Raw genomic sequence first — 61,057 nt, forward strand, 5'->3', positions numbered from 1 at the left:
GCTCGATTAGACTTTCAAACGGATTTGGGCAGATGATTTGGAGCTGTAGGGGGGATTTATTTTTCAAAGGTTGTACTCGTCCGGAACCGGTTTTTGGTTACATTAAACGGTGGGGTATGTGTGTGATGCATGTTTACATTTTTGTGAAGCTCAAAGTCACAAGAATAACTGATAAAAATTAACTGAATAAAATTATTCAACGTATACAATCACCTTACTTTGTTTGAATGCGAGCTTCTCCATGCGTTTTTCAATGCTATTGTTTTAAAATCCCTTTAACCTAGAGAGTCTTTTACGCCATTTTATATATTTGCAATGCAATTTGCAAATGTCCAAAAATATTTGGTTTGCCCTTTGTTTGAATTTTGGGAATATTTCACATTTTCCCTTAAAAAATCGTACCAACTAACATAACTTAAGCTCAAGTTATAAGTTAAAATAGAGATTCTGCTCTCAGAAGAAAGTACATGTGATGACAATCTTTATAAATCAATATTCGTTCGATTCAGTAAGTTATTATAGACTTGTTCCAGGATTACTATTAAAACTCCCATGTATATAATAATTATTGTCAATAGGTCAACGTTTTATTTTGAAAATTAGGGCTCGACTCCTTACGGAATCGAGACCGACAAAAATTCTCTATAGACTCATTAGAGTATCCCTCTCCACGGAAATCTTTAGTAAAAGGCGAAAGATTTATTCGACAGTTGAAGAGAGATCAGAGTGCCGAGAAATGCTCCGAACTATTGACCGCATGCCACACGAACATGCTCCTCTAGCGATGCATAAAGGATAGCGAACTGCGGTTGTCCTTGAGCTTCCTTGCGGTGAAACATTCCTTACAAACATTTGAGGGTTGAAATAGCAAGTCAGCGAAGGAACTGTACCCGTATTTATAAGAGAAAAATAGGGCAAGGAGTTCAAAGCACCCCTTTTTAAAGATGCTTGTGCCAATGCCAAGATGAAAATCGAGGGATTGTAAGCAAACTAAAGATGGAAGAATAATACAAGCAAAAACTATTCTACATTTGGCGCAGTTTCGCTACGATGCTGTGTCGCTAGCACCTTACACAAAGTGTTTATCTGGGGCAATAGCTAATAATAGCACATTTACATATCTACATACTGATGCTGTGTTCGTTCCTTTCTTTGTCGTAGATTAAATTCCACAATATCACTGGATCGGTAACGCGAGGCACAAAAAAAGAATGGGAATACTTTGGGATAAAAGGGAAGCTCAATTGTGTGCATGAATTTAAACTCAATTTAGAAAAAGTCATAAGAAAACACGGAAAGAATGCTATGATTATAAGTAAATGATAAGAAGAAGCCATACAAAATTGAATGTAAAACGAGCATTTTATAAATTTATGTTTCGATTTTTAAAATTGGAAAAATAATCAAATCCTTATTTGCTGTTCGGACGATGTATCTGTACGACTATCTGCTGGTACTAAGCAAGAGAATTTGATAGTACACGACGTAGCGACGGTTGAGAAAAGTATACATATTAGTGTATGCTTTAGTTCAATCCTCACATATGCGCGCATTTTATTTATATAAATACTCCTTTTTTTTATTTATTTGTACATTTGGATTTCAAAAATGTTAGTAAAAAAAATGCAGGACGATTAAAGGTAAAAGCTTACAGATTGGTGCGGGGTAAAAGTGGCTGTGGTTTTGTTTGTATCGGTCTGTCCTCATACACCCGTGTTGCGAAATGCTCGCGAAACACGGGTAACACGTTTCTCTCGCATTTTCGATTCTCTCTACCGTTATTCTATTCTCACTTTGCGTTCTATTCGTTGAAAGGTGTTTGAGAAGGTAGGCAAAGAACATACTTTTATGCATCGCTAGAGAAGCATGTTCGTGTGGCATGCGGTCAATGGTTCGGAGCGTTTCCCGGCACTCTGATCTCTCTTCAACTGTCGAATAAATCTTTCGCCTTTTACTAAAGATTTCCGTGGAGAGGGATACTCTAATGAGTCTATAGAGAATTTTTGTCCGTCTCGATTCCGTAAGGAGTCGAGCCCTAAACTTCAATACAAAAAACTTATAGCATAAAACTGTGGAATAAATTTCTTAATGATTAAAATAGTTCATTTAAGTATTAAATTTAAGTGTAGGGTTCTAAGGTATATTTAGTATAGGATATTTTGATAATCTTTCTGTCGCATTACTTCATAAGCAGTTTTTATTCTTCACAAATATATGTTATAGTTATTAATTACGTAGTTTTCAGGAATATATAAAATTATAGCATACTTATCACAATAAATTTCACCAATGCTGCGATTATTCAAATTTATTGCTATCTTAACTTAACAAAACAATTTACCTAAATAAGATAATAATAAGAAATGTTATGCAGCTATGATGCACGATAATTATTGTTTTCACAACCTCTATCTAATCTTCGAAATATTAGAAAACACATATGAATTCTAATATTAACACATCTAGCTTATCTCTTTAATTGTAGGAAATACAAACAATATGTAATAATAAGTTTGTTATTATAAACAATAAATATTAACTCGAGCTCCCAAATATTTATGTTAATGGGAGCTAAATTTTAGAAACTTTAATAGGTTGTTGAAGCGAATATTGTTGTCTCTGGCATATCTGTCCTTAAATTGGTACGATCGTGAACTTAAACCCATTACACGGACCTCGTTAATCAACCAACAATAAAGTTATATCGTAGAGGAGTTCATTAATATGAAAAAGTTCACTTAAAAGATTATTTTTTCCGATTGAAATCAAGGCAGAATAAGCCTAAATAACAATTGAATTGAACAATTAATCAATTGAGACTGTTCTTTTCGTTCTACAGCATCCCAACTGTAACAACACAATAAGGTTCATTGCCAATAGAACAATACTTTATTTGGTTCTTAGAGTTCTCTCTTATCCAAGTTTTGGTTTATAATCAATATAAAAAAATAATTCCATAAGTATTTTGATAAAATGAGACGAATGAATGAAAAATTTGGTTGATTAATTAACCTTGAAATAATGGTGTATTTATAAAGGTATAATATTGGCACGATTTTTCGTAAAAAGTCTTCCGAATCAGTAAACTGCGATACGCCCTAGAAATGTAATGTTTTGCACTGATTTAGGGCCAATTTAAGTGGTTGTACATGCACATGATCGTCCAACTAGTATATTTTTGATTAGTTTTTTCTATGTATTATTTACTTTCATTCAAACTATGCTTTTTTATGAAAATTTCAACCACTCCATCGGCTATAAGTACAAAACTTCCCACCCTGCGTGTCATTTTAAGCCCGGAAGGGAAACACAGCATTGAAACGCCGATGATGCATCAGCGTAAACCTACTTAATCGACTTCCGACGCTGGCCCTCGTTAAGCATCGCCGCCGGAACGGACCCACCATCGGTAAGCACCTAAAGCCCTCTGAACCTAACAAGGGTGCGAATCTCATCAAACACCCCGGATAGCATGATAAGCAGAGGTTTTACTGCCCTCGCTCTAGCTGCACCATAAAAACCCCCGAAACGCTCGTTCACACCCGATCGTACGGGATACGCACCCAATCCGATCCGATTTCGATCCGATGGGAGACAATTTTCCGGACACTTCAACGAACTTCAACGGCTGCCGAACCGTGACCGCAAGTGAAAGGCCGCTGCCCGTTGTTTGATGCCGGCATTGCATAAGCACCCAGACACCAAAAACCGAAAAGAAACAAACTTCCAGCAGAGCCAGAGAAAATAACAGTTAAAACAAAAGTACTATCGATGGAAAAACAGCAGAAGTCGATGGAAGGATTGTGGAACGGTTGACGGCGCATCATGGCGTAAAAAACCGTGCCGCCGCCACAAACGGCGCTGTTTTTTTTTTTGCCAAAACGAATCCAAAAAGCACCACTTGTCAAGGCCACTTTCGAGCCCGAGGGGTTGGAAGAAAGTGACCATGGGTGGTGCTGATGTTTTCGGCACAATCGTGCCAGTCGGCAAAGACAGTGGCGAGTGTGGCAGATTTGTCGCGATCGTTTTGTCGGCAACAAAACGGTCACCGGATCGTACCTGAGAAGTGGACCGTGGTAGCTAAAGGTGTCACTTGTTTTCTGGTGGATGGAAAATAGTCGGCCAGTGGGACAATTTTCATACCCGGTTGAGGTGTCCAAATAGGGACGGATCGAAACGATCAAAATATTTGCTTGGACACAAACAAAATCAAGTAAGGGTTTGAAAGAGTAAAGGGAAAATGGTCTAGAAGTAGAGCGTTTTGCTTCTTGGAGGGCGGAGGCATTGCCCCAATTCTAGAGATCCTAGAAACTCGGAGAAGATGACGATTACGGAAGGTGACATCCGTCCCTGCAAGTCTCTTAGAAAAAGAAATAGATTCTTCGGCTCTTTTACAGGGTGTAGAGTTGTGTACTCACTGCTGAAGCGTGAAATCACAAGAAAATCTGTATGTATCTTCATGTATAGATAACATTGTCGCTAGTTTTTGGCTCCAATGAACCATTACTTCGTTTGATCCCTAAAATTTATTCTTTTTTAACTTGAGCAATGTGTATTGTCTAGTCCTCTTGTGCCCAAACATGCTTTCCTTCCCTACCCTAACGTTATTTGCTAAGCTAAGTTGTACTAAAAAGGACCTTTCCTAAATAATATGAGGGTAGGAGACTGAATCGTTTAAAATAATTTAGTATAATGAGAGATAAACTAAACTGCTTCAACAGCTAGATCTGTATACCCCGGCGGTTCCTCTATGTCCACGCCCATTGCTTGCCATCACCCGTCGCTGAACTATGGATCAGGTGACCCACTTACTTCCATGTGCGGATCATACAATGAGGTTCACTCGCTGTTCGACTTCAACTTCTTATAATCCTTCAAAGACCGGTTGTACACAAGGCGGTCCTGGCCCTGGTCCTGGGGTAATTGTTTGATTTGTGTAAACTATGTATATATACTATATTTGTATTAAGATCATTCACCGGGACTTATATCGTCCAGTGAATTAATAAACAAAATAATAATAAAAATAAATGAAACAGATTTTAAAAAATACATGTGAAAGCTTTCAGCCAATGATTGTTTGAAAAAATAACGATAAAAAAGAGAATAATCTGATAATAATACGTGATAAGAATAATGAAGTTTTTATTAGAAACACGTTATCATCATCAGTTTGGCTCTAGAAACCTGCCACAAAACAGATCTTAAGCATCCTTTTTTTAACTTTAGAATTTATTACAATTTTAAGTTAAAAATCAAAATTGGCACAATTGGAACTAGTATAAAAAAATGTACAAGTTATTGTAGACTTAAATGTTTGATAATTCAAATTATAAGTGTAAGTGAATTATAATGTAGTAAATGAACATCAATGAAGTAGATCAGTGTAGATACAAGATCACAAAGCTAATAATCTGAAAACTGCACGATCGTTTAATGAATGCGGAAGTTACCAACCAACTAGGCACCAACAGGAACGTTGCAATTTTGTGGTAGAGGAATACATGAATTAAGCCATTCAGAAATCGCCAAACCATGCAGGGAAATTGAACCATGTCGTGAAATTGACGACTGACAATCAACAAATAATTAAAAAAACACAGGCTTACTAGTTGGACGGTCGTATAAGTGAGGATCATTTCGGCGAATATTTAGTTTAGTTTTGTTTTAATCTTCAAATACTTTTGGAAACTTATTTAAATGAATTAAAGATCACCAGATCTTATCAGTGCTAAAGCTGCAATTATGTTCTATTTTTTAATTTAAACAAACTGCTCCCACACAATTTAATGATAAAATGAAGATCAATCGATTGCAATACTGCAGCAGTTTAGCATTTCTTCCAGTTATACATTTTCCCTTCACCATCGCACTTCACACAGTTTTCGAAACAACAATAACCCATAGTTCAAGATTGTCACACTTGGAGCATAATTTGCTACCTGGATACAAAGTAGCTTATCTACCTTCCTTTTTTGTAGCACCCTCTCCTCTACTTTTTGCCACCAAGCAAACATGTAAGCTAGCCAAAACTACTAAAACCAGAATCGTCTTCACCCTTCCGTCAAAGCCTGTGGTGCAAAAACAAATCACCATCGATAAACGGGTGCGACTGACGCGTGCGCGAATATCACAGTGACGTGACGATCGTTCTGAGAAGCACTAAAGAGAGAGAGAGAGGAAGGTGCAAAAAACATTCCCTATACCACATTTGTTATGTATTTATTCAACGGTCGGCCTGCTAATGGGTCGTCAACAGTTGACAACAGCAAACATTGCCATTGGCTTCATTGCTGCCTGTGCTGATCTGAGGCGATGGCTACTGCATTCCGATCGGAATGCGCGGTTTGGGTTTTACCGGCGCTTGCAATTCGTAAGCTCAGGTGGATCGCGAGGTTGTACGTGAGGTTGGCCTGGAATAGCTACTGAGTGGGGGGAATCCGAGCGAATAGGTCCGGGGTCGTAACCGGTCTCGCTGGGGAACGTCAAGGTGGCAAAAGCACTGAGCAAGTAAGCAGGCAGTGAATGTTTTGTGATCCACATGACACACGCCGTTGGCACGCGTTGGACGGCGGATCGAGCTTTTCGAGTAAGTGGTAATGTTGTTCGGAGAAATATTAACGTCAAACTGATATTTACGATCATTGCGCTATGAATTGAGGTGTTTCACGAGAAGTCACCACGGAGTATGATGAAATTAAATTATGAGAACAAAGATAATGAAAAGTTCCCCAATATCAAGCAACATATGCAGTAATTGCTTGTAATTTTAAATATTTTGAAAGGCTTTTTTTGGAAGAGATATTAATATGCATATTTCTCTCTTATATTGATCGCCTTCGGGAATTTGGTTAATGATGATGATGAATAGCTGAAAATAATCAATCTTTTCTGTTGTGTGATCATCTAAACCTCATTATTTTAAAGATAACTGTTGCGATGATGCGATCTCTCAATCCTTGATCAACAAAACTTAGTTCTTATTTACTCATTTGTAGTTCATTTTACGATTCACTTTAGTTTTTGCTTCAAAATAATAAGAATGTCTTGAAAGCCAAATGAAAGGATCTTCATTAGATATTACATTGATCAATATTACCTGATCTTCATTACCAACTGACTTCGTAACTCCTTATCTCAACATTCTCTGATAAAGTGTCCTTTCACTTGGTAAATACTGGGACGGCCCACGGAAGTCTTTAAGGTCGACGAGCCGGCTCCTACAAGGTCGGAAGGGAACGATCGTGCTTTGGTCTTTTCTCTCGTCGAAAATATGTGACTATCCGTTTAGGTGGCACTTCTCAATAAGTGCTGAGAAAGCATGTACATTTATTATAACGCGTAGTTTGTTAATTTTTACAATCCCTTTCATTCAATCACCAAATGCACGCTACATGCAAATATAGGGTGTAGAGTAAGGAGATATAATATAATAATCCTTCGAGCTTTTACCTTCCGAAACCGTCGCTTGGTGTCTTAAGAGGATCCCGGTTGGATTTCAAAACTTAATTAAGTCGCTAAACTACTTGAAGAAAATCCACACGAATGCAAGAACGGTTGTAAGATTGAAATAAAAGAATAAATCAATAGTTAAAGATAGAAGAAACATGTTAAAAATATGAAATGATTTTCTATTCTTATACTAAAAACTACAAAATAAAACCCATAGTACATAACACGGTAGAATAGCTTTACAAAATTACTCCAATAAGCGGTTTGGGGTGGAGCATTTCTTATTGTAAAGTCAATATTAAGAGTAAGCTTTGATTAACCCAACAATTTCATACAAAAGCGTATTAAACTACTGATACTAGTTAAGCATGGAAATTGTCGCCAAACAATCTCAAATAATAAAATTTAATGAAATGCATAAAGGATAGATACAGACAGCAGCATTAAATTTAAAACTTTTGAAATTAGGTCAAATAAATCAAATTATGTCAAAATGTAACAAAAAAATAAATCTTTAGTATTAAAAAATCATTTTTCTGTATCTTGGCATTCCAACACTTGTAACAAGTAAGATATCGAACCACTTCAGTTCCTCCTTTCTATCGCACCATTCCAAGCTGTTCACGCACTCAAATCATGCTCAAAATTCCTGACACCCCACTTAGGTTCGTTAACCACCTGCATATTCGATGGCAAATCGAAGCAATCAAAGCTTCAAGGAAAGCCAGAAGGCAGCAATCAATACACCCTCCCTCAGCCCCAAATGCTCACGTGCTCACAGTCCACGGATAGTAACCACGCGATCATTGATCCAGACAGCCGCTGCCGATCGATGAATGAGACACGACCGGTTTCGGCTGGAAAGGCCACACAAACCCAGCTGCTTTTTACTACGACGGCACACACCTGTCTCGAGCGCACACGCACACAGGGCAAGGTTGTACATTTTTATGAATGAAATCAGGCCCGTCCCTGTAACCCACGCGCTGCCTACAACACTCTCAGCCCTGCTTCGGCCATTCTCCGCGGCTGCCCACACAAGATCACCGGCCGCCACTGTCCCTGCGCCGGTTCGGTAATTTGAATTGTGTGGGTAATGGAGCCCTTTAATCGAACGGCAGCAGCTGTGTAGTTGCGTTTTTGTGCATGTGCATCCGTACGTTGCACATTTAATTGCAGCCCTGTGGGTTCGTTTTACTCGCGGCTGCCCTGCCGGATGTTTCCGGTCTTGGCATACCAGCACACGCCCTTTACATTACATTGCGAAAGTTCCGCTACGGTTCACAGTGCGGTGCATTTGCACCTTCTGTTGCTTAAGCTCGCCCTTTTCGCACCTAGCAATTTTCGGCTTTTGGGCAGCATTCAGGTGAAAGTTGGTCTGACGGAAGAACATGGCAACGTGGTAGGTTGCTTGTAAGACACAAGAACGGGTCTACAATTACCACACAAGGGAAGGTATTCAACCAAAGAGACACGGATGGCGCGATGTAGAAGATCTTCCCGTTAAAATCAATCTTGTAGATGTGTAAAGAGTAATGTACGTGAGGTTATATTGATCTTTTTGATCTTAAACAAGCAAGTAACTAGAATATCTGGTCGATATAGCTTAGATATAGAATTTCTATTGAATCGCGAACTGGGTCACGACGCCTTGAGACTGTTCCGATTGCAAAACCGACACGAAACACTTACCGGTCCCCACACGGCACCTTTAGCGACATGATCGCGATCACTGTGCGAGAGGGAAGCTCTTGATCTCAGCCGCTCGTTCATTCTGCTACTGTTTGGAGTTGACGCTCATGAACACCATAATCATTAGTAGCTCCCACACGTAGGCATAAATGGTGGCCACTCGAAGCAGTAACTTCTTGGGCAAATTCCGTAGGTGGGACCTGAAGACGTAAAGTAAAGTGGAAATATGTTTAGGGCACACGCTTACCCACACAATTCTGTAGGTACTGGTAACAGTCGATCTCTTGCTTGGAAGAGCTCTTAGGCTTCTACTTACGTAAAAATCGTTCTATAGATGTACATTTCCTAAAATGATGCGGCTTGCAAGGTTTAAAATAACTGCTAGTTTCCATGATAAAGAATCCTCGAAATTACTCCAAAAATACAATGATCTTTCTTGAAGATCTTTGCTCCATAGGTCCTAAGATATTGATCGGAAACTTCGGATGATCTTGTCGGAGACTGATGATCAGTAATACCTCCTCGTTTTACAATTTCTAAGCGGCTGAAAGTGTCCAACTCAATCCAGTTGTCGATTCCGGAAATGATATTCATTCTAAGGTTCATGTCGTGGTGAATAGTTCTCCCATACCCTGATACGAATAACTCATGAGAAGTTCCCATTTCTTTCAGGGCATGTCCAAAGCAAGATAATTTTCTCAGTCGTTTGTAACTTGTTTAAAATTTTCTACGTAAATCGTGGTTTTCGGAGCGGTTTCCAAGAGATATTGGCAAGGCGGTCTTGGGAAAACAGTTCCGCAGTCCCGGATTTAACATTTTCAAGCATTATGTACTGCTGTGGATTTCGATTAATGTATTTAAAAGCCCTGTAATGCAGAAAAATAATAAGGATATTAAAAATGCAATAATCTTTTTTCATTGGTTTTCAGTTCTGGTTGCTTCCTCCATACTTTGCCATTTCTTCCAAGGTCGAATGTGCTTTGTTCCTCTCCGTTGTGTGAAATTAATTCGGATGTTTTTTTTACAGTTTTCATGAATCACAATACGTCTTTTAAGAATACTATTACTATAATATCAATGTAACGATGAATTGTTTCGAAGACTTTCATGCTCTTAACCCGTTACTCTATCTTGCATGTATTTTGATCTTGTTGTATCTTCGGAATCGGATTTTGTACGCTTGAGGTCGCTTTTAATTCATCAAGGATCAATGAGATGCGAACGTGATGACTACATTTAGCTTCATTTTACATGCAACGTGTTTGCCAACTGCATCCAGATAACGTGAAATGATTTTAAAAACATATTTAATAATTATTACAGTACTATAGCAAATACAATGTATGGATATTCGCGCCCTAAAAGGCACACACAAAACATACTGAAATAAATTCCCATTCCCATTCAAAAATTGAACCTACCACGTTCACCTTCACAAACTCTCAATACGATCGTACTCGTAGCACCAAAACTCGTGCTTACTGTCGAGCTCCTTACACTCAAACTGTGGATAGAACCGCCCGGGAAGGATCGGTTTCACGTTCTGGTAAAACACCGTCTCCAGCTTTTGCAGCATATTCGCGGACGACATCGTTACGCGCCGGGCACAGGGCAACACGTGATCGGCCTTGCGCAGCAACATAAACTCATCGAGCTCGAACTCGAGCAGATCGGTCCGACGATTGTACACCTCGCCGTAGCTGTACGGGGCCCTGCCCAGGTACAGCTCACACACACGTCCATAAATCGATGGCACATTGACGGCACTTTCCAGCAGCAGCAAATGCTCCAGCAGCAGATGCACCTGGGCCAGCCGGTTAAGCCGCAGCTTCACCTCGTCCTCGTCGAAGTTGCTCAGCAGGATGGACTTTTCGCGTACCCGCTCGTCGCCCGCCGCCGACTGAAAGAGCTGCGTGGCGCTCCGTTTGCTCGGAGCTCCGTGGTGCGCATCGAGCTGTGGACCGTTGCCCGTTGCGTACCGTGATTTGCGGGTGTTGGTTACCTGCGGTTGGAAGAGCTTCTCAAACTCCAGCTCGTAAATGCCAGCCTCGGTGAAGATGGTACGGTAGTCGTTCATGAGCTTGCTGAAACCGCACTCCAGCAGCAGTTCGTACGGTTCCGAGCCGGTCAGCAGCGGGATGGCCAGTCGGTCCTGAATCATGGCAAGTATGAGCTGCGAAAAGCGGGTACCATTGGTGGGTACGTTCTGTGTGTGTGTGTGTGTGTGTGTGTGTGGGATGGAAAGTGGGAAGAAAAATGATTAGCAACATCACGCCGGAAAACGAACGTTTGTGCTGACTACTTTACCACAATATTGGAATGAGTGGATAGATGAAAGATGTAATCGATTGCGGCTTTCAAATCTTCATAGCTAGAACACACTGAAAATGGAAAAATAGGCATTTATTATCAAAATAGTAAATAAAACACGATTTTCCGATAAACACTCACGTGTTAATGCATCGTAAAGTCGCTCCATCACGTCGGTAAGCTTGCGTTTCTGCACTAGCGATACCATGTCGATGATCGTGGAAGAATTATACGTCACCGGTTCAACTTCCAAAAACGACGACAGAATATTGTTCACCTTTTGCTTAATGTACTCGAGATCCATTTCGCTGTAAAATTGAAATGGTTTAACATCAGAATATAATTCAATGCTCACCAGCTACTCACGCTTCGCCGCACACATCGTTCCGCGCGTAGCCCGACTCCCGGTTGGCCCGGATGTCCATTATCCGCTCCCTCATCATCGCTAACCGTTGCAGCTGCTGCCAGAAGTACTCGGCCGGTGAACTCCGGCTAAACGCACCATTGTTCACCGGGAACTCTTGGCTCAAGCGGACCCGCGCATTCCGCTCGATGGCAAACGTGGACCCCTCGCCCATCGCGTTCCAGCTCAGGCGAAGCGTAATCTGTGCATGCAGCTTGCACCACTGTTGGATTTGAATTTTGGGACTAAACTTCATCCCCTCGCCGGCCCGCTGCCGGTGGATGTCGATCAGCTGACCGAGCGTAATGCTGTTCGATGGCTGCACGCCACTAAACCGCACCACTCCGCGCGTAAAGTGACGCTGATTGTTCGAGGCTGCGTTTACCGACAGCTGCAGCAGCACCTTCTGCTCGCTGTCCGTACCACAGCACAGCACCCAGATACTGCCCCGCCCGATACGGCACTCCAGGCTGATGAAGGCCTGCAGCAGCGAGCGAGCCTTTTCCGTGCTGAGCGGTGCGTACGTTTCCTCGTCGATCGTCCACAGGTTCTGCACACTGCTCTCGTGGTACTCCTTGGAAAGGTTCATCTCCTCAAACTGCTCGAAGCTTACGTCCCGCAGCGGTGATCCGGTCAGGTCTAGGCTGGCCGAACCGTTGCTGTTCGGCGATTGCTTCGGCCGCACCGCGTCCATCTCCGAGGAAAGGATGTGGTTTTGCACCTGTAGGAGGGATTAAAGTTAATCCTTTATCTTACGGACCGCAAACAATCGTCTTACCTTGCGGAAGGCGAATATGATCTTATCATCACACTCGGTCAGCGAACGGATGTAGGACGGTGGGTAGTAGTATTGGAAATCATTGTCCTCGAATTTACTGCGGAACAGCTGATACACGTTGGCTAGGTCGCTCATTTTTGCTTTGCATAAATCTATGCGGCAGCAGGAGAATGAAAATATGTAAACAAAACCTTTCAAAGCGGCTTCGGTTTGATTCAAATCGAACAACTGTCAAATGCTGCGAAGCGCGCGCGCCTTTTCGCAGGCCCAAATAACATTTTTGTGTTGAACAATTGGGCCCGTCAAAAAAAGCCTTTTAGGTTGATTTGTTTTATTGCAAATTTTACCTACAAAGAAAAATTGATGGACTGCATTAACTTAAATTAATAAATCTATTTTTTCAATTGTTTTTATTGCATAAATAATTTTTTTTTAACTTTTTTGTTTCTATTTTCTCAAACAGCCCTTTTCTCCCATTCGGTTATCGTTTATCTGTCAACGTGCTGCAGGCCATCAGCTGTCAAGCTTTGTTTTGTAAACAATCGGCAGAGCGGAATTCTCTCGTGGCGGAAACATTTCCCTCGTTCAAAAAGTGACCCACTGCACGTGGATTATGTGCCTAGATTTTAAATTCGTCTAGCCCTTTTATCACCATGTTAAAACCTATCCTCCATCAAATCAAAGGAAAGCGGGTGGTACTTGCCAGCGGATCTCCACGGCGGCAGGAGTTGATACAGAATTTGGTACGCGTAATCGTTGCGTGCGAAAGATTGATTTGCTTGATAAAGCATGACCCTTTTCACAATGCCCCACAATCCCATTCCAGGGCATCGTGAACGTTCAGCTCTGCCCATCGACGTTCGAGGAAAACCTTGACCCAGCGCAATACTCCTTCAGCGACTATGTAGCCATGACGGCCCTCGGTAAGGTGCGGGAAGTGTATGAACGGCTCTCGAAGGATGATGCAACGGGCCCGGACGTGGTGATCGGGGCCGACACGATGGTTACGATGGATGGGCAGATGTACGGCAAGCCAAAGACACCGGAACATGCGTTTGAGGTGTTGAAAAAGTGCGTAACTAAATGATCGCTTGCCAAAGCTGCTTCACTAATATAATTTCAATCCACAGGCTCGTTGGGCGTACGCACGTTGTCTATACCGGGGTGGTCATAAAGTATCGCGAGCGGGAGGTCAAGTTTACCGAATCGTGCAATGTACAGTTTGGTAAAGCGACCGATGCTCAAATACAAGCGTATGTCGACACAGGTGAACCACTGTAAGTCCCGGGAGCCTGAACTCCTTGCATCGAGATTTTTAACGTTTTTTTCTTCCTTCCAGGGATAAAGCTGGTGGATACGGCATCCAGGGGTTGGGTGGCAACTTTGTAGAACGAATCGAAGGCGATTATTTCACCGTTGTTGGGTTGCCGATGTACCGACTGTCGGTTGAGCTGTGTAAATTGTTTGACTATCTGGTAGATTGAGCATGATCTTGGAGTAAAAGTCTAGACGAAGCTTTAGAGAGGCTCAACACTATTTTTCTTTGTTTAATTGTCTTATCAATGCCGAAATTTTAGTCCTCCTATTCCACAGTTGTATCGTAAGTTTACATATTGACCAATACATTGCTTCCAGTTACCAGTGTAAGATCGTAAGATCCAAATAGGTACTAGCTTCGGCATAGGTTCGGGATCTACTGCAGGACCAATAACACTACATGCATAGGTATAACACCAGATCATAAACCGGAGCAGGCAAAAGGTCAAAGGTCAGCTAAGACTGGAATATGCTCACGAGTTATTCCAGGACTTAGATCAGTCCAGGATTTGTTCCAGGATTATCCAAGTCACATATTTAGGAAGCGTTGCCGAATCAGAATAGGTTCAGGGAATGTTCTGATATCGGCATCAGTTAAGGATCAATTCATTTTGATCTTCCTAAAGACCGACATAGGTTAAGAGTCTGTTCCAAGTGTCTAATATGTTCTGGAGCCGTTAGATAACTGTTATCTGTTTCATTCGTTTTCATTTCTTTGACCGGAATAGGTCAGACAGTTAAACAGTTTTTAGGATTTGGGAATAGGTTAAGATCGTAATTTCTTAACATCATTCCCAGGCTTAGATCTTCTTCTTCTTGGCCTGCTCATGTACGAGCACGTCTAGTAGACATGACCAGATCGCCAATCCGTTTCCAGGAAACACGGTCCTGGGCTGCAGTCCTCCAACCACGGCTGCATCCCATCTCCGACAGGTTCGATTCCACCTCATCCAGCCAACGAGCACGCTGTACTCCTCTACGCCTCGTGCCGAACAGGTCGCTGACAAGCACCTTCCTGGTGGGGCATGAGCCCGGCATCCTCATCACGTGCCTCAGCTATCGTATCCTTCCGGCTTTGATGACTGTCAGGATATCTGCACCGCCAAACAGCTCAGCTAGCTCGTGGTTCATCCTCCTTCTCCACACGCCCTGCTGGCACACACCACACACACCAAAGATAGTCCTTAGCCCTTAGATTAGTCCGCCGTTCGAAAATGGCAAGTGCATTGGCGTCCTCCGTTAGCATAGTCCAAGACTTGTACCCGTAGAGGACTACAGGACGAATCAGTGTGCGATATATGGGGCATTTCGTGTGTTGCTGGAGTCTTGTGGATCGCAGGAGTTTGTGGAGCCTGTAGTAGGCACGACTTCCCTGAACAATGCGCCTTCGGATTTCGCTGCTTACGTTGTTGTCCGATCGTACCAAGGTAGCAGAACTCCTCTACCACCTCGAGATCGTCGCCATCAACTGCTACTCTGCTTCCAAGTCGGGCTCTATTACGTACAGAGCCCTCGGCAAGCAGGTAGTTTGTCTTCGTCGCATTGATCCTCAATCCAATCCTCTCGGCCTCGCGTTTCAGTCGGGTGTACGCTTCGCACACCGCCGCAGATGTACGTCCGATGATGTCGATGTCATCCGCGAAGCCAAGGAATTGGCGAGATCGGGTGAAAATCGTTGAACAGCCAACAGGAGAGTCCGTCCCCTTGCCTCAGACCCCGGTGAGATTCGAACGATTCCGAAAGCATGTTCGTCACTCTCACCTTACACTGCACCCCGTGCATAGTGGCCCTCAACAGCCTTATCAGCTTCCCAGGGAAACTTCCGTACTGCTGCATGGTGTTCCATAGCTCATTCCGATCTACAGGCTTAGATCTGTATTCAACTAAAATCAAGTTACCATTTAATAAAAAAAGTCCAGAAGAGCACTTAACAATGAAGACATTGACAGAAACAGAGACACTGATTTGGCATTGTATCTGGATGTTAAAGAAGGACATAACAATTAAAAACATCCCTTGGGGAAGAGGTACAGTGATCGGAAGTCTGTCATCATTCGAAAAACGCCACAGTTGCAGAGCAAGTATAAGATCCACCCGGGAGAGATCGTTGATACAAATCATTCCATAAAATTACAATATCTATTTCAGTATAATATTGTTTTTTGTTTGCCATTCTGGGGTTCCTCCCCTCACCCCCTCCCCCATCCTCCCTCACTCCGCTCTCTGTAGTGCATTGCTTCCTTTCCGTTTCTGTTTTTTTTTGTTCTTCCATCTCATCCGATCTTTTCAAGTAATTTTCGGGGGATTGCTGGTTGTTTGTGATTTGAGTGGCTTTTTTCTGTTTTTGTTCATTTAAATTTTGTTTTTATTTTTTCTCTCTCTCTCTCTTCATGCATCATTCTTCACAGTTATGTTGCTTTAGCTTTAATTTCTATTTCTGTTTTTTTTGTTTCTTTTTAACTGGACTTTTCGTCGGTTTTGTTTTTCGTTTTTTTTTTCTTCTTCTTTTCACATTACTCTCTCTCTCCCTCTCTTCCTCTCTCTTGCTCGCTCGTGTTATACTACCAAGAGGGGCGCGTTTGTTTTGCTTGCGATGGCTATCGTTCGTTCGATCCTTAAGATTGTAAATCCCCCGCTCTTACTGCTCCTTACTGTGGTTGTTGCGGATCCCTTCAGTACGGTGTTTCGAATTTGCCGCCACGTGGTTAGAAGGGTTAGAAGAGTTTCGGTTCGTCAACTTTAGCGCAATTGCCTAAACCACCCCCGATTGTGTCCCGGCCGTCTGTGTGCAATTGTAGTTTTGGTATGTGTTCGATGGCGGACAATTCTGTAACACATTTGCCCTCCTTACCGCTTCCTATCAGCGTCCGTCCCGTCCGGTTGCTGTTGGTGGTTGTTGGTCGTGATGATGATGATGATGGTGTTATGTGCATTTGTGCATGATTGGAGATGTAAACCAATGCTTTGCGCCAGACGATTGCTACTATCATCAATGCACACTTACAAAATATTCACACACGCACACAGACGCACACACACACAAAACAAATTACACATATCTAAGTTACCGCAACAGTTAAAGTGATCATATTATCAGTAAACGGGCTCACAACGATACATCCTCCGTTCGATCGTTTGTTTTACTGGTTCCAACTGCTTTCAAGAGATTTTTTCTTCTTCCAGAGACACACATACAATCTCTCTTGTAAAGACTTTAAGTGTTATTTTTCCTTTCTTTTAGTGTTGTTTTCCTTTCTTTAGTGTTTTTTCCTTTCTTTTAGTGTTTTTGTTCCTTTCGTTTAGTGTTTTCTTCCTTTCTTTTAGTGTTTTTTTCCTTTTAGTGTTGTTTTGCTTTCTTTTCGTGTTTTTTCCATCCGTATGTGTGTTCTTCCGACTTCCTAGCACACACGCCCACTGTACTTTGACTGTATTTTGGTTTTATGATTGCGATTGATTGCGGGGTTGTTATGTTCTCCTCTTCTACAATACCATCTCCAGGGAAAGGGGGATTTTGTTGGTTTGTTGATTGGGTTTTGTTTCCGGTTTTGTGTGTGTATAAAATATGAATATCTGCGTACCCCCCATCCCCACACCCGCACACTCCTTTTTCTCCCACCCCGTCTACCCCAACGGAAAACCCCCATTCCAGAGAATGTGTGAGAGGAGAGAGAGTGTGTGTGTTTTGCTTTATATTATTTATATTTGCGTTTGTTTCTTTTCTTTCTTCTTGTTTCTTCCTTCTATTAAGTGCTTGCTTGTATAGTTTCGTGATTTAAGGTAATATTACTCGCTCTTCTGTATATAGGGCCAGCCATATAGATTATGACTATTTGTGTTATCAATACATGTAGTAGATGCTTGCATTTATACGTCACATTTTTTTTCTCTTCCTTCTTCTTTCTTCTCTCTCTCTCTCTCTTTTTCTTTTTCTCTATTTCTATTAGTTCACCACGTGTATGTGTGTGTTTGTGGGGGGGTTCGTCGTTTCATTTTGCTAATTAAATGTACGCTGTGTAGAGGTGTTAGAGGCGTCGTCGTATGCGTTATTATTGCGTGCCTCTTGCTTCTTCCTCACCGTATAAGTAGTTACAAAGATGATATTCCCGTTTCGTACGTACGCAGATGCAGACATAGAACGGAAAAGGCTTGGGAAATTGAAGACTTAAGACTGTATATCAGCAACGAAACAAAGGGTACGATAAATTAATATATTGTTCCGTGTGGTTTGAAGCGCAATTGCAAACCACCTCTTCCACCTTCGATGATTTTTTGCACGTGTTTTACTTTGCTAGCGTAAGCGGAATGGCGTTTCAAATGTGCCCAAGGGATGCATTTTTGTTTTTTTTTTGGCAGTGACTGAGAGTCCCTCTTCACTGCACAGACCAAATGATGATTATTTTTCAAAGATACATACACTCAAAACCATACCATGAAAAGAGGTCGCACATGGATGTAACCAAACTGTTATTTTGTACCTTTAAAACAAATAAGTATCTACTACCACGTAGGCAAATTCTGTTCCGCAGCTTTTAGTAATGGTTGGAGTCGTCTCTTCGTTACATCTCTTTGTCTCTCTCTCTCTCACACTCCCTCTATAATGGTTGTTTTTATAGTATCACAGAAAAATTGTGGCCACATTCACACGCGTTGACTCATTGGTAATAAAGTGGTTTTTGAGCATATTAACCCGTAGGCGACCGATAAAGTATACGAAAATCAGAAAAGAATTGACAAAAAAAGGAAATGGAAAAGGCTTGATAAGCGAGCAAACGTGTTCAGCCCTATCTGTTCCATTCACACTGTTAGCTTCCTTCTTGGGCACAACGCAGACGCTGCACAAACTTTAATAGTTCTTTTTCCGATATTAATTTCACTTGACGTACTTAAAAAAACTTATCAATACAATTGTTTTCCAATAGTGTACAATAATGGACTTCTTCCTTGAATAAATTGCTCCAAAGCGCAATCGTTCGAAACATAAAACACTGCAAAAGAGTTCGTTAAAATCATCGAAGAGAAGGATCACTTCTTGCCCAACGAGTGTTTACAACGGAAAGAGATCGCATTGCTAAAGCTGTTTAGAGGATACGTACGGATGCTCATCACAGGCGTTTTGATGGATACAGGACTTTTCAAGAGTTCTGAGTAGCTGTGGGACCCTTTTATTGACTCCTTCTTACGTGAAATGAACTTAATGCGGTGGGCATTGGACTCACTAGCGCCCTTGTCGGACAAATCCAATGGGAATTTCCGAGGAGCCTGTCCCAAAAGGTTGCCATAGAGTCCAATTTCAACCATATGAAGTTCACTTCCAATAGGAAAGAGTCAAGGAAGTGTCCCACAACTATAAGAACCATTGGAAAACCTAGTAAAAGTTAAAAGGAAACAATTGAACCTAACATAGTTCTCTCTTCGGCTATATAAAGCTGTGTTAGGCTGGCTGTACTTTTGGTTTTGCATTGGCATGTTTTTAGGGCGACGACACGTACGGCGATTGTGTTTGTGAAACAGAGTTGTGAAATACTTAAAACAAAACAAAAACGTCTAGGCGCTTGAAGATCGTGTGTATCTTGGGCTTAACTTGAGTTACGGGTTGTTTCTATGCTATATAAAAGGAAAATAAATTACTGATACCTTGCGGGGTTGGAGAGGGGTTGTGGAGGAGCGAACGTCACGCGCTTGTCCACACGCTACCTTATAGTGATGATTAGCTAACTAACGAAAACGTTGGTGGAATGGTCGACATAATGCAGAGCGCGCGCACAGTGGCCAATTCTCGGAACGTGCCTCCTCCGGGGCAGTGATGGACGTCCAAACTATAAGGGCCAGGCGCCACACGGCAGGAGAACCGTCTACTGTCGGAACGAACAAAATTGAACTAAAGCGCTTATTGGGAAGAAACCCAGACTGCGACCGTGCGCGTTCGGGTATTGACTATTATAATTTAACTAAAAGCTGGTCCTATGTGGGGTGGGGTTCTTGGTGTGGGGATCATATATCGCTACGATCACAGCGTTTCAGAGTTCTTTGCGTGTAGGGGGAGCGCGTTGAAGCTGTTTAGGATGTTGCCCGTCGCAGCTGAATTAAAACTAATGGCAAACGAAAACAGAGACAAATCTGGTGTCCTTGTGCTGTGTCTCACTGCCTGTGAAACCGGACGAGCTAAATCTACAAAAGCCATTATTGCACGATCCTTGTTTTTTTTGTTTTTGTTTTGTAAGAGCCATTCTAAAAACAAGTTCTAAAAGTAACAAATGTCTTACTATTAAATTTGCTATTGTTGACGCACACACGTTGATGCGTGCTGGTTTGGTATGGTTTGTAATGTAAAGCCTTCGGTTGTAAAAAAAAAAAAAACATTTAACTCTGTCAGTCGCCAGCATGCCGTATACGTGTGTGTGATAGCCATAGTTCGACCAAAAATGGTATGGTAAATCGGATCCATTCTGCTATTGTAACGCCTGTGACGAATGCAAATTGGTGAGCATGTATGTGTTTGTAGGATGTAGCGAATATTAGGCCCGTTGTTCGCATTCCCTCCGAGTGCCTTTCCCCAGTGCTATTGTGTTATTTGGTTTTATCTCATCGATTCACAACATTATTCATTGCAGTAAAGTTTGTCGCCGTTGTTCCTTGCTTTCTTGTTTAATAAATAGAGTACGCAAAAATTAGGAAATCGAATTCAATCACATATCGTACAGTGTGTGTCTGTGTTTCACGTTAGCGTTGTTGGTGATCTCTCTCTCGCTTGGAGTTTTTTTGTACAACCCGACAACCAAGAAAAGGACGCGTGTGATAATGGTCGCCTAATCAACTGGATAACACGCACGCACACACTTTGATGGGATCTCAAGATGATTGTTAGAGTGTTACGGTGCGTCATTTAGACGGCCACCAAGAGGGGCCTTTTTGTGTAGTACCATTACTTTCCTCTCGAAGCACGCGTGTCAGCGCTCACAAAATCAACCATTATCCTCCGTTTCACTCTCCTGCTTTCGCCTGCTCCCTATCCCCCGTATCTCTTTCTCTAGTTTGAATTATTTAATTTATTACAATATATTAATAATGATCTACGGTCCGACACACAGACACTGGGCGCGTCGGCGAATTATGATCACACAGTGTCGCTGTCCACGCGTACGTGTTTCCCTCCAGTAATAGAGCAAAAACATAAAAGAAGGGCAGCAGGAACACCACGGCTAGTGCGCAGCCCCCTTTTTTTCTAAAACCAATAACCTAAAAAGTACTTGATACAATTTCTATTTCAAAATCCACTCCTTGCTACGGGCGGGGAAGTTAGTAGTCGTGGCTTGTCGTGTCCCAAGTGAATCATGGTACGTGCCGACTGTATCTAACGCCGGCAACCGGACGAACTGCAAGGGGAGAGGTGATTTGTTTGCCGGTTTACAATTAAGTCTCAGTTTCAGAAGTCAAACGATGGAAAGAACCTAATACAGCAATAGTTAAACCGGCAGCAGTAAGCTAACCTTCTCTTGCTTCTTGATGTGTACAATTCTTTTCAAAAGAATGACAGAATGTTTACGGTTTTTTTTAATTCAGTAGCTCATGAAGAGTTAACGTTAATTAATAGAAGCTTGTGTATGAGCTGTGTGATAAGGAAGCTTTCCAAGTTTTCTTTCCATTGCTTTGCAGTTACTTAACTTGCGATGTTACTTACTCGACCCGCTTGCACAGGATGTTCCATTCGGCATAAAGCTCTCCCACATTTGCTTTCCCATTTCTCACAGTATTTTTTTTTTTCATCCAATACCCCTGGCAGTTCTGGCCCGCCAACGTTAGATACCGACCTCGGCATGAGCCTTTTTTTTTTGCTTCGCCTCAATCCACAATTCACACAGGCAGCGAACAACCCCTTCGAGGCATGGATTTGTAAAACATAAAGCCTTGTGTCTCACACTGTTTAAGGTGTATGTATGTGTGTTTGTGTTGTTGAGTAACCTTGTTCCTTGTTTCTTCTCTGTTTCATACTGTCTGTCTGTCTGTCTGTGTCTCTTCTTTCCCCCACGAAATTGTCCCTTCTTTCGCGTTTCGATACTTCGCGCTACCTTCACGCCATATCAAGTTTATATGTTTATCTCTCTCTCGCTCTCTCTTGCTGTCACTTGCTTAAAATGAACACTTTAACTGGTGGGAATTTTGATAGTTTTATTGCACGCAGCACGAGTTCTTGTGGCCGTTTTTGTGCTTTAACCGTGACTTGGGCTTATACTTTTCTAGGTAAGATAGTTGTTTGGCATTAATAGCACCTCTTCGTTTACTGCAAAGATAAAGAGGAGAAAGAAAAAAAAAACATTAAGATCAGCTCACACAGGCGAGGATAAAGTTGTAGTCACTACTTACTCTCTAATCAATTCTACAGCTGCCTCGTACTTAAGTCCTAGTTCGATCAAAGCCAGTGCCACTAGCACCGGTGCCCGGCCCAGCCCTGCCACACAATGGACCGCCACGCACGCTTCCGGATCTTCCTGGAATCTGTACAGAAAGCTTCGATTTATTGGGGGGGAAATTGCGCTTCTCTACCCTGAGCTGGGTCGCGAGCTACGCGGCCACCGTACGAATCGATCAAACTTACTTTTGCTTCAGGATCTCGAACCATTCCATCACGATCTCGTTCGGCGGGAAGGTACCATCCTCGAACGCTAGATCGCGCACGATGATACCGTGGTTGGCCAGCTCCTCGATCTTGTAGCTTGGCTCGCACACGCGCACCACAATCGAGACGTTATGTTTCTTCAGCTCCTGTGCGGTGGGTAAAAGGAGATTCATTAATTGCGGCCCAGGTCGCTCTTTCTGCTGGTCACAGTCAATGACTGAGAGACTGGACTGATACTTACAGCAATGTACGATAGAATGGTTGCATCCGAGGGCCGATCGGTGATCAGGAATTTCATTCCCTTAAACTCGATCCGCGCCGGTGCGGGTCTGATGTCCTTCTGGCGCATGATGACGGTTGTCATAAAAAGCTCTCCTGCACACGACTACGAAAGGTAATAGCCGCTTTTTACAACCGACGGGGTAGACGAGCCGCGAGCTTACGCAGGGAGAGCGTCTGTTCACTGGTGCGGTTTTTCTGAGGGTGGGGTCTTATAGACGGAAACGGGGTGGAAACAAAAAACTAACGACGCCTTACAACACAATCGCACAACAATCGCTCCTTCACAGCGCGTTGCTATCTCAACCTCAACCTCCTCTCTCCGATGCTTCTTCTTCAATGACTGTGGTGCGCGCGCAATACAATGTTACTGCTTCCGAATAGATACAATTTTCATCACAAGTACAAACTAATATACGTTTAAAAAGACGGCCGAAACCAGAAAGCTTCTGCCCGCACACCGCTTCAATGGGGACGCGGCACACCGGGGGGATGGATGATGCGGTCCACTTAAAACAAAAAAAAACTTAAAATTCTCTTATCACAATCTTTTTCGCGTGCCTTTTTTCCTTCCTTTATCTCTTGCGCCCGGTTGGCTTTAACGGTTGATTTTGGGGATGGTTGACACAAAAGATGCAGTGTGCTGCTTTTGCCGATCTGTTTTGCAACTTTTAGCCGCAGAACGAGAGCTTGTTGTATATTCCAGACGCACCACCCGTGTGTGTATTATCTTATCTTTCCGGTCTTGTAGTGCTGGGGTAGATGTGCTTTCTCCGAGATGCCTGATGCCTGACGGGAGGAGGTTATCACTTGACCAGCAACCAGAATCGAAACGATGGATATTACTTTTTTACGGTAATTTGTGTATGCTCCTGTGCACACAGTCAGCAGAATCACTCGGGCGCTGTGCGGTGTATTGGAAGTATTGCAAGCACAATTTAACGTAGCAACCGTTGCTTTGCTCGGCTTAGGTATGTATGCTCCGTTATTAAGTCACAACAGCGTTGAACGGAGTAACACAGTAACTTTTACGCAGCAAGCACAGGTAGAATCTGTTTTCGCTGATAACCACCACCACGCTGATGCGAGCACTCTGGAGTCTGTGCCGCCTGGTGCCGCCTGGTGCCGGTGAATTATCTTATTTTCTTCCACGACGCTTTAAATACACAGACACACGTGCTTATCTTTTATCTGATCAGGGTTGTGTTGCAGCCGCAAGCGTTCTTCCGAAAACACACACCTGCTGATCGGCTGACGGTGGCCGAACACGGTGACGGAATTAGCAGGCAGCAGATGCAGCAGCTTGCGCGGGCGCAATCTTTCGACGCGTTAGTAGTAGGTTGGTTATAAAAAAGTGACAAATTTGTCCGCCTCACAGTAAAGCTTGAAACACGTATCTAAAAGTAGTTTTCAATCGAAACATCTGAAATGGAGAAAGAAAAATATTGGAAATTGTTAGCGATGGCTTTACATTGTGTTTAGCAATTTGATCACAATCCATCGTAATTGACTAATCAACATTGGAATTAAGATTAAACTACATTTTTACATTTATCAGATAAGGCTAATAAACTAAAGGAGATCACATTGTAAGTGTCATTTTTACAAAAAACGAGCTACAAAACATTCAAGGACACAGCAACAAAGTGCGCCTCAAGTGCACTCGAGCAAAACACAGACGCATTTTGCATTTCCTATACATTCACACAGAGGCAAACAGCACCAGAATCATCCATGCATGTTGCTTCCCATTCTTGTGCACTTGAAGCCACTTGAACCAGCTCACAATGATCAATACCAAACCCGCACACACACACACACGCACTTGTTGGCTTTATGCTAGATTAGTTTACAGCAACGCGGAATAGCAAAACAAAAAGCTGTGTTTGATATACGCTACGCTGCACGTACAGCAGGTGCCAACAAGCAAACGAGCTCAAAGCGGCCGGCACATTGTTTCTGCAGCTGCATTGTGCGAAATGCAATCGATAATGGCTTTAAATGAAATTAGTTTCCATTATTCCCATAAGCTGGGCGCGATAGCGGGGGTGTGTGTGTGTTCTGTCACAATCCGCGTGATACAATTTATCGGGTGATCTTTTGTAAGCTTCTCTCGTAGGGTGTGAAGATACCAATTTAAAACATCAAGAACCTTGTGCTTTATCAACTTCAGCAGATGATTCGATTAAACACATATTACACCAATAACCATCCAATTTAATTAAATTTAAATTCAGAAGCTTATGAGCATAATTTAAAAAAAAATAGAGCCTCGTTCATTGTATTTTTTGCTCCTTGTGTTCATTGAAAGTGTCATTACTCTTATAACATTCAAAAGTCTCATCAGATCTAGTGTTGGGTAAATCTGATGCAGACTCATGAACATGAATGAATCTTTGAAATGATTCAATGAATCTGAATCCCCATTGGAAAGATTCATGAATGTCAAAGATTCTCAAATCTCAAAAGATTCATGAATGTCAAAGATTGATTAAATCTCGAAGGAATTATGACTTTCATAAGATTCATATATCTCGAAAGATTTACGAATCTCTAGGAATTGATAGATCTCCAAAAAATCATAGAGCTTGAGCATCTTATTATTCTTCTTCTTGGCGTAACTATCTACGTGGTCATGCAAGCCTACAGAGGCTTTCGCGACTTCTTGGCATCTAAAACACAGCCGAATAGTTTGTTTTGCTATGGGGACTCGATCCTTTCAAGGTTCGAACCAACGGCGGACATTTTGTTAAATCGTAAATATTTTTAAAATCATACATCTCTAAAGATTCAAGGATCTTGGAAGATTCATGAATCGATAGAGAATCATGAATCTTTGGAGATCCCCGAATCTTTGGAGATTCACGAGTCTTTGCAGATTCACGATTCTTTGGAGATTCACGAATCTTTGAAGATTCACGATTCTTTGGAGATTCACGAATCTTTGAAGATTCACGAATCTTTGGAGATTCACAAATCTTTGAAGATTCACGAATCTTTGGAGATTCACGAATCTTTGGAGATTCACAAATCTTTGGAGATTCACGAATCTTTGGAGATTCGATTCGAGATTTGAATCACTCATCCATGAAAATTCATATGAATGAATCCCTACAAAAGATGCATAAATCTGATCAAATTCACACAATACTAAAACTAACCAATACACACTGGCAACTTACTTATATTCATCAGAAACCCAGCAGACTGCAGGAGTTCAAACGGTTGCTCTCAAGAAGCTGCTACGCTACTGGTTAATCAGTTGTTTCGTGTTGACTATATCGCGACGTCGGCTAAACCGTCGGCCAAAATTTCGGTGGAATAGTGTGTTGTTTCGCTCTCCTTTCCCTCGATAGAAACGGGTCCGATGTAAGGGGGATCACGAGACGAGCAGAAGGGTCGCTTGTTGTTGTGTCTAAGGACTTCGTTTACGTTCACGTTGGTCAGGATGATGTTGGCGCTTGTGTGTTGTTGGGGGATTGTTTTTAGCTGTGTTCTTTTGCCTCCAAAGAATATTATCTTATCCTGTGCGAGTGCGTCTGTATACGAACGATCGCACGACGTCTTTGCGAGGGTAGTACACCGCGTACCGCCCCCTCCTGGCTCAATCACTGCACTTTGTCGCCGGCTGGCTGGATGATAATGGATTGAAGGTTTTTGCTTGTTTGTTTACTATTCTTAATAGATCTATTTTACAATCAGTCTCAATCTGGAAAACAGAGATAAGAGGGGAAGCGAATTAACGATCAGGTTCAAAAGAATGCTTAGAGAAGTAGCACACACATGGGAGCGCCCTTTGAGCGATCCCACTCCCCTTCCCAGCACACCTACATGTTGTTTTCTGCCGCCGAGTTTTGCTTGCAGTTGTCGAAGATGGTTGTTCACTTGCAGCAGCGTAGTTTGTTCTTGCAGAACTTGCAACGAAACGCCTCGCACACAACGTTGTAAAGAGCCACACACACGCACAGCAAACGATGGGATTATTTAAAGCACACACACACACACTCACATACACATCGATCATAAAGCGAATCCAGAATCCGGACAAGTGCACTCTCCACCAGGCGATGAAGGGATGGCACACGTTAGGGATGCGTTTTCGGTTCTCTCCAAACCAACAGAACAGTACTTTCCGATCGGGAAAAGCGACGCGCAACGTAAGTCGTGAAAACGTATGATGCTCGAATAACGCTAAGCTAATCCCTCACATAGAGGATTGGTGCGATATGGATGCGGGATGGATATACGAGTTTGGACGATCTCACTCCGTCCACTGACTGACGCAATACTCTCCCTGCCGCACACTGCGCGTTGATGATGGAGGTAATGACGATAATGATCGTGGTGATGATGATGACGATGCTTTTGCTCCAGTGGCTTCCTTTTCGATTTTGTGTCTATTTTTGCTTTTCTCCTCTAGCAAGGACCTCGAAACGCGTGTCCGTGTGGGAGAGGGGTGTAACCAACACACACAGACACACACTCACACTTGTTTGGAGGGTGCTTACGGTGATGGCGGCTACGGCAATGAATAAACACCGCTCGTGTGCAATTCTTCCTTCTGCTGGCGACGATGCTTCGCTACGACGTGCAGCACTTTCTTCTCCAATGTACGCTCCAGCTCGGGGCTTCTCATTCAAAAGCTTCGCTACCCGGGTGGCTTGTGTCTGTGTGTGTGTTTCAGATCTTGCGCGAGACCTCCTTCCTTACGCAGCAACCACCATTCGCGCTTTCACGAGAGGATCTCCTCGCCTTGCTCGCTTTCTACCTCCTCACACGCCCTCTCGCTCTCTCTATCACACTCTTTCGTCCAGCACACACTCGCTCTCTCGTCCAGCTACAACTTTCTCCAGCTCGATTATCCTTCTTTCCCGGGAGGTATAGGGCGGCGATGGGCGGCGTCGGCGGCGGCGGCGGTGGTGATGGTGATGATGATGGTGGTGGTGGCAGGGAAAAAGCGCGCCTTTCGCTTATTTGTGTTGTGCCTGGCAGTATTCTGCGCTGTCTAGCTGAAACTCCATAGAGGTTGGAACTAGCCGCACCAGCTGCCAAAGGGAGAAAATGGGGGAAAAGAAAATACAAACGACACATTAGTGAAGGGCTACTACACGTTTAAATATATTTTGTTGTAAAATTTAAAAAAAGGGCCAGAAAATCAAGCACTTTTTTGTGCGAATTGAGCGAGATGGCCTTGCGTCAAAGATAGCGAAACATAGACATGACCGAGTTTCTGTGAGCCGATGTCATAATTTAACAATTTGTTGGCATTTCACCAAAACTGCCCCCCCGGTCCCGCCGTGGGATAAAATAGTGGTATCAAAACAAAAGCGATGTGCCCAATACTGCTGTGCACTGCACTTCCTGCTGCTCGTACCAGAAATGGTGCCAAGGACAATTTAATTGCCCAGGGAGGATGGTTTTCGTACAGCTTTTGTAGCATGCAGCAGCAGCTTCTGGGGCATTTCACCAACATCTTAAAGCATTTCAACGTATTGCATCATGGTACAATTACATTCAGGAAAAAGAGTACAATCGATATGAATGAAATTTTCTCAGGGCTGAATATCTCTTCCAAACTTGGACCCAAAAGATTCCCGATAACACATGTGCTTTAAGCTTGTTTTCCTGACCACTGCTCAAATTGCCAACTGGCGCCAAGCAACTATAACTCACGACCCAGAAGCTAATTTAATGGGATGATGCAACTGCAAGCACGAGCACGAGTTACGTGCTCTCCTTGATGACCCTGACATAAATGGGCGACAGTCTCGAACGATCCTAACTAAAGGGAGCGGAAAGCCACAAACTACCCAACCATTTACCGATTTACCATGATCCAGCTCTGCAATGTGTAACGACTTGTTTTTTTTTAAGACCCAAACGTAGTCAAACAGATTTTTTACAAAAGAACCAGCAGTCTTGTTGATAATATTGCCGGCTCCTACAAGGTCAAATTTCCCAAGATAAAAGGGTACGGTTGATGCCGTAAAATGAACCTAACAAGGCATACAGGGGTTTTTCTAGCCATTTCGACACTACACAAGCAAACACCTGAGGAATACCTGTCAGTGATATCAACGTAAAACATTGGATTGGACTTGGAAGCTTAAACTTTTGAGAGGTGGCTAGAGCATCCCTGGATGACCATAGATCGATAGGTTGTAAAAATAGTTAAAGGAGTCTTCATAAACCGATTAGTTTGATCATTTATTGCCTTTCCAGTCTTTGCATCCTGAAGTTATTGTAGCCAATCTTAAAGTAAACGAGTTGTATGAGTAACCTACGATCGATGTTGTTCGTCTGTAGTTATTTCCATCACTTTAACATTGATTCATTGTAATACAGGGTTTTCCACGAGTTCTCATAGCAGTGGGACACTTAATGAACTCTTTCTAACGTGAAATGAACTTAATGAAATGGGAATTGGGCTCTATAGCACACTTGTTGGACAAATCGAATAGGAATTTCCAAGGAGCCTGTCCAAAAGGGTGCCATAGAGTCCAATTTTCAACGTATGAGGTTCACTTTCAGTAGGAAAGAGTCAAAGAAGTGTCCCACAGCTATGAGAACCCCTGGAAAACCCTGTAAGTTTTGAGCAGGAAAACTCTATTTATCCAAAATTCACTCTATCTCTTATATTTAGGATATCCTGCCACTGACTAGGCCAACCAAAATCCATAGAAGATTGATATTCAAGTTTAAATACGTATTGAGAGCTCGGGTAAGCAGGAAATTCAACAGATAGATATATCGATAACTCTGCAGTTAACAACTTGTCACAGTTGTATGTTCTATTCAGGATTTCAAATAATCTTTTTCGAAACCAGTTTAATTGAGGTTCTACATACAGGTATCATTTTCCAAATAATTACAGAATGGAAAGGAATTTCTCCAATAATTACATAGCCACTTACAAACGCAACCACAAATACGTCCAGCCCATAAATACAATCTGGGGTTGAATGCCAACCCCACCGAAAGTGCTTCAGTTTACGTCCATTTTTCAAACACGATTCTATCTTATCTCTCCAGCCGTCGCCAACGCCAAGTCCCCAACACGCCCCAGGAATTGCACACTAGCGATTGCGCAAAACCCCGTGTCCCAGCGTCGCCTCGTCGTGCAGGCACACTCTAGAAAATTGCGTTAAAAAAAGCTTTGGTCGAATCACGCCACTTGAACATACTGCATGTTAAAGCCAGACAACGAAGAAGGCGATTTCTTCCAAAAAGGTTTGGCTTTGGAGGTTCTATACTAGACATTCCAACACACAGACAAACACAAGCGAGCGAGCGCGGTAGAATTTGATTGTGTACAATTAATTTTAATCGCAACTTACCCCTTACCACTCCCCCCAGAGCCGATAATGTTATGCACAATCTATTAATATGGGTCTGATTGAAGCTGCAAGTGGCGGGAACGGGAATAAACAAAATACCCGCCACCAGCACACAACAGCACACACTTTGCTGCTTCCATAATTGTCCCCACAATCGCTCTCGGTTTTAATTATCGAACAAACTTGGTGTTGGTGCAATTCCGATGCGAACAACAAAACAAATCTATATGCGGGTGTGGGATGTGTCAGGTTCAAGAAGGAGGAGGAGTAGTAGGTTCGTTTCGCGCGTTGCTTCTAATCATTCTACCACGACGATGCTTCCAGAACTCACCCATTTGACGCATGATCGATCAGTGTGTGTGTGTGTATGGTTCGTGTTTGAGTAACAAAACATACTCTCCACACAACCACCGATTGATGACTAACAAGTAATACGACAATCAGTACTACAGACCCAAGCAGAGGAGACAACCGGAAAGGAAGTAGTTGTGACGTGTGTGTGTGGCCGTTGATTTTAAATCGAAAGCGAAAAAGTAGAATTTCCGCCACCGAGCACAACAAGCGGAACTCATGTTATGTTGTGTGTATAAAAGCACTCTACTTGAACTATTCCGGCGGAGGATGGTTTGGCGGTACTACACAGGAGGTAGAGTCAAGCACACGATTGTCCTCCCTGCTAGTGACGCAAATCGTGGAACAGTTGTGCATATACAATACGCAATACAAACGCCTCACAAAACACGCCATTGATGGCGTATTGTACCGTTTGCCACTCGACGCTCACACCACCATCAATGGGACACACACCAGTCTGGGGACACACTGGCACTGAAAGAGAGCCAGGGACGAAGTGAGGAAAGCATCCTGGCAAGAGCTCCCCCGGGAAGTCAATTACAAATGCACCCACACGGGCGGAGAACTCCTACTGCTTCGAGGCCACAGTCAGCTAGTGAGTGATGGAGAGTTTCAGAGTAGACGATAGTGATGGAATGTTTGCCTTTTTTTGGAATTTTAACAATTTGCAACACTTTGTTGATATTGTAGCAGTGCTACAACCGATAACAAATGAAATACTTTCCTGACAACATTCTCTAGCAATCCTGGTGCTAGGTCCTACATTCTACTTGCTACTGAAAGGATGCTTTCCAGTGGCAGTGCATACCACTGGAAGTAATTTTGTCCCTTCTAGGAACGCGCAATAAAACCTTACAAATCGAATTAAAATTCAATAAATCACTGGCATTGATCACCCCATTCCACACACTTTTCAACCGTGAAGTGTGCAACAGTGTGTTTTTCTACCATCGCACCATGACGTCATTGGACGTAGGAACGGGAGATTTCCAATTGGATGCCACACGCTGGATAGGACAAACTTGCACCAAAACAACCCACACAGCATCTACGTAACCTACGTAGTAATAGCTCGAATTGCCTTGCTCTAGTGAAAATCCAGCTCTCGGTTGCAATATTGCTGCAACATGATTGCTCTCCCGCTCTCTTTTCATTGGGGTTGCAAAATTACAACTTCAGCAGCTCTCGTAGGGGGATATAGGTCACTCGCGAGAGAATGCAGCTGTAATCACGTCCTATTGGAATCACAAGCGGCAGGATAATCGAGCAGAGTGGAGGATATACTGTACAGTGAAGTCTCTCTAAAGGTGAACCTGGAAGGGCTGTAACGTCGGAGAATGTGACCTTCTTTGAGCACATATTGGAATGTTTATAACCTTCCAACTTATGCTAGCTTAGAGAAAGGTGTCTTGCGAAGACATTATTCTTTAGAGATACATACACTGTGTTACAAATGACAGGATCTTCAAAAAGGCCTCATTTTGCACAACTAATTCAGCTTGAAATGACTACAGATTAGATAGACTTCACTGTATTTGCATCAGCGCATCCCCTTAGTCATTAGCTAACCGCCCACCATCATCGTCATCATCATCATTCTAGTTTGGTCTGTTTCTTTCGCATTGCACACTACACGACAACAATGTCATGTAAGTGGGAAGAAAGCAAAAACAGCAAATCGTTGCGCAACAAAACGGAGTGATGGACGCTATAAAGCAAAGCGGTGAAAGCGATTACGCGCGGATTCACCGTTGATTCACCAGCGCCACACCACACTGTTTGATGGAGAGCTTTTAGTGGTCCGTGTATGAGAGGAGTAGGTTGATGCTTCTCACATGATGGTCGGATGGAGGATCCCTGTAACATTTCGTGCGCACAAATGGTGGGCGCTAGATGCATCGGGGTAGAGTGTAAATTGTCTCTATTAAAGGGTGATTGTGAAATGCTAGCGATTACACCCCCACTCATGCGGGGTGAAATGAAGTGCATGATTTTATACTATTATTACATGGCATGTTGGTTCTAGCGATGATATTTCACTTTGTGGCGAATGCAATTGCTCTAATCCTTATCAAATCCTTTCATATGGAACTTTAAGATCTTTGAATGCTAACATCTCAAATATAATATTTGAACAGATGTTCACGTATTAGTTGAATAGTAAAGATGTCGCGTAAGTTTACTTTAACATAAAAGAGCAAAACTTCTATTAATATAAAATCAATGTCTCCAATTCACAACATTAGAATCACAACATTAGAATTGACAACATTCACAACAACTCCAATCCCACTTAAACTTGGAGGAACATTATCCAAAATTAGGACTAATAGAACAAGAACTGAGTCGTCCCTTTTATTTTAAGTCTTTATACTCAAAACAAACTTGCAGTCAGTTTTAGCTGCATGTGGTAATGTAGAACTGATAATTTATTGGATTGTGATTGTGTCATGAAGACAATTCAGGGAGGAGCATTAACACAGGAATCTCCAATGTAGAATAACTATCTTTTGTTTAGTCTTTTGGTTTTCTTATGCCGTGAGTTTTCAGAAGATCTGAAGAACATTTCAGATCCTAATAATACTTTAGGTCAGCTGACTAAAGATCTAGAAATTACTATGCTATCGATAATATCATGATTTCAGTGCATAGCCATAAATTCTAATTAGGTTATAAAGTTTGTTAATTCTAACCCAAACCCAAATGTAGGACCTTATGAACAAGGTTCGTCATCATGTTTTCAATTTTGAAAACCTAAACCGATTTGAACAAATTGCTCCATCTTTCCTTCGAAAACGTCAAATCCTATTCAAACGATAGCAGCAAAATCGTAGAAGACATAATGGATCAGATTCTTGTCGGTGTGTTGCCGTTGTTGAATCGTTGATTAAAGACAAGCGATCGTAACTGTCGCTTATAATCCATCAGCAACCAGCAGCAGCAGCAGCAAAATGAACCCAGCACGTAAGAGCAATTCTTGCCCCATTACCCCATCAATTATTACTATTGCGCATCTTGCACAGTGTCACCCCCGCGCGCGCGTGAGCGTGAAGCAAAATTCCGACCGGCCGCCAATGGTTCGTGCGATGGTTTTGCGAAACATATATATAGACCTCAGCTGTGTTACATCGATCGTTTCCCGAGGGAGAAAGGATCGCCTTCCGCGCCCAAGGAACACCACCAGTGGTTACTCTACTACTCCCGGGGCTCAGAGTGTCAATGTACTACACACAGCATTTGCGCACAGACGAAAACAGACACAGACACATACATGAAAGAACCCCGCGCGAGAGAACTCGATCCTCCTTCACGGGCGCTAGTCGATTTGCAAATTCGTTACAAGCGGATCTGTTTTCACATTTGTTTTTTCGCTTGTTCTATACTACCTCCACACAAATGTTCCTTCACACACTTATACGGAGGGTGGCCTACGGTCGGCCCGGTTAATATACTACTAGGTCACCTTTAGCGTGAGATACGATCTACTGAAGTCGCCACCGGCACCGCCACTCGATGGGTGTCGATCACCACCACCACGCCGCCATGCTCCGGGGGTCTTTGCGCCGCCTCCACGGGCCTCCCATTTTCTCGCGTGTGTTTTGCTCGCGCGTACCACACTGCAACGTGATACGCCCGGACGATCTTCTCGCCGGACCGTTCGCGCACTAGTAGGCGCGCGTACTTTGCCTTTGCGCGCTTGTGCGTCGTGGTGGTCATCAGAACATCCGCGGTGCGCCCCGTGATGCGAACGTGCGAAAATAGATCGCACAAAGCCACGAACAAAACAAAAACAAACCGCAAAACATTCGCCCCCAAAACTGTAGCAAAAAAAAAAAAAAAAGAAAAACACTCCAACCGGCCCCCATTCTGTTTGTTTTCGCGATCGTTCTACGCGATCTTGTTCGCGTGATCGATTTATGAAGGATGTTTTGTGTGTGTGTGTGTGTGTGTTTTAATGACGTTCTACGTTCGCATTCGCAGCATTGCTGGAATAATTCTCTGTTCAGCTATAAATCAAACCTGATGATTAACTGGTTTTGTTTTGTTTTCTAACGCATCACGAACAAAGACGCAAATCTTCGCAAACACACAAAAAACGTCCTTTTTAGCAACCCTTATCAAGTGCAACTCAGAAGAAGCAGACCATCAACAGCTCGATAGAATTCACACCAAAAGGTGCGATAAAAAAACAACCACTTGCCAATCAACAATCACCTGCATGTCTAGTATAGATGCGACCATTCTGGCCCTGGTGACGGCAGAGCAAAGCTGGCAAACTAAAAGACCACCTCGCATACGTGAGAGCGAGAACCCAGGGGTAAGATAACCAGGACGGAGGCTTAAATCAACCGCAATATGACAAACGTCACCCCCGCAAGGTGAATGAAGGTAGATAACACACCACAAAAATATTGAAACAACCCGAGGGCAACGTGAATCATCGCTGTTCGCCTGCTTGTGCCGTCGTCTTCGTTATTGAAAGAGGGCTTTAGGTGAGTAACTGGGTAAATGTTCGCATTGCGCAGGTTGTATGATACAAGATAAATGTAATTCTGATTACAGTGAGATCACACTGGACACTTACACTAAAGGACTGGCGTATGTACGGGCAATGATCGGTCGGTCATCGGCAATGAGGGCCCTCCGCCTTGTATATGAATATCCTTGAACTCCTTCACGACTTGTTTTTTGACGATTGGACACAGAATTGGGGTACAATAATTGCTTTCGGCGCACTTTCAACTGTACACTCAGAATCTCTGCTTAGGTTCACCGTATCATTCAGATCACAGTATCAGTTCACCAAACACTGCGTATGGACGCTCATGTAACGCTCTCCTTGAAGAACGCTTCCTGTGCACTGACGGTTCGGCGACGAATGGTTGCGTCCTGTTCGCGGTGGTGCGCGGAAAGCAGGACAACCACAACAACGCTCTGCACCACTGCTGCCGGGTGCAAACAGTAGTACGATCGGATGCTGACGATGGTCAAGATGTCGTCGGGACAGTGCCCCTTACTGTCAATCATGTAAAGGAAGAGGAACCTCCGTATGCTTTTTCCCCTTGTTCCCACACTCTATTGAGATTGTGTTTTTTTTCTTCTTCTGGTCCGTCACTTTTGTTGTCAAATGTTTATCTCCCACGGGTGAGCTATTCTTCTCAGTATGGTTCACTTTTTATTCTGCCTATATCTTGCAGATGACGCACGATGAGAAATTATGGAAATGATGGGTAGGAAGAAGGTCGACAAAACCACTTAGTTTGCACCGGTCGGCCACACGCCAGCAACACACAACAATAATCACTTCACTTCAGTTTAATCCCCATACAAACACATTGAATCGTTTATTCTTCATTTTAATCAACACTATTCAAAAACAGGGGAAGTACTATGATGTGTCAGGAGGCAAATAACTTGCCAACAATAAAAATATCACAACACAAGTTTAGAATTTCGACGGAAAGAGGTTTGGGAATTCCCTATTCGCTCACTGTCAGGCTGACTTTAGACGTCAACGTCAGAAGCCTACTAAAATGTCGTATGAGTTCACGAAAAACCAGTCCTCCCAACGTGTATGAGAGGATCGTTCTATACGGAAAAGAGAAATCACAAGATCCGTTAGATTCGCCAAGGCACAATCACTGTTTGGTGCCACTGGTAACAAGATGCTTATCAGCGATCCAATTTCCTGCCGTACGATCTCAGCTGTGAACAAGTACTACGCGGGCAAGCCCGGGACGTGTGCTTAGACACTGCGCGCTGTGTGCCCTGCCTGCCTACTATCAAACGCTGATCTTGCGGCTAAAGCGCAACTGACGAACCCCCCTTCCCCCTCCCTCGTTGGTGTGCTTGTGTGTTAGAACCTGTTCGTGGTCGTTCGAGTGGCGCGCGTGGGAGATTTCATGCTTGATGGTTGTGACTATGACCACACACACACACATGCACTCACAGTTCACACAGTCCGCGCACCAACTACTATGCGAGCGCTGTGGCAGTAGAAACCTCTCACACATACACACTCACCCGTGTTGCACGTTACTTTCCGGGTTAAAATTAAGCGAACATTATTCGCAGCGCCATCCGTGTGCACTACGGCGGATGGGAAACCCAAACAACTACAGCCAGTTCTGGGCGTAGTACGACGATAGATCCGGTTGTGATCGCGAGTGTGTAGTAGAACGCGGAAAGGGACTGTGGTTCTGTGTATGCGAGCGTGGCAGCTGTTCAGTAGTAGTGAGTTCAATGTTTGCGTGCGTAACCGACGGTCGGCTCGTCTACCGTAGAGTACGTCGTGTGCAATAGAACGGAACTAAGGTTCGATCGAATACGGTTAGTCGCGCTGGTGCTTGCAAAGCGTGCGGACGTGCGTGTTGATTGCCCAGTGGCAAGACGGTGAATCTGAAGTAGGTCGTATGCCTAACTTTGTTACTTGGATCTGACAGAATGAAGATCTTGATATCTTATTTAGATACGAATATCATAAGAATATAAGTTTCAAGAATACGAGACTGTGTATCTTAGAACCTAAATTTCCAAAAATGTATATATCTTTACGTTCTGATCTCAAGATGTTCCGATACAAGAATGATACTAATATATTCCTGAGGTAGCCAATTCTGACACTCAAATAAAAGTAATCCCTCTAAACACCTTGAAGATTTTCCAGAATTTTTGTTTTGGTTACGATCGCTTTGCAAAAGCTATACAACCACAATCAGCTAACATGCAATATAAATTACCCGGTCACGCTCCACCTCCGTTCAATACAGTAAAGAATCCGGATGTACCTTTCCACTCCGATCACTTCCACGCTATTCGTCCGTGCAACGTACCACAATCACATCCAGTCAACAGATAGTACTGGAATGTATGAAGTGGCCATAGCACCACTGTACCAATCTTATCAGCAAACAGCGACAAGAAGATACTTTTTTCTCTGAACCAACGAACTCCAACGAAAGAATTTTTCCTTTGCATAGCATTGCAGATAGTGGATGTGCATTGAAACATGAAAAAAAAGAACTGGAAGTTGTCCCAGCGCATCTTAAAGTACGCCACAGTACGCGTTTGCTTTATCAAACAAAACATCTGCCCAACGGTTGATGCCGTTCGAACGATCGAACGTACGACATAGAGGAGTTCGAGAAACTTCCGCCCTTACACGAAGTCGTAAAGTGAAGATCACATGTCAGAGAGCGTGGAGGGGGGAGCAGATCTGGCGTCTATCTCCAACGACAATTCCCGAAACGACTGCCATATGGTGGTGTGCCTAGCGACGCCTTTGGTTCGTCTTCTCGATCTCAGCAGCTTCAATTTCCCCCACTCGTCAATCATCATGATGGCAAAAGTCGCACCCAGGCCAAAACACCCAAACAACACAAACCGAATGCCGCTAATGACGCGACGAATACTACTCAACGGTGATTCGTGTTGTGTGTTTTGTACGATGGTGCTTCGCAGCAGCCAGCATTCTTTGGCGCTCTGGACCTCGGGTTGTTGTAAGTCAGATGGTTTTGGTTTTGTTTTGTTTGCACTTCTGAGCAACTGTTGAAGCTTTGCCAAAAGATCTTACAAGACAGAATGCGTTGCTGCTTTTGCGTGATGTACAGGATTTATTTACAGGGTGAATTAATGGGTCATTTGGAATTTAGATGAGCAAAACCGTACTTAGGAACAAAATCAAAGTGGGTTATTCCACTCCAAAAGATGAAAAAAATGTTAATTGAAGCATGAAACTACATGCTTTCTGAAGATCATTTCAACTTTCCAGAGCAACACTACTAATGCAATCCTCTAATGCACGGTTGACAGGTTGTTGCGCTTGTCACCACGATTCTAGCCATTTGCCAACCGCAGTACTGCGCTGTGATGTATTCAGAACGTCAACCGCTGATTGATTTGAGGATGTGTCGGTCAGTCTGTTCTAGATGCGACATCACACATCAGAAATGATGCAATTCAAAGCGAGCAACATTTGTCTATTTTTGGAGGCACAGTAAAGGTCCTAATGGAATTCCATTTCATCAAATGATATAATGCAGAACCTAACCCAATAAAAATGTTACTTCATGTGACAAACTGTCTATCTACTTCTCCTTTACTTATCTTTATACAAACGGACGTGCAGTTTGTCACACAACAAAGCACGCAAAACTACAATCTTGCATGTTTCCGCTAGGAAAACCCATTCGATCATAAACCTACCCTACATTTGTGCCGCAAGTCAGCACAGGCAGCAATAAAAAAACACTACCGCCTCGATCACATGATCTCCGCTCCTCGGGGAAGGGGAGAGATGGCACATGCTTTTTATGTTAGTAAACAAATAAACCCTCCGTCGTACCAACCGTACAGATTGTTGCGCTTCTTTTTCTGGCGCTGCGCTGTTGGCGCTAAGAAATGTTCAAATTGCATGTGTTTTTTTTTTCTCTGTTGTATTCTAAAAGCTTGCAATATTTTCGCTTGTGAGACACAAACCCCCGGGGGCGCAACAACCGGACCGGCCTTGAAATGGGTACGAAATTGGTTTAAAATTAACCACGAACAGGAGAGGAAACGTTTTCTCTCAGAATCTGAGGGTAACAAAATAATAGTGTAAACAAACCACATTTTCTGCAACCGAATGTACATTTTCTCATTGCAGTGGGTTGTGTTGGGCATGGTAAATGATTTTACAACTAAACTGAACACTGTTTAGCTGGCGCATGCCAGCTAGTTTCATTTGGGATTGAGTATAGAGTAGGAAAATAAGGCAAACGTGGATCATAACCACTAGTAGCGATCGGGTTACAACCCTGAAACCCGACCCGCAGACATGCCAGTCAAAACATTTGCAACGAGACACTGACTGAGGGCACGTTGTCTCTTACTATAAAACAAAACAGACAAGCGACCCGTTATGAAGGGCTTTGAACCTGCAAACTGTTTGTATTTATGTGTTCTCCGTCGCAGTATTTTATAACTAAGCTACTTTTGAACACTTCAAACTTGCATATGAATAAGTTGCAAAGACGACTGCGATACGTTTAATAACATAAACAGCACATGGAAGGTATGATGTTCAATATCACTAACAAGTTAATATCGTTAAGCCTTCATCTATTGTCCAACCCAATCCACTCTATCTCTTAGAACGCCTGACGGGCGCATGTGTCATCTAATCTAAGCTACCTGGTCGCGTTGTAAAAGCAATAACTCACTCGAATCCCGGTTCGCCCGCAGTCGATACACACTTGACTTTGACGCTGCAAAACTGCCGACACATGACACAAACCACCACCCACCCCCTAGCCCAGCTCGCCCAAGGCGAGAGACGTAATAATCGCAACGGCGTGCAAAAGCAACGTGCTACCCTTACTTCGCAACCTGCTTCGCCCCATTTTGCCCCTTTCTACTTGTCTTTCTACACCACAAAACCCATGTCCATGCCCTTGCCGGTGCAATGGAAAAGGTCGCGGACACGAGCATCTTTCCAGTGTGTGGTTCTCGTTTGGCGATCGCACAAAAAAAAGGTGAACAAAAAAGCCAAACGTCAGGAGAATAAACGTGATTATTACACAAAAACCGGATATGCATACATACACGCACACACGCGCGTGGAATAAACGGAAACATTAGAGAATCAGCTCCGTCATGTGGTTTGCCTCGTTACTCTTCCACGTTCCGGCACCGTTAAGTGATCGATTGCGGTTAGGCCGTGCTCTAATGTGTCGCAACACGAAGGGAAGGAGATAAAAAGGATGTTACGTTGGCTGTTCCTCTTTAATAGAACAGCAAATAGAACTGAAGCTGAACACAAAGATGCCATAATGTTATTAATAGTACTATTATTTTTATAGCGTTTTCCAGAAGTTCTCGCCAGAAGCTGTGGGACACATTATTGACATTAAAATGACGTAAAATGAGCTTAATGTAATAGGAATTGGACTTTATAGCTTTCCTATTGGACAAATCCGATAGGAATTTCAAAGGAGCTTGTCCAAGAAGAGTGCCTTAGAGTCCAATTTCCACCATATGAAGTTCAATTCTAATAAGAAAGAGTCAAGTAAGCGACCAATAACTATAAGAACATGATTAAAGGACACTATCAATTAGTCAAACAGTAATACTTTTATGACTTGTTTGTGATTTGGCAGAGGATTGACATTCGAAAATCCAGAAACAGATTTTATCGTAAATTATTCATTTAACATGCCAAAAGGAAATCACCAAAAGGACACTGTAACAACATGACAATTCTAGTCAGGATTCAAGTTCAAAGTTCGTAACAACTTTTGATTGGTATAATCGTTATCAACACATTCCACTCACTTACTTGGAAGAATGTACTACTTTGAGATAGATTTCCGTTCATATTGCACTAATAAAAAAAATCAATTACTTATAAAGAGAGGTTTAGCTTAGAGCCTCCTTGAGGTCAAGGCTAACCGCTGCTGCTCAGTTAGCTAATAGGAAAATCAGCCACTGATTCCACCCCTAAAACCCATTTTCCATTTTTGTGACATTCTAAAATATAACCAAATATTCTTCCCAGCACATGATCGGGACTATTCTCTCCCTCCCAAGCTCTCTAACACCTAATCAACACCGAAGCATCCATCATCTCAGTATCAATGATTCATCAGCGAAAGCAATTAGCAGCCCTTTGGTCGGTAGTGCAGACACGAATTAAAACCTAACTGCGCCATCGTGCCGCGCTTTTTGCAAAGGTGCAATTGACATTGAGAGCGTCATTTTCACATCAACACTACCACCACCCCGCGTCCATGCTCACTGTCAATCGATACGACCGGAAAGGGTGAAAAAATAGAACACACAACGACACGGGGTTTAACCTTTCGCTCCCTGGCAGTACTTAACTGCTCGACCCGCCCTTAAAATAAATCACCAATCCTTCCTTCTTCGTGGGAGCAGGGGCTCGTGCGGCTCGTGCAACGGGATGAGGCTTCTTACCCTTGTGGTCACACACAAACACACCGCAGGCGCGGGTCTTATAAAGGGACGGCCGTGGAGCTTGCGGAGCCACGGGACACACACGCGCGGCCAAGATTAGCAGCTCCGCGCGCGCGCGCGCCATTACCACCTGGAGGTCGGGGTGCATCGGACCGGTGCAGATATTGGCGTGTGCTGCCCGTATATATAGATCGTCAATCATAAGACGAAATAGACGAAACAAACACACACATACTGGGGCGATAATTTAAGCATTCGTGTTTGAGCGCGAGAGTTGAAAAACTGTTTGGCGTTTCGAAAAAAATTAAAAAAAAAACCGCCCCACACAAAACCGATCGATCTTCATTAGTCCCAATTTCGATCCTCTTTAGGCGGGATTTTCTTTTTTTTTTTTGCATGACATGTGGCATCGAACCTTCTATGATTGACAGGTTTTATGGCTTGGGGGGTGAGAAAGAAAAAAGGCGACGCTGAAACGCAAAACAATATTCATCTTCGGCGAAAGCATCAATATTTAAATTTACACCGCAAAGAATAATTGTTTCACATGCATCAAAAAGGCAAACTTTTCCCTCCATTTCCCACAGCACAAACGATACCCGATGGATGCAGGGGATGATGAGGAGAAGCGTCTCGCACTTATAATTACAACCGAATGCGAAGCGGAACCAGTGGAGAAGTGGGAAGTTGTTTTTGTTTGCATACGAGTTTAGAGAACAGAACACATACATTTCGCGTCCCATTTCCGGTCGCGACACCAATTTGCACTCGCGGATGGCAAAGAAAATACATTACACAACCCCTGGCCTGGGGAACGGACCGCTTGTCAATATTTTCCCAGATAGAAACGACCGAGCGGTAAGCCCGACAGTAGGTAACAAAAGGTCGGCAAATAAATAGAAAACGTAATAGACAACAACGTCCTCCCAGTCTCCCACTGGGACGGTAATTTGCCGACACTTTGCGCTTGGGGAAGATGGTTTTGCGCAACGGTCCACGGCAGGCTTTGGCGTTTGCAAAATAGACTTCATTTCGATTCCTTACTGTTTATCTCTCATTTGCACGGGAAAATGGTGTATCGGCTCTGTTGGCCTAGTTTTGCTGACGGAAGTCTTTGTGTCGGTGTATGAAAAATCTAAAAATTCATTCATCTCTATCTCAAAACCGGCTCGCTTTTGCCGTGAAGATAATTGCCACCGACTTTGTTGCTGCTGTTTAACGCACCACACACACACACAAAGTAAAACAGGACGCGATTGTCTAAATTTATCGTTCGCTTTGCGAGTTGCGAATCGAGTTTTCTCGTCCAAGGCCACACACACATACACCACCGTAACAGGACGCGCAGCACCGTACCGCCAAGGACAGCGGTGTGGATAAAGGGCAGCTTGAAGAACCAGGAAATGGCACGGGATACGGGAAAACGGAAAATTAGGTTTGCGTGATTCTGCGTCGCATAATTGCCGCACGGAGCGAACTATTTTTAGACTGTTTTGTTGAAAAGCAAGAAGTTTTCTCCTAACAAACAATAGAACATTAAAATACGAGCTTAAGGTCAAGATGAGGACGACCTGCTTTATATAAACTACTCAAGCAATGCACGATGCATTTTTATTGCTGAGAATAGAGTCTCCTACAAAGTATAAACTTCCATTATCACAAACTTTGTATTCTATCCCACAAACACCACATGTTTTTGCACATGTTTTATGTTTTTCAGCACCGTTTTCTCCATGTGCACCTAGCAAAGCACACAGCAGCAGCAGCAGCAGCAGCAAACTGTCACCATCCAAAGGTACTGAGTAACTGGCGCCACGTGCCAGCGGCTCCATTTCCTGTCCGCGTGCGAGAAGGTGTTTTTCTTGTCCCCTCACAAACAGGCTAACGCTCAATGGAAACGATCATCAGCACTGAAGCTTTCATGAGGGCGCAATTGTCACGTTACGCCCATTACACGAGACGAAAGTCCAGTGTCGTCCAAAGGTCAAGTCGCTCGGAAGCTACCGGAATGGTGTGGAGTTTGCATTCGAAATGGAGGTAAAAACGTGACGGGAAAGGTCCGTACCTAGAGAGGATAGAGATCTGCTTTCTGTTATCTGTCAATTACTTCGAACGAAAAACAGCCGTCCATAATAATGAAGAATAAATGGCTATCTGGTTTGAAGTGATCTAGCTGAGGTCCTCCTTCGCTGGTCATGCAACGGAAAAAGAGCCTTTCTTTTCCCGGGGGGAGTGTTGGTAATTAAAACAATCTTCCAATAAATGAAACGATCGATCCATCATTCTAACCGCTCAATGGGACTGTAATACAGGGTGTTCCAGGGGTCTTTATAGTTTTGAGACACTTGATGGACTCTTTCTTATGGGAAAGAAGTCTGATTGGCAATTTCTATTGGATTTGTCCAACAAGAGTACTATAGAGTCCAATTCCCATTACATTAAGCTCGTTTAATGTAAGAAAGAGTCAATAAAGTGTCCTACAGCTATGAGAACCTATGGAAAACCCTGTAAAGAAGTTAGGGCTCAAAAAATTCCAGGAAAAAAACATTCAAGAAGGAATGTTGTAACGTACAATTATTGGTACTGTTCTTCTCGCCTTCTCGCCCCAACATGGTGCATGATGTAACAACGAAATATCAAATGGCACGCGAAATTATTGTCATGCCAAAGGTTGGCCCGGAGGAAAAACAGGCCGGCGAATGGCTCCAGTTTTTCATTCCCCGAGTTGTGATGCAAACACACACACAAATACACTCTTACAGTCATTATGCGTCCTTTTCAATGTTGCTGCTGCTGCTGCCGATTATTGATTTTTTTCAGTTGTTTTGTTTTTTTTTTTTCGCGTAGGATATTTTTATCAGTGCGCTGACGAGCGCGGCAACGAGCAACCATCCCCCCTCGGCAGTTACACACAGCCCTAGTGGCGCAGGCACGAAGAGGGAAAGGCTACACGACGTTAAGGAGCGCATTTGACCTTTCCCGATCAGTTCGGTTCCACGAAGGACGAACGCGGCAGCAACCCGAAGCCCGCGTCAAAGTGGGCATTGATAGAATGACCTATTTTAATGGTGTTTGTGGTGTACTGACGACCGAGAAGCCACCGCGGGAAGATGGATGATGAGATGGTCCTTCGTTGCCTCCCCACTTCCCCACATTTGCACACGCAACATACATTATCACCATCGATCGTGGGTGGGTGCGTGATGGATTCCCATTAGTGGTGGCCCCTAGATGGAGGATGATGGAAGCCGGGGCAAGAGATGGTGGAACGGGTTGACACACACATAAACACACCGCAAGTTCGGCATATTTCGCCATCCAAGAAGATACACTTACCTAAAACGAGAAAAAGGGCAAAAGGAAAACAATCATTATTATGAACGTCAAGTCAGAGTGGCGTGGCGTGACATGATTACACATCAGGGAGGAAAATAGGAAATGACTTTCGCCGTTAATCTTTGTTTCTTCATCGCCTAATCGGGAAGCGCGTACACACAAGGACACAATTGGAGACAGTAAAAGCGGTGGATCATTATTTGAATGTTAAAAGATGAGATGATTGTACGATCAGAACTGCTATTGCAATACAGTAATTGCTTAATATAATATTTATGATTGGGAAAAGCTCAATTTGATTAGTCCAATATGATTTACTTTGCAATCAAAAGCTCTACTTTTGTCACAGTTGCTTTTATAACATAGAACCGATCTCACAAGTACTCTTTGGAACAATTTTTGGAGTGATTGTGGGAAGCTACAAAAAAGGATGAGTTGAGAGGAGGATTTTTCGTTATTGAATGATATACTTGATTCAATATATTCAATTTTATTGATGATTGAATTTAAATCCGCATTGTCAGGAAGAACTTTAACGTGAGAAACTCTAGGAATTGGTTACAAATTTTCCAATTCTTTGTATTTGGAGACTAAATTGTGTTCCTTATTTTATCTGACAAAGTTGATACCTTTTCAGGAACTTCTGCGTCATGATCTTCGACTTCCGGAGGTTTTATCCTATTTCGAAAGCACTCCGGCCTTCTAGTCTTGAATAGGTTAGTTTGATATTTTATAAAATTCCAATGAAGATAAGGTAGTAATTAAGTTACATGCCGTCAGAAGAAGGCAACGCCACCATCTTGACTAAAAAACCATGTAGTTTGTTATTGATACATTCAAGATGTACTCAAACCTGATTCTCAACACAAATCGAAGATCAAGGCAGAAGTTGAATCCGATTACGAAGATACCTCGGAGTTGAGAACCTAAGAGTTCTCAACACGATAGCAAGGTCGAAAAATTCAGTCAATATACTGGACCTGTACATCACAAAGTTTGATTCCAAGGTTTGAATAGGCGCTATCAGTTCCATCACTATAAAACATTGCAAATCGAGAAGATTGTGAATAGATTTGAGATCTACAAAATTCATCTACTTCGTAGGTATAGATTCTTAACGTTAAAACGAAAGACTCTTCGCTTTCCAAGAATTCTCGACAACTTTCTAAATGTTTTTTTAGAATTCACAGGTTTTTGTTGTTACCACTATCCAGATTCCAAAAGATTCGTTCTCCAAAATCGATAAGAGAATGATAACACTTGCCTTAGCTCACATCAATTAGCATCTGTGTGACATCTTCAGATATCTTTATACTCAAAAGTTCCTATTCTTCAGATATCTTGACGTTTGGATCCGAAAACAACTAGAAACTGATACTGTGCTAAGCAAGGCAGTGAACCTTTAAAAGGCAATTGAGATAAAAAATGCGGATTAGTTCATTTTCTTTTCAATTTTTCCACTTTTCTTCAGATTCTAATTTAATCGTCCTTTCAATCTCTGCGCCCATCTTTTGTATCCTGCCATAATTGCAGCTCCACTGATCACATGGATCACAAAGTGTATTGACTTTACATGAAAGTTCAATGTACTGCGCCGCCCGGTCCGGGTAAAAGGCCTGCCCCGCTTATGTTGGCCTGACCAGCGACAAAAGCAAAGGGAGCAAAAGAACGAAAACAAAACACAGAACCAAACACAGAACCCACACACACACACACCCTTGACACATGGCCACTTTTATCCCACGGTCTGCCATCCCCGCCCTCCTTCATCCGATCGGAGTAGCTGCGGGGGGAGATCATTGAACTTTTCCGTGCAAGATGCAACCAAAAAAAAAACAAGAGCTGCAAGGAAAAGTCGGTGCAAAACAACAGGCAGAAACAACACACCGCGCAGTACAAGACGTTTCGGTTTGGTGCGTCACCAGCACCAACCGGGGCGGGAAGAAGCATTGCATTGCACTCTTTGTCCGCCAATGAGGAAGTGCTGCAGCGTCTGCCTGTGACCACGAGGGCGGCCGAGAGCGTATCCCAACAGAACGTTAACCCTAAAATGAATGCGAAAAACCGCGCGCGCAAAATGCACTCGTGTGTGGGGCGCGTCACAGAGGAACGCGTCGGGATGCGTTCCACAAGCGAACGCGCGCACGCAAGAACGCATGCATGAAGCGAATTGGAAGATAATTTCGATGCATTTTGTGTGTGTTTGTGTGTTGGTGTGTATCTCCTTTGCGGCGGAGTGCAGTTCTTAAGGGGAAGGTTTGTTTCAGACACTTTGGCAAGGGTCATCGGAATTGGGGGCAAGTAATGACAAAAGGTAAGAAGAGCAAATTGGAGAATCGGAGAATGTCTTTGGCCAACAAAACGTGACTTCATAAGGAAAGTTCAATGGCCTGATGTTAAGCACGTGTTGTTGTTATGGAAATTGAAAGAAATATGAGTTGAAACATTCAACCTTTCATTCCATTTTGTGTCAGAATTATACATATTTTTTCATTTAGTTTAACAACACAGTTCCAAAACATATTGAAGAACATTTTGGTGCCTGTTTCAATGATTAAAAATCCTTCCGCTCATAAAATAATAACCCTATGCTTGATTAAATTTCCACCAAACTTCCAGCAAATAGCCAACCGCATTGTAAAAAATAATCCATTCCTGCATTCCATTCATAAACCTGACCAAAACAAGCAGGCCGTTGCACTCGTCGGATGCAATACACAAAGGAGGCCCGGTGCAATCAACACCAACCCTCCCGCCCTGTGTGTCTGTGTGTGCGTGTGGCTTCCATTGAAATGGGGAACTATCCCACTGTGGCTGGCGTGTTATTCATCCTTTCCCTCCTGATATGCACTCGCTGCACTTTTCCTCTTGCACCTTTGCACCTGTATGGGAAATGGGAACAGAGTATGACTGTTGGACTCATCATACGGGGAAAAAGGTGAATGACTCCTTTTGCAAAGAAAAGAAAAGGAATAAAGGTGCAAAATTACTTCTGTACTGCACTGTTGCCCCAAGCATGGTGCAGCCATTTCTTATTGGAAATCATTCAATGACGAAAATCTGACCATTTGGTTGTTTCGTTTACAGTTTAAGTTGTTCATTGTTTGTTATTAAAAACATTAAATGTTAATAATACTTTTAACAAAATTTTCTTGATATTTTTCCTAAAATTTTTAAATAATTTATTTTTTTATCGAATGAAAAAACAATTGATAAAAAAGGATGAAAGCAGCGAAACCAAAAAAACGATAAATATGACGCAACTTCGGGGCTGTAATTTAATCAAAATTTTCAATCAAAAAAAAAGCGAACAAACGTACATCAAAGATTACAACAACAAGGTAGCAAGGGGGGAGGGAATGCTTTGAAGCAGGAGAAGCACATTTGCCTCTCGGCAGGAAGTGTTTTGTTACGCTGCACGCATAACATGGGCAGAAATGGGGGGGAGTGCAATAACCTGGTTCAAGGCCAATGCCGCCGTCTCGTGTTTGCACACTGACGAAATGGTCAGAACGAGAAACGATCTCCGAAAGGACTCTTTGAAGTCTTTTTTTTAGTGTGTGTGTGTGTACAGTTGCGAATACAAAAGCGGACGAGGAGTTAGATTGTAAGGAAAGGTTTAGGAAGGATTCCCAAAATTACTCTTAACCGTTTTATGCGTGTGTGTGAGCACGCTACAGTAGGCATGTACTGTGCGGTCGCAATGGAAGATATTAAGTGAAGATAATTTAATTCATTATCGGCATTGGTTTCATCATTCGCCATCGTCTGCTGAGTAGCACACTTGTCCTCCGACAATAATTTGAGCAGAAGAGCACGCAAACGGGAAAGGGGGACAGAGTACTGAAAACAATACTCCGGGGTCTGGTAGGACCAGACAACAGACGACCGAAATTTAATCCTGATTTTGGTTTCTGGCCTAGACCACATTACAGTTGTTGCTAAAAATAAATCACCACGTTGCCAAATAGATAATTCAAGTTTTTCTTTTACAATGCAGTTTTTTTGTTTTTGATAATTTAAAAATGTTCTTCTTGGTATCACAGCCGACAAACGAACAATTGTCTAACTACAATATGACATGTAGGTTGTCAATTTTTGGATTTCATATCACAATACAGGGTGGCCACACGAATCAGGATTTTAAATTCCCGGTTTTTTCCCGGGTTTTCCCAGAATTTTGGGAGTTTTCCCGGTTTATTATGCTTTGTGTGCCGGTTTTATCGATACTTTAATTCCTATTTAATTATTATTATATCATACGTTTTCAAAAATCGTTATCTAGAGGATGGTAAGTAAACACGGGCATTACGGGAAAGATGGAAACTTGTCATAAAATCTGCATAAAAGTTATTAGTAAATTATTCAACAATTTAATATCCAATCCAGAGGTGTGACAACACATTTGAGAACCATTTTTGGCATGATTTCTATCAAATTTGTACAAACAAATTTTCAATCGTGTGCTCGTTTGAGGATCTAATTTGGCTACTTAGGATCTTAAGCTATTTAAATATGTATTCTTTATATTTTCGAAGGTATTATATGAGCAAACAACTAATGAAAAAACGACAAAAAAAAGCTTTACAAATATTGCTTTTTGGTGGTTTAGCATCATAACACTAACGTGTAAAGACTTTACCCCGTGGCAAAGATATTTTTTATCTTCTATCAATTGTTGATTAACAGATGTCATCGCGCAACCTTAAAAAAGGGTTACCTGAAGTCATGGGCCAGCCAGCCACTGAAGAAAGCATACAAATCTGCGAAGAACGGATGTACTGTTAAATAGCAGCCATTCATTATGCTGTTACTCGCACGACGCTGAAGATAGACCTCACGAATAGATACACGAGATTTCAGTGGGTTTCTTAACTTTTTGACACTTTTTTGAATATGTTTTACGGGAAGTGTACTTTATGTGATAACAAAACAAAGGAACAACGATAGGACTACAGAAGCGACGCCACCTCAACTTAACTTTTATTGCTTCTGCTTCTGAATGAAGATTTTAAGAGTGTTTTGAGTATTCGTCAAGCCTCCAGAAAGCTCGTTGGAGCAAAAGTTTTCACTCGTTCTGTCAAAAAGTGATGTTCAAAATTGGTTATAAAAAAATGCTATGAGACCACCTGGACTACATACATTTTGATTCTATATTGCATCACCTGATGTCTTTACACCTTGGAATAAATGTAAACAAACCCGTGTTTTCGAGCAGGTACTCGAATCTAATTCTAGCTTTGAGGCTAAAATTTTCTGGACTGAAAAGTGCAGGCTAGTTTTGTGTGTGGTTTTGTATGCAGTGTTTACATGATTTCAGCCTCCAACTGTCAAACTCCATACAAAAAACTGACTAGAATCGTGAAGGGCCCCTATATTAGATAACACTTTTTAAGTACTGATTGACAATAAACCCGATTTTTTTTTTTTTGTTAATTTTTGTTCTCTAGGTTTTTTGATATTTTAATTATAATGTGTTTGATCAATTTGATGTAAGTTAAAATTAACTGTGTAAAAAAAGAAATACATTAACATAGGAAACACATAAACCAATCAATTATGCCAAAGTTTTTCTTCCAACGCTTTTAGTAAAGAAATATGCAGGGTAAAAAAATTAAACAATATATCAAAATTGTCAAGCTATATCTTTAAAGCGCATCGCTGCGTATGGCTTCTTTTATGGCACGCACTGTAGCTGTCCAACCGGTTCAGGGATCGTCGACCGGTGCCCGAAGCGCTTTGTCAGTTTTTCGGGGAATAAAAGGGGAATTGAATAGTGTCTGCAAGTCAGTGTGTGCGTGTGTGTGTGTGTGTGTGTGTGCATACAATACTTTTCAGCGGCCAAGGGTAACACACAACAGCACAACTGTGCCGCCGTTCGCCAAAATTTTGGTAAAGTTCCTGAATTTGAAATTCGACCGAAAGGCCCCTTCCACAGCCCATTTCGCAGCCAAAACAGCAAAAAAAAAGCCTCTCAATGGGAAAAATCAGGGGGAAGAACTCGCAAACACCGAATGACCTACGCGCAACGGGCCGCAAATCGACAGGCGGAAGGAGACGGGAAATTTTGTCTAGACGGATAAAAAATGCTGTAACCTTAACATACTAAAAAAAGAGGCAAAAAAGAGGTCCCCCCCCCCCCCCCCCCGATACAGGAATAAGAGAGAATAGGAGTGTTAAAAGGGAAGCCACGATGAGCAGCAGCAGCAGCAAGACATGCGTGCAGCGGGTGTGAAAAGAGGAACGTGACACAAATAAAGGGACAAAAAGGGAAGGGAAAACACTTCAACCGTGTACCAACCGAAGCCCTGCCCGAAGAACTAAGAGGGAAATAGGGAAAAGGGATACGGGGTCGGCCCCGTCTGGATCGGTTCCGTTCGAGGATTGCGAGAAACCGGTTCGGAGTTTTTTTTTCGAGCATGAGAACATTTTAATCAATTTTTGATGAACATTTTAACGCATTGCAAAGCATTACTGGGGGAACTTTTCCCAAGCATGGCAAAAATGGATAAAACCACCAGAACCTCTGTAACAATCCTTCTTTATCGAACTAATAAAACAAATTCAGACACGAACGACACAATATCGCGAAGACACAATTGCATTTGATCAATCCGCAAGACTTGGCGAGAGAGCAATAGAGTTATTTATGGTCGCATACTGTTTGGTCACGCCATCATCTGTTTGATGTGTGAGAATGTCCTTGGCGAATGATATTTTTATGCTGACCGGAGCAAAGAAGCATAAAATGCTATCACACCGAAAGCACCGATTGTTTATCCAGTGTAAACAAACTCAACCACAGCGCGCTGGTTTGCCTGTGTGTCTGTGTATAAATAACGGCGATTGTGGAAGTTGATTGCAACTTTAAATCGGTGATAATAGTTTATCATTTCGAATGACTGTTGCGTGTCCGGAGCCTATTTTGTTTCATTCAGTGCAGAGCATAAAACAGTTTTAAGTTTGTAAGGACTTAAAAATGTCAAACAAAATTGCTAAATTTAATAAGAAGTATGGACAGCATATAGTTAAATGATTTATATTTACAATAAATATTATAAATACCAAGTACAGAGATAATACATTGATGAAATTGACAAAAAAATAATTATACACAAAAAAATATAAAGCCAAAATAAAAAAGGAACAAAACATCGGAACGAGTTGAAATGAATTCATAATTGATATCGCAAAATGCTATTTAGCAAACCCAACTTCAAAGCAATCAAAGCGGGCCGTGAACAGTTCAAAAAGATAAAGGAGGGAGGGGCAAAACGGTCGATGGAAGCGAGTTACCCCTGGCAACGTATGAACCACAATCGTCAAACATTATCCTTCCCTTAAAAAACCCCGTGCCTGAGATCTCGCCAAACTCATCATCCCTACCCTACCGCAACAACATCAGCGCCACACCACACAGCCCCCCACTTCCCCATCCGTTTCGAATTTTCGCGGTTGAATTCTTGAGAAAAAGAGAGCAAGAAACCCACAACCCGACGGCGGACCGGGTGTGGGTTGGATAAGTTGGAAATTCGATCCACCAGGGCCCTCCTCCTTCTCCTCGTGGTTGCAGAAACGAGGACAGAGAGAGAGAGAGAGAGACAGAGACCATGGAGAGGTCTGCACCATGCAAACTGTGAGGTGCGGCGGCCAGGAAATTTCTGCTCCACAAATCTAGGACACGGTACGATAGTTTTGCCCCCCTCGTTTGCTTGCCCTTTGCCCCTCTCGGCTGCTCCAGAAAGGGGTACAAGTTTCGCGTTTCTCTTCGCGATGCGGGGGGCTCTCTTTGTTCTTGGTGTAAAAGTTGAGGAGTTGAGTGCTTTGCAGTGGATTTAGCACAACTTCTGATGTGGTTCTGGTGTGTTAACTACGGTTTGAATGGCAAAATGGATAAAAACAGATTGATTATAGATTTCATGAAAATAAGCTCCAACTTTGTAACTTCCCCCCTTTATGAAAAAGGTCAAGAAACAGTTCAACGGCTTTTATAGCCTGTAATTTGAGTTCCCAAAAATAACACCCAGAATAACAGATTTGTTTCGCCCGACAACGAACCAACCTTAAGTAACCCTGCACTTCTTTGCCCTCTTTACACCCCCAATTCCACTTCGAAGGTCCTTCCATCTTCTATTTCTGTCTCTCTCTTTCTCGAACTCACAACGGTAGTCCCAACAAGCAACAGGGAAGGATCGATAATCCCAACAACGCCCATATGGTCGAAGGAGAGAGTTCGTCGCTAGCTGGAGGAGTTCCTCCTCTCGGGCAAACCATTCCGTTTCGGGAAATTTAACCACTTAAAAGGGAAATTGAACGTGATTGGAAAGGTTTCCCTCCCCTCACGAACGTGTCATAATCAAATCTGGCGTTGTGTTTTTCCCACCCCGCTTTTCCAGCTGGTAAAGCAAACCGGGGGGGCCTTCCTCGCATCAAGCACAGTCACAGTCTACCGCGTTCCTGGACACACCGACACACGAGAGTGGGATTTTCACAGTCTGTAACCGGGTTGGCAACAGAGCGAACGCGTGTGTGTGTGTGTGTGATGCTCAAATGGTTCACGCGCAACCACAAACATCCCCCCGCAAAAGAGCAATAATTCTACGTTGGGCGAAACATTGTGCGGAATGCTTCAGAGAACTGGTCTCTAAACGGGAGAGGATGTTACGAAGCAAGGAATGCGCGGCAATTGGAATGGAGCCGGTCCAAACGTCCAGACGTATGGGGCGAGACACACCCACTCGGAGCTTATTATGAATTTATACGAGCACATGCCTCCCCCCCTTCCGCCTTTCATGCGCGTCAAGAATCCCCGAAAAACCGGAACGACAGGGGCTGAACGACGCGGTTTCGTGACAATTTGGAAGGGGAGGCTTTTTTTGGGGAGTTTGCGTCACAACAGGCAACGAGAGGCGGCCATGATGATGGTTACGATGATGATGGTCAATCGTTACAGCGAGACGCAGGTGTATTCCACCAATAGAAGAGCAACAGTGCGCGTGCATTTTGTTTGGCTATGCTGAAGAATTATTTTGCAGACATACAATTTTCTGATTTTAGTACGAAATTGCACAACGATGAATTAACTCAACCTAGCAGAATAGAAGGATATGAAAAAGCTAAAACAATTGATGTTATAAACAATGACATAATTCACTTTTTTAATCGGCATTCTAACCAGAATCGAACTCTAGTTGGCCTATTACGAGTCTTGTTAGGCAGGTTTAACGATAACTATTTTGTATCGCTTAGTAGTTTTCTATTGAAGGTAATTTTGAATTTTAGTAAACGAGCCAGAAAGATACCGATATCATTGTCATTAGTAATTAAGTAACTGATGATAAAGGTTTCATAAAAATGAGGATACTCAAAACATATAGGCATGTCGCATGCATATCAGCAGATCGATCAGGTGTCAATCTCTAAACTGCGCCTTGCGGATTACCCTCTAGAAATTGTGAAGATATTTTTCAATTTATTAATCTGTTGGGATTTTAGGTCGTACACCTAAATGATGTCGGTACGGACCTACCCGATTACGATTCCGTTTTCCGAATCAATTACAGAACCAATTCCGATGCTGGAACCGATTCCGATTCCGGAGCCGATTGATTCCGTAGTTGGCTACGGAATCGATTCCAGAATCGGAATTGGCACCGGAATTATAATCAGCTCCGGAATCGGAATCAATCTGGCAATCGCAATTTGCTTCGAAGACGGAATCAGAATTGACTCCAGAATAGGAATTAGCCCGGAAATTAGAATAAGTTGAATTGAAATAAGAAGTTTCAGAAGCGAAATCAGTCCGGGAATCTCTATGAAAATGGATCGTTTACAAGTAAATTTTGATTATTTGCTGGCTTCAATGCCTAGCATAATTCTTATAGTCCAATCGTAATCCAATCGTCTATTCTTATGGAGATGCCGATACTGATTCCGATTGCGAAGCCGATTCTGATTTCGGAGCCAATTCTGATTCCGGAGTCGATTTCGATTCCAATGCCGATTTAGATTCTGGAGCCGATTTCGATTTCGAAGCCGATTTTGATTCCAAAACCGATTTCGATCAATTCTGGAAACTGATACCGGATCTACTATCCGGAATCGATTCCAGAAAACTTAGAAACTAGCCGGAATTGATTCCAGAAAACTTTGAAGCTAACCGGAATCGATTCCGACGAAAACTTCATTTTCCCCATTACCAGTTCATATCAATTACAACCTGTGGATTGTCCATCTAAATGCTGTGATAAATTAATGTGCAATAATGCCTGTATCTTGTCAGAAATCTAGCGGCAAATTATACTTTACGGAACTTCACGGAGATATGTTATCATATCATATCAGATATTGTGATTTTATCATTGGAGATTAACTTTTTCTTGTGTAAGTTGCGTAAAAAATATATCTATCTTGATTTACAAAGTTGCATTTTTATTACTTTCACCAACATTAGTGTCCGCTTTTGCAATTAATAGAACAACAATTTCAGACAAAAAAGAATCACAAATTTGATCAACAGTACGACCGGTTCAAAGACGTAATTTTTATGTAATTTTAAGTCAAAAAATGTCACAGAAACAGGTAAAAATCGGTTCAATTTTCCCATTTACCGAAACAATTCCTCTACTGCACAGCATGAGCAAAGTACAATCGTCCAACGTTCGTCGTCATTTCCCATGGATACAAGGGGGAGGTGATAACCATTCAAAAAACGATCACTGGCGGCAACGCGCTGTGGATGGGAAGCATGTGACAACACCCTCACCCGCCCAACACCCAACCCAGAACAAACCAAAAAAAAAAAAACAGAAACTGGAATTAAAGTCAATTCCCATTGATTTCGAGATTCAGCACGAACACCAACACCACAACACAACCAAACACCACCACCATCACCACCACCAATCATCGTCATCACTTGCGCCCATCGTGACCGCGAACCGGCGGCAGAAAAAAAAGGGGGGGGGGGAGGCAGAGTTCGATTGCCATTGATTATGGGTTCGAATGGAGGAAGAAACCCGGTCCAATAAGAACAAGAAGAAGACCGTTTTACACGAACACGTTCAGCGTGCCACCCCTCCCAAAAAGCAAACCTTAAACGACTAAACACACACACTTATTCTTATCGCGGATCGTACGCGAGTAACACACAGACGAAAAAAAAGTTTAAACACAACTTTGCGCGCTGCGTGCAAAATATGCAATCACCAATGGAGGGGTGGTGGTGGTAGTGGATGTTTCGGCGGGGGTGATATGGCGCCGGGGAACACATTATCACGTCCAATTCGGACTGCCGCACCGCCGCGGAACCGCTTCTTTTGCTGCCTGCCTGCCTGCCTCTCTGTCGGTGTGTTTGTGGACCCGGAGACTGTCGGAATTTTCTAGCAGTTTCTGTTCGTGCAATCGAAGTAAGCTGCGTTTTAGGGCAAATGAAGGCCTTTGTTTTGTCAAACGTTTTCACACAAGGACATTAAACATAGTAGACATTGCAGGAGGGAGAGAGAGACTGATACTCACCACTAAAGCCATACACATTGAATTAGCGATTGCAACGGGATGGAACCGCGTGAGCTGACGTCGAAAGAACCCACACACACACACGCACGCACGCACGTGTCGTCCTTGTTGGTGCTAGTCGGGGGATACCGGGGGGAAGGCGCACTTTAGCTAAATGGCCACCACACCTTACACAGGACCGATCAGAACGGCACGGGGACGAGCTAAGCCGCCGTCCTTAACAACACACCTTGTTAACGCGCACACACACACACGCACTGTCACACGCTGGCGGACACGGCGACACGCTTTTCTTTCCCGTGTTTCGCAATTTTGCCCGATCTAACACACAGCACCACTTTCACCAACTTATCTCTCTCTCTCTCTATTGCAAAGTGTCGGCGCACAGACACACTCACACACACGCACGCACACGTTTTGGACACCACCAGCTGCGCGAGAGGCACGGAGGAGTATGGCGCTTAACTTCTTCCTTTCCTTTTCCCTTTCTAATTTCACCACCGACTAGCAGCGGCACAGGAGTGGAGGATCTTCGCAAAACCTTTGGCGACGCTGTCGTGCTCCTGTGAACATTCACGGAAAAAAAGACGACGCAAAAATATTATAGATGCACACTCCTAAAATACAAAAACACACACACATACACAGAGGCGCGCGAGCGCAATTTTTCTTCAGGTGATTGAGGGGGAAAATTTGGAAAAATTCCCAAAAAAAAAACTCTCGGGCTGTACTCTCTCTCTATTACACACTCTGGGCACACTCGTGAACTAACTGACTGACTGACTCTGCACGACAGGATTGTACGCGTTGTCATGCTCTGTGTGTGTGTGTGTGTGTGCTAGACAGCGCAGATGTCTATAGCGATGCCGTTGCTTCTATCCTTTTCCTTTTTTCTGTCTCTCCCTCTCACTGACTCACTCTCTCTCACTCGCTCTCTCTTTCACGCACTACACCCAATCAGATGAAGAAGCAGTGCGCGCGGTGGTATGTGCGGTGAGACAAAGGGAAACCTCACACGCGCGCACACACACGCCCAGACGAAATCAGACGCAAGGCGAGACCTTTACGCACACACACACTGGCACACACTGAAACACGCTGAAACTTCTTCGGAAGACAACCTCCCCCTACCTCTTGCCCCCTATATTCCACCTTCCAAACCATCTCTTTCTTTGGCCAGTGAGAAACACCTACTTGGATTGGAGGAGACAAAAAAACGGGCGAATGGACGGAAAAATGAATGGTGGAATATCCCTGAAAATCCCAAAAAAGGATAAATGGTGTCGCACACACACATAAACGTTTTTTTTTTCATCCTCAGAATTGATGAACCCAGAGACTTTGGCCTACGAACGAGGTTTTGACAATGGCGGCAATAAAGTGACTACTTTCCCTAGTGGCAGCTACCGTGCTGAAAAATCGGTTGGCCTAACATGACGTTCTCTTTTCTGCGCCTACTTTCACGTACAATTTCCTGTGGCAGGAAGGAGGAACGTGAGTTCCAGGGCGCCTACAAATTCTTGGCCACGAGAGTGGCCCAATAATCTTGCCCAAAACCCCTGGGGTCTGCTGCCTCGTTGGCGTACAGAGAAACGGCGACGGAGCACACTATTCACCAAAGACAAAATCATAAAACCCACACACACACACACACCTTTTTTGCGTGAAAATTTCGTGCCGAGCAACACTTCCGGGGGACCGATTTTTCTTTCCCAATCGCTTGCACAATTGCTTGCTTTCTGTAGATGGAAAGAATGGGGGCGAGGGGAGGGGCGGCTGCACAACACGAGCCTGGAGAGCACGAGACGACGGACGCAAACCACAACCGTTTCCGCACACGGGAAGATTTCGAACACGATTTTCACACAACTGCTCGCACGACGCACGCACCCGAAAGTGGAAAATCTTCTACCTCTTCTTCTTCTTCTTCTCGTTACTGCTGCGAGTGTGTGTGTGTGGAATTTTCATGTGAAAGTATGTGTGTTTCGACTCCCCCCGTACGACACGGCGAGGGGTTTTGACGTTCGAATATTGCTGCCTCTCGCTCATTTTCTCTATCCGTCCTTTACTCGCTTACAGTGCTCGTTTCGAGGGGTGTCTCCCTCCTTTCTTCCACTTCACACCAAACACTTCGTCTACCTTTGACCAAAGCCACAATCGGTTTATGCCAGTGGATCGAGTGACGGAGTGAGTCGTTTCCTTTGGGCGAATGGTTTGTGTCTGAGGGGTTATAGATGGCGCCACTGTTTTCCACATACTGTGAGCACATAACACAACGCTAGAAGAATGGGCTGCTGCTGAACTGTTGAATTTTCCACGTGTTCCATGCGTTGGTGACTCATTCGTGTCCTTTTTCGTGTCCACCTGGGAGCTGCAATGACTCATCATCGCAAATGGTTCTCACCACCATCTTGTCCCACAAAGTGCCGTATGAGTGTTCGGCTGCGTCCCGGTTTTTCCTTTGAAAAACGATGACGCAATCACACTTTCCCTCCAATTCCTTCGTCTCCAATCATCAATCAATACGAGGAAGGGTGGAAATATCCCCTCGAAAGTTTAGTTACGTCATGGAAAATCGAAAATTACACCACCATTTTTTTTTTCTCGAGCTACTGCGCACTGCAGCGCAACGGCGTCGACGACAGAGACGGAGAACCGCCGCACGTGGCGTTGTGAAAAATCGCTGCAATGTTTAGTGGAAAAACGAACCAACGAAAGGACGGTTTGTTTGTTGTGTTTTTGCTAACCTTTACCCTTATCAATGGTCTTTTCCTGTGGGCGTACCCCGGAATGACGTCGCATCACCTACCTGCTACACAATGCTGCCATGTGATTTGCGTGCGCGTGGCACGGTGCGAATGCAATTAACGTTCTTGCTACGACGTGCTCGGATGCTTTTGCTGTCCATCAACAGGTGGTCTGAAGGGAGAAATAGGAAGATTCGAAGGTTTTTGTGTGTTTTGAAGCATAAAGTTAAACTAAGCTGCACTTGATGCATTATACTCGTGCTTCCTATTCCGATGAGCACGTGTTGAATGGTTTTCTGTGCAAGAGAGAACGCATGGGAAAGGGATGAAAGTGATTCTTGTTCTTCTTCTTTTGGCTCAACAACCGTCCTAGTAGTCAGTCCTACACGATGGCGGCACGGTCCATTTGGGGCTAGAACCCATGACGGGCATGTTGTTAAGTCGTACGAGTTAACGACTGTACTACGAGACCGGTGATGAAAATGATTATAACACACAAATATGAGGAATAATGGGTAGGTAAATAATCACTGAACAAAAACATAATAATTTATGGTTTGGTAAACAAATGAATCACTTCCTAATCAACAGTCCAATTAATACATACAGTAAACTAGACATTATTGATTACCCTTCTAGCATTGTTGGCATAAGTTTAGAAGAAGAAAAAAGCTGTAATAAATTTTACTGATTATTTTACTGATGAATTATTGTACAAACAGATACGCAGCCCATAGGATTGATGTAATAAATCCTCCTAGATGCTCTCTAAAATTTGCAATTGTTCTAGGCCACGTGTGTTGTTCCGTCTCTTCTAGGGTCAGCACTATATGCAGCTGCAATGCCACACCGGACGGACTGTGGATAATGCAGTGGAAGAAATATGCACCGCTCAGGTGGACTTGGGCAGCCTTCGCCACCGATGTTTGGTACATTTCTATTGAGATGAGGCGATGACACGAACGGCTAGACGACGTAAACGGCTTCTACCGATGGACGATTGATGACCTAATGGAATGGAAAGGAGCGATCTAATGGAGAGGTAACATTTCTCGAGAAGCTGCACCGGTTTGTCACTGAGCAAAGGTTCTGAGCATTAATGCTAGTACTTTAATGTTATTGCCATGATTAATCCCCGACAACCTTTCCTGGAAGGATGAATAAGGCGTATTAAACCTCCTAAAACGAGTACCTTGTAAGACGAGTTCCTTCCACGATAAAAACGATTGAATGTCTTTCGATTCCTATCTGGCACCTTCTACTCTTATGTGGTTGAAGATTGAAAAGGACATAAAAAATCAATTTTTCAAGGTTTTATGTTCAACCACACTGATGCAATTGTAATTGCACTTTCAATGATAGTAGCCCCTGAGTCAGCAGCCAAAATTTGACACCTTTATCAGTCGAACTCTAACCGTGAAGGCCAAAAGAGTGAAGCAACTTCGTTTAGATGATCAAAGGTGATCAAAGAACGACACCCCGTAGCGTCTAAAACGGATTCCTTGTGGCAGTTTGTGAACGTCGTGTAAGCCTATTCCGGCGTCTACAACATCTTGGCAACATTATACAACAATCAGAGTATCGAAAGATTGCCCAGTTCCCGATGGCCGACGGTCCTGAGTGACAATCAGCTCCAAAGGAAGCTAAAGAGGAAGAGCGAGGGAAATGTGTCTACATCGCTGCGTTCGCTTGGCCGGGTGGTTGATGTAACAGGGAAAAAACAGTGAAATAGTACCTGAAGAACATAAACATACACGTCAGGAAGCGGAAATCGCGTCCACTGGTTTCAGAATGGTGTCAGCCGGTCCAACATCCCCTAGCTGCGTCCCATCGAGAGTTTCTGGCCATAACATAATGCAAAAGCTCTGCTCCAACAATTATGTCGCAAAAACTGTGGGGAAATTAATAAAAATCGAAGGTATAACTTAAAAATATGCCTACACGCATGTCTTCTTCCGTCTTGGCGAA

General features: G+C 43.1%; 3 protein-coding genes and 2 non-coding genes across 20 annotated transcripts; 2 read left to right on the forward strand and 3 right to left on the reverse strand.

The window, feature by feature from the left end:
- Positions 1-610: 610 nt before the first annotated feature.
- Positions 611-730, reverse strand: LOC11175985 (U5 spliceosomal RNA). Its single transcript, XR_003025288.2, has one exon. It is a non-coding gene; the product is annotated as a U5 spliceosomal RNA (small nuclear RNA).
- Positions 731-1,908: 1,178 nt separating this feature from the next.
- Positions 1,909-2,028, forward strand: LOC11175532 (U5 spliceosomal RNA). The gene has a single exon (XR_003025283.2). It is a non-coding gene; the product is annotated as a U5 spliceosomal RNA (small nuclear RNA).
- Positions 2,029-10,193: 8,165 nt separating this feature from the next.
- On the reverse strand, positions 10,194-12,891 carry LOC1275555 (protein zwilch). 2 transcript variants are annotated; one of them, XM_061655459.1, is made up of 6 exons: positions 12,636-12,891; positions 11,821-12,578; positions 11,596-11,762; positions 11,452-11,525; positions 10,566-11,350; positions 10,194-10,384 (listed from the first exon to the last, which is right to left on the reverse strand). In XM_061655459.1, exons 1-5 carry the CDS (start codon positions 12,768-12,770, stop codon positions 10,577-10,579), a joined length of 1,908 nt encoding a protein of 635 aa, XP_061511443.1. In that variant the 5' UTR covers positions 12,771-12,891; the 3' UTR covers positions 10,194-10,384; positions 10,566-10,576. The 2 variants fall into 2 exon arrangements, with proteins under 2 accessions (XP_061511443.1, XP_314811.5); XM_314811.5 differs by having other exon boundaries at positions 10,194-11,350.
- Positions 12,892-13,149: 258 nt separating this feature from the next.
- On the forward strand, positions 13,150-14,171 carry LOC1275556 (dTTP/UTP pyrophosphatase). Its single transcript, XM_314812.3, has 4 exons — positions 13,150-13,378; positions 13,462-13,706; positions 13,766-13,912; positions 13,975-14,171. Exons 1-4 carry the CDS (start codon positions 13,289-13,291, stop codon positions 14,117-14,119), a joined length of 627 nt encoding a protein of 208 aa, XP_314812.3. The 5' UTR covers positions 13,150-13,288; the 3' UTR covers positions 14,120-14,171.
- A 7,927-nt stretch (positions 14,172-22,098) lies between these two features.
- Positions 22,099-58,350, reverse strand: LOC1275558 (PRL-1 phosphatase). 15 transcript variants are annotated; one of them, XM_061655482.1, is made up of 8 exons: positions 57,997-58,350; positions 56,343-56,905; positions 26,677-27,890; positions 26,028-26,554; positions 22,808-24,268; positions 22,546-22,712; positions 22,314-22,445; positions 22,099-22,230 (listed from the first exon to the last, which is right to left on the reverse strand). In XM_061655482.1, the coding sequence occupies exons 5-8, from the start codon at positions 22,928-22,930 to the stop codon at positions 22,119-22,121; spliced, it is 534 nt and encodes a 177-aa protein (XP_061511466.1). In that variant the 5' UTR covers positions 22,931-24,268; positions 26,028-26,554; positions 26,677-27,890; positions 56,343-56,905; positions 57,997-58,350; the 3' UTR covers positions 22,099-22,118. The 15 variants fall into 15 exon arrangements, with proteins under 15 accessions (XP_061511466.1, XP_061511451.1, XP_061511454.1 ...); XM_061655467.1 differs by having other exon boundaries at positions 22,314-22,457; positions 57,997-58,315; XM_061655470.1 differs by lacking the exon at positions 57,997-58,350 and adding an exon at positions 57,261-57,315 and having other exon boundaries at positions 22,314-22,457.
- Between the last annotated feature and the right edge of the window lie 2,707 nt (positions 58,351-61,057).

This window comes from Anopheles gambiae, chromosome 3 (genome assembly GCF_943734735.2).
Source record: "Anopheles gambiae chromosome 3, idAnoGambNW_F1_1, whole genome shotgun sequence".
Lineage (NCBI taxonomy): Eukaryota > Metazoa > Arthropoda > Insecta > Diptera > Culicidae > Anopheles > Anopheles gambiae.

Bases quoted from the DNA above. Each gene is read 5' to 3' on its own strand.
- LOC1275555 (XM_061655459.1), bottom strand. From the start codon at position 12,770: ATGAGCGACCTAGCCAACGTGTATCAGCTGTTCCGCAGTAAATTCGAG. The intron at 12,579-12,635 runs GTAAGACGATTG...TCCCTCCTACAG, and splicing joins TCATATTCGCCTTCCGCAAG to GTGCAAAACCACATCCTTTC. The intron at 11,351-11,451 runs GTAAAGTAGTCA...ACACACACACAG, and splicing joins CCACTCATTCCAATATTGTG to AACGTACCCACCAATGGTAC.
- LOC1275556 (XM_314812.3), top strand. From the start codon at position 13,289: ATGTTAAAACCTATCCTCCATCAAATCAAAGGAAAGCGGGTGGTACTT. The intron at 13,379-13,461 runs GTACGCGTAATC...ATCCCATTCCAG, and splicing joins AGGAGTTGATACAGAATTTG to GGCATCGTGAACGTTCAGCT. The intron at 13,707-13,765 runs GTGCGTAACTAA...TTCAATCCACAG, and splicing joins GCGTTTGAGGTGTTGAAAAA to GCTCGTTGGGCGTACGCACG.
- LOC1275558 (XM_061655467.1), bottom strand. From the start codon at position 22,930: ATGACAACCGTCATCATGCGCCAGAAGGACATCAGACCCGCACCGGCG. The intron at 22,713-22,807 runs GTAAGTATCAGT...CCCACCGCACAG, and splicing joins CCATTCTATCGTACATTGCT to GAGCTGAAGAAACATAACGT. The intron at 22,231-22,313 runs GTAAGTAGTGAC...TTATCTTTGCAG, and splicing joins GCTGTAGAATTGATTAGAGA to TAAACGAAGAGGTGCTATTA.